Source organism: Salvelinus sp. IW2-2015, linkage group LG20, assembly GCF_002910315.2.
Source record: "Salvelinus sp. IW2-2015 linkage group LG20, ASM291031v2, whole genome shotgun sequence".
NCBI classification, from domain to species: Eukaryota; Metazoa; Chordata; class Actinopteri; order Salmoniformes; family Salmonidae; genus Salvelinus; species Salvelinus sp. IW2-2015.
Window position 1 is genome coordinate 21,470,481 of NC_036860.1, and position 72,089 is coordinate 21,542,569.

At 41.2% G+C, this 72,089-nt stretch overlaps 4 protein-coding genes and 2 long non-coding RNA genes across 10 annotated transcripts in view; 4 read left to right on the forward strand and 2 right to left on the reverse strand.

Moving 5' to 3' along the window:
- The first annotated feature begins 1,485 nt into the window (after positions 1-1,485).
- LOC139022664 (uncharacterized) lies at positions 1,486-4,566 on the forward strand. The gene is made up of 3 exons (XR_011473733.1): positions 1,486-1,590; positions 4,100-4,125; positions 4,332-4,566. It is a non-coding gene; the product is annotated as an uncharacterized lncRNA (long non-coding RNA).
- A 12,948-nt stretch (positions 4,567-17,514) lies between these two features.
- Positions 17,515-20,939, forward strand: LOC111981600 (prenylcysteine oxidase-like). The gene is made up of 6 exons (XM_024012952.2): positions 17,515-17,856; positions 18,138-18,344; positions 18,599-18,773; positions 18,936-19,147; positions 19,530-19,670; positions 19,805-20,939. Exons 1-6 carry the CDS (start codon positions 17,748-17,750, stop codon positions 20,464-20,466), a joined length of 1,506 nt encoding a protein of 501 aa, XP_023868720.1. The 5' UTR covers positions 17,515-17,747; the 3' UTR covers positions 20,467-20,939.
- Positions 20,940-24,617: 3,678 nt separating this feature from the next.
- LOC139022665 (uncharacterized) lies at positions 24,618-25,612 on the reverse strand. Its single transcript, XR_011473734.1, has 2 exons — positions 25,188-25,612; positions 24,618-25,067 (listed from the first exon to the last, which is right to left on the reverse strand). It is a non-coding gene; the product is annotated as an uncharacterized lncRNA (long non-coding RNA).
- Positions 25,613-28,309: 2,697 nt separating this feature from the next.
- LOC111982070 (CREB3 regulatory factor) lies at positions 28,310-49,258 on the forward strand. 3 transcript variants are annotated; one of them, XM_024013607.2, is made up of 9 exons: positions 28,310-28,440; positions 34,165-34,354; positions 34,920-35,045; positions 35,306-36,545; positions 39,176-39,370; positions 42,471-42,660; positions 44,135-44,208; positions 48,668-48,787; positions 49,040-49,258. In XM_024013607.2, exons 2-9 carry the CDS (start codon positions 34,346-34,348, stop codon positions 49,156-49,158), a joined length of 2,073 nt encoding a protein of 690 aa, XP_023869375.1. In that variant the 5' UTR covers positions 28,310-28,440; positions 34,165-34,345; the 3' UTR covers positions 49,159-49,258. The 3 variants fall into 3 exon arrangements, with proteins under 3 accessions (XP_023869375.1, XP_023869376.1, XP_023869377.1); XM_024013608.2 differs by having other exon boundaries at positions 35,306-36,530; XM_024013609.2 differs by lacking the exon at positions 28,310-28,440 and having other exon boundaries at positions 34,267-34,354; positions 34,986-35,045.
- A 14,388-nt stretch (positions 49,259-63,646) lies between these two features.
- Positions 63,647-72,089, forward strand: part of LOC111981845 (vesicle transport protein SEC20) — a 41,931-nt gene continuing 33,488 nt past the window's right edge. Inside the window, exons 1-6 of one of the 3 annotated variants that reach the window (XM_024013311.2) lie at positions 63,647-63,753; positions 64,015-64,107; positions 64,204-64,295; positions 64,395-64,499; positions 64,747-64,865; positions 68,671-70,335. In XM_024013311.2, coding sequence (XP_023869079.1) covers positions 63,670-63,753; positions 64,015-64,107; positions 64,204-64,295; positions 64,395-64,499; positions 64,747-64,865; positions 68,671-68,867 — 690 coding nt within the window. In that variant the 5' untranslated portion in view covers positions 63,647-63,669 and the 3' untranslated portion in view covers positions 68,868-70,335. Of the gene's footprint in view, positions 63,754-64,014; positions 64,108-64,203; positions 64,296-64,394; positions 64,500-64,746; positions 64,866-68,670; positions 70,336-72,089 lie in introns of those variants that run through there. The other 2 variants (XM_070449267.1, XM_024013312.2) reach the window with 2 other exon arrangements.
- Positions 70,878-72,089, reverse strand: part of LOC111979948 (stanniocalcin-2) — a 31,731-nt gene continuing 30,519 nt past the window's right edge. The window contains exon 7 of the mRNA XM_070433694.1: positions 70,878-72,089. This exon is cut by the window's right edge and continues 837 nt beyond it. The gene's annotated coding sequence lies outside the window, so the exon portion shown is untranslated.

The window sequence follows — 72,089 nt, forward strand, 5'->3', positions numbered from 1 at the left end:
TATGTAGGCCTAAATAATACAATCGAAGATATATGACTTATAAAGTATGGTTACATTCCATTTGCATTGTTAAACCTCCCCTTTAGGATGACTTCAACTCCAACAGTGAATATATTTAGTTATTAAGACATCTCTATAATAATAATTCTCACCATAGCACATTTGTAGTAGCCAGTGACAAATATAAAAGCTAAGCAGGGCTTGGTCAAAACCCTGGACAAGAGACCTAATAAATAAATAGTTGTAGATCAACTCTCCAGCAGGAAGTGCTGCCCAGCCCATTGTTTGTTTTATCTGAAGATCCAATGTAGGTTTCAAAAGGTACAAKTTCAACATACTGCATCTCATACAAGGTTTGTCTATGATGAAAGTTGGTTACAATGACGACATAATCCTGTGAAATTGCACTTAAAACAACAGTTTGAGTTGATGATGTTACTGAGACGGTCTATGTCAATAAACATAATAACTTAATAATAACAACTTAATAATAATACATTAGGTTAATCATAAACTTAACCTAATGGGCTCTTATGAAGCCTTACATAACGTTGTTTTGGTTGTCATGGTCAGATGACATGTCCTTGGCCAGCAGCGTACCACCCTGCATCCCACTGCTGACTTATCACTGAAGCTAAGCAGGGTCAGTCCCTGGATGGGAGACCATATGCTGCTGGAAGTGGTGTTGGAGGGCCAGTAAGAGGCACTCTTTCCTCTGGTCTAAAAAAAGATCCCAATGTCACAGGACAGTGATTGGGCACATTGCCCTGTGTAGAGTGCTATCTTTCAGATGGGATGTTAAATGGGTGTCCTGAGTCTTCGTGGTCAGTAAAAGATCCCATGGCACTTATCGTAAGAGTAGGGGTGTTAACCCCGGTGTCCTGGCTAAATTCCCAATCTACCTCTCATACCATCATGTCCACCTAATCATCCCCAGCTTCCAATTGGCTCATTTATTCCCCAGGTCGTTGCTGTAAATGAGAACGTGTTCTCAGTCAATTTACCTGGTAAAACAAAAATCTAAAACAATTGACCACCGTGGTTGGACTGACGGAAAGGCTGACACATTTCTCTCGTTTCTTTTTGAACAGCATCCAGTGTTGCAAGCAGCTTATAATTGCCACCAGAGTAGTCTACTCTATTCAGCTTTGGCTGAGGGATAAGGTTGTATGTCCTGTCTTGAAAGTTCCTACAATTTACATCGACAGGTGCAGTCATGAATTATGCAAATAGGCCTACAAAGGAAACCCAGCCAAGTTGAGCCACACGGTCTTAAATGTCAAACCTGACTGTCTGTTTCGCCTGAGAAACGGGAGGAGAGCAGGGTTATATGAGTGAGACAAGCCAGTCCGCTGTTCTGCTCCGTCCCATTCAATCTCAAGACTCCTCTCTCTCTATATAAAGAGATGTCTCCCGACCCGACCTAACCTGCTGCTGGCTGCCCAGTGCCCACACACAGACACGCGCGCACGCACACACACACACACACACACACACACGTAGTCGCGCGCGCGCAATAACATCACAAGTCCGTAGCCTACCTTCCGTGTGACAGCTGGAGGAGAGGATGGTGCTTGAGGGTCTGAAGAGGTAAGGAAGGTACCGGGAGAAGCATTTCATATTTTTTGTTGTTGTTGGCTGCGCATCACTATCAAGTCCACATCGTCTACACCCACTGCACTGACAGAGCGGAAAGAAACAGAGCGCTGGAGACAGAGCCCATAGTCTTCGGCATCACTTTTACTCGGTTTATATCAACGGGAATCCTTCCTTCGGGGCTATAGTAGCAGGAAGAGAAGAGAGGTCTCCACGCGCGATGCTGCTCTCGTAAAACATTGTTCTTCCCCTAGTCGCCAGCAGGACACGACAATATGTTATTTTGCTGGAGTCGGCTGCGAGGGAGGGAGGGTGTTGACGGAGGGAGGAGGACCGAAGCATCAGGGTTATTTCAGGGGAGGCTGGGGAGCACCTGCTCTGTCTGTCGATAGCCGCATGCTGCCTCTGTTGGTCGCTCGAGAATTGACTGTTATGCCTGTGAGTGTCTATTAGTATCCGCAGGAAAGTTTCGAAGCCCATTTTGAAGAGAGAATATAGCCTACGTGCGTCTGATAAATAAATGTAGACTATTTATCGTAACCATATCAGTTATCACTCCTTKTTGAGACGAGACGACATTTAATGATACTGATGATGATGGGTTTATAGAATAATTCGCCTGTGGTGGCTTTTCTTCAAGCATATTCTCCATGTAAAAGCCACGCTATGTGGGTCATTAGGGCACTTGYAGTGTCTGGGTCTGTGCTCTTGGGAATCCCTGGATAACTCTGGTGAAATCTCCAGTCTGTAGCCTAATGAACTGGTTCACAGAGCATCAGGACTGCCAAGGCCACATAACAGTCATTCAGTTCACTTAACTCATTCCAAACTCATTTCCCTTACAATTAAGACCTGGACTAATGGTTCCCAACCAGGGATACTAGGAGCCCTGGGGGTACTTGGCCRATCCACATYGGGTACTTGAGAAGACTCATGAGACCATAGGCCTACTGGTAAAATTCACATGAGGGGGTACTTCAGGGGTTCTTCGGACMGAGAAAAWTTCAGTTGGTGGTACAATAACCCAAAGCGATTGGGAACCACTGACCTAGACAACCAAGTGAGCGGAGTGCCTTACTAATTAGTGACCATAATTAATCAATCAAGTACAAGGGTGGAGTGGGATTAAGATGTCGGTAGCGCACAAAGGGTGATAGTGGGTTGCACAGGGAGAAGTGTTTGGAGAATGGGAGCGATTGGAGAAGATGGCAGAAAAGGAAATTAAGGAAGACAGTGGAGCATATTATGAATAAACATGGAGTGGGGGATTACACAGGCCTTCTGAAAGGTCTGGTGAAGGAGAAGATGATGGACGAGAAAAAGAAGAGAACGGTGGAAATGGTTATGAGGAAATATGGAATGACTTCACAGAACTTTTGGAAGAACTTGAGGAAATTGAGAGTGACGAGAGTGAGGATGAATTAGATGTGGTGGCAGGTGCAGTGATGACTGTTGAGAYGAAGTTGAGTGTCGAGGGAAGCAGTGTGGCGAGGAAGTTTGGCGTCAAGTGCAAAAATAGGGATACGTGTTCCAGTAGCTCTGAGATGTAATCTGACGAGAGTGTCGATGAAGTTCCTGCAGTAAGGACCGCTGAGGTCGGCCTCGGTTCGCGGATGTAAAGGAGGATTCTGGTCCAGTGGGAGTAAGATTTGTGGAGAGAATGGATCCTTGCATTTTTGCTGATCCATATGTGGTGGTAGGTTGGGTAGAGAAGAGGTTGGGGACTATTGAGTTGGTGAAAGTAACTAGGAGTGATGATTTATTGTGTTTCTTCAGCCAAAAGMGAGCGGGCACTCCGGATCACGCGATTAGGGACAATAAATGGGACTTGCTTTCCTCTCCTGAGCAGGGCACTGTTGAAAGGAGTGATAACGGAGGTGGCATTAAATGTTGAGGAAGATCAGTTAAGTGAAGATTCCCGGTGTCTGTGACGCTCGCCGTTTGGTGCGATGCAGATCCGGTGGAGAGAGTGGGGAAACAGAGAATACGTTGTCTGTCCTGTTGAGTTTTGATGTAGTCTTTGCCAGATAAAGTTAAGGTACACTCTAAAAATGGTGGGTTCAACAAGGGTTCTTCTAAGATCCTCAAAGTTCTTCAAAGAACCTTAAGGTTCTTGGCACTGAAAATTGCCCCCAAAAGGTTCTTCCAAGAACCCCATGGGAGGTGGGGTTCATCGAGGAATCTCCTTAGTTGGTGGGGGTTCTTGCAGGAACCTAACTGCCCAACTGAAACATTTGGATATGAATTTGAAAGGACAGCAGGTGCAGGCACTTAACTGAAAAATGTAAAGATCTCCTCAATTTAAGATCTACATTGATAGATGGTGTCATCAGAAAACTATCTTTTCATATTTGTGCAAATCTTTCTAAATCAGAAAATGGACACAATTCAATGGATATCAATCAACACAGATGTAAGAATATGTACTGCAGGCTATAAGAATATGTTGAAGGCTAGCTGTATTGGGTGGAGATGACTGAACTGCTCACTTTTGTGTCTGTAGGTATACAGACGAGGAGGCATACAAAGGTATGTCAATTGGTATTTGGTATATTATGCAGATCACATTTACCATCCTCCCTTACCTCTTCAATGAATATCCCATAGGCCTCTACATTATGGACAAGGTATACCGTTTTTTTCATTCACATTTACCACAGAAACCAAGGTATGAATTCTGTCGTGTGCATGTTTTGTTAATCATCTGTATAATTACWKTTTTTTTGGATTCACAGACTTCACCCTCCCTACACCTCTGATGAATATAACAGGAAACCTGTACGATCACCATGCACTGCAAAATCATTCTGGCTYTGGATAAGGAGAACATCAACACATTAACATCAACACACCAGAGGATATACCCATTGGATGTGGGTCTCTGCTGGGAGTTTACCTCATATTTGGATTTTTAAATTCTGCTTTACCACTAAAATCATAAGAAACACTGACAACTAAAATATTGTGCTATTGTTGTTATGTGTATTATTATTAACAATAATAATAATAATAGGGGGGGGGTGGTAGTTAAAAAATGTACTTCGAGGATCCATTAAAAAAGGCATTCTTTGAAGAACCCTTTTTTTTTAAATGACTAAATGTTGTTGTGATCCTGTTGTGGACGCAATTTAGTTTATTTCGTTCAAACAATCCTGTTTTTAAGCTCAAAAGACTGCACTCAGGAGAATTTAATAATAAGAGAGATGGACCGGCTCTCTCGTGGGACTCCTCTGAAAACACAGCATATGGCCAGCTACTGATGATGTTATACAAGCAGGCTGTCTACTGGAGGCATTAGAGTGGCAGGGGTGCATCTCTCCTGAGTCATTAAAGGTGTGTGGTGTGTGGCAGCCACTCAGATGTGTCCTTTATTGGAGTGCAGTATTGAATAATGACATCCTACAAACAATGACCATGCAACGAGCAACTTTTTATTCTCTGAAAGGCTTCTATATCATTGTTTGAAACATTACGCCATAGGAAACTGCATCCATTTATAACTGTGGTACACCCAGTGTACATAACGCAAAGAATCTTGTCGGTCACAGAAAATMATCGAATCCAACGAAGCATATGATAAGGTGATTAACTCTCTCCTCAGAGAGGAATAGTCATCACCATCATTAGCAGCTTGACACCACCACACACACCCTGGTGGGGATCCATCTACTAGGCTCTCAGGACTGGGTTTCCCCTACTGATTAACAGGCAGATCCAGTTCCCATCATTACTAATATAACAGTTTTTTTTTCTATTCTCCAGGGTGTGGAGAATCTGTCTGTTGCTCATGTACAGTACCAGTCAAAAGTTTGGACACACCTACTCATTCAAGGGTTTTTCTTTATTAAAAACAAACTATGAAATAACACATATGGAATCATGTAGTAACCAAAAAAGTGTTAAACAAATCAAAATATATTTTAGATTCTTCAAAGTAGCCACCCTTTGCCTTGACAGCTTTGCACARGCTTGGCATTCTCTCAACCAGCTTCACCTGGAATGCTTTTCCAACAGTTTTGAAGGAGTTCCTACAAATGCTGAGCACTTGGCTGTTTTTCCTTCACTCTGCGGTCCAACTCATCCCAAACCATCTCAATTGGGTTGAGGTCGGGTGATTGTGGAGGTCAGGTCATCTGATGCAGCACTCTATCACTCTCCTTCTTGGTCATATAGCCCTTACACAGCCTGGAGGTGTGTTGGGTCATTGTCCTGTTGAAAAACAAATGATAGTTCCACTAAGTGCAAACCAGATGGGATGATGTATCYCTGCAAAATGCTGTGGTAGCCATGGTGGTTAAGTGTGCCTTGAATTCTAAATAAATAATTTACAGTGTCACCAGCAAAGCACCCCCACACCTCCTCCTCCATGCTTCACGGTGGGAACTACARATGTGGAGATCAWCCGTTCACCTACTCTGTGTTTCACGAAGACACAGAGGTTGGAACGAAAAATCTCAAATTTGGACTCATCAGACGAAAGGACAGATTTCCAATGGTCTAATGTCCATTGCTCATGTTTCTTGACCTTCTTCTTCATTTTGGTGTCCTTTAGTAGTGGTTTCTTTGTAGCAATTCGACCATGAAGGCCTGATTCACGCAGTCTCCTCTGAACAGCTGATGTTGAAATGTGTCTGTAACTTGAACTCTGTGAAGCATTTATTTGTGCTGCAATTTCTAAGGCTGGTAACTCTAATGAACCTATCCTCTGCAGCAGAGGTAACTCTGGGTCTTCCTTTCCTGTGGCGGTCCTCATGAGAGCCAGTTTCATCATAGCGCTTGATGATTTTTGCGACTGCACTTGAAGAAACTTTCAAAGTTCTTGAACTGGTCCGTATTGACTGACCTTCATGTCTTAAAGTAATGATGGACTGTCATTTCTCTGGTTATTTGAGCTGTTCTTGCCATAATATGGACTTGGTATTTTACCAAATAGGACTATCTTCTGTATACCACCCCTACCTTGTCACAACACAACTGATTGGCTCAAATGCATTAAGAKGGAAAGAAATTCCACAACTTCACTTTTAACAAGGCACACCTGTTAATTGAAATACTATTCCAGGTGACTGACTACCTCATGAAGCTGGTTGAGAGAATGCCAAGAGTGTGCAAAGCTGTCATCAAGGCAAAGGGTGGCTACTTATTTAAAATATATTTTAATTTGTTTAACACTTTTTAGCTTACTACATGATTCCATATGTGTTATTTCATAGTTTTGATGTCTTCACTATTATTCTACAAAGTAAAAAATAGTAAAAATAAAGAAAAACCTTGGAATGAGGTGTTCTAAAACGTTTGACTGCTACTGTATACCATTATCATCCGCTCCCGCTCTCTGCCTCTGTCAACARACTAAAAAATGGAGAAGCTSTTATTTACAGTGCATGCAGTCGATAGTTGGGGCAGCAGTTAGGATGTTTGTTTCTTTATGCTGGGTGAGTAGTGGTTAATTAACGGATACTTTTACATGTTTCATAAAAGGATGGTGAGGAAGTTGCACAATGAGTTGTCCTTTCCTCTTCAGGTGTGCAACATTTTTTTTAAATCATTGATAATATGAAAATTAATTTTACACTGTTACTATTTCTTTGTTAATTTGTACATTCTCATATTAGCTCTCTATGGAGAAGAAAAAGCTGACACTGAGCAGAATTAACCGCAATGGTCTTAAGCTCTGAGGAAACCAAAGATAAGACAGGTTTGGCCAAAATTGCGATCTGTCTATTTAGACTATATTTATGTTTCATCTGCAATATATACTATACCCACTAGAGGGAGCCAAGAAACTCATACAGAGACTAGTCTAGCACCAGGATGGGCAACTTTGATAGGGGTGGGGGCCACAAAAAATCTGAACTCGTCATGATGAGCCGCAGTGGCTTGCGGGTCTGCATACCCACATCCATACCCGCACATGCCTTTTGGGGGTCCTAAGAAAATGTTTGTTGCCCCTCTTGCGAGAAAAACAGATTCACCTTTCATTCAGGAATCATGGTAGCATCCACATTAATGCAGTGGTGGAAAAAGGACCCAATTGTCATATTTGAGTAAAAGTAAAGATACATTAAAAGAAAATGACTGAAGTAAAAGTGAAAGTCACCCAGTAAAATACTACTTGAGTAAAATACTAAAAGTATTTGGTTTTAAATATGTATCAAAAGTAAATGTAAATCGCTAAAATATACTTATATATCAACATTGTAAGTAAAAGTACGAATCATTTAAAATGTATTATATTAAGCAACCCAGACAGCACGATTTTCTTGTTTATTAAATTTACTTACGGAGAGCCAGGGGCACACTTCAACAGTCAGACATCATTTACAAACGAAGCATTTGTGTTTAGTGAGTCTGCCAGATCAGAGGCAGTAGGGATGACCAGGGATGTTCTCTTGATAAGTGCGCGAATTAGACAATTTTCCTGTCCTGCTAAGCATTCAAAATGTAATGAGTACTTTTGGGCGTCAGGGAAAATGTAAGGAGTAAAAAGTACATTAATTTCTTTAGGAATTTAGTGGAGTAAAAGTWAAAGTTTTCAAAAATATAAATAGTAAAGTAGTAAAAGTTGTCAAAAATATAAATAGTAAAGTATATTCACCCCAAAAAACGACTTAAGTAGTACTTTGAAGTATGTTTAATTAATTACTTTACACCACTGCACCACTACACCACCACTAAAGGGTTTAGAGACATTCTACTCTTATTTGCAATAAAAGTGACTCCAAAATGACATATTATTTACCATTCATTTTTCTTGGGCACAAAATACACAACCAAAATCCACAACCAAAACAAATTGCAAATGCATCCAACACATTTGTAGAGTCACAAGCTTGATGTATTCATTGCATGCTAGGAATATGGGACTAAACTCAAAAAAGTATTACTTGTTAAACAACATCTCTTTCTCTGAGCAATTGTATTAGTATGAAATAATATAATTTCCCACACAAAATAGCTCAGTATTTTAATTATTTATTTGATACAGTCATTATTGCTCATCCTTATCAAGGGTGTCAATCATTTCAGACCCCACTGTATATCTGTCTCTGCAAGAGTAGGGAGCATCCAAGTTTAAGAACTGAGCCCCATGGGCTGACTTCAGAAATACAACCCTTGGAATTCAGTTCTCAAAGTCAAGAACTCAGGGTGTGTTCAATGCGCTGTTTTACAGATGGATGCACAGCTCATCCTGCCTGTGATAAAAGCAAACATAACCTTTTACTSCAGCGGGCTAAATCAGGGATGTTTCTTGGTAGTCTTACACAAATCTATACAATGAAATAAAAGTATACACCTCACACACGTGGTTACGGTCTTAAAAAAGGAATAAAGTCGGAATAAAGTGACAGAGAGATTGCTTCATCTGTGGATCTGTTGGGGCGGTATGTGAATTAGAGTGGGTCCAGGTTGTCTGGGATGATGGTGTTGATGTGAGCCATGACCAGCRTTTCGAGGCATTTCATGGCTACAGATGTGAGCGCTATGGGGCGAGAACTCAAAAGGTTTTAAATGAAAAAGGAAACCTTAGTTGTAGCAGGGCAGTGCACAGACCACTCACCAGAATATTTAAGAAAGCTAGTTACAGTGCCTCCTAAAGACATGATCYACATCGMGAAAAGAGGGTAGGCTGATCATTGATGTTGATGATTGATGTACTGTAAKTCTGCTAGGTAGGTAGCAAATTATTTAAAAAATTCTGATTGTGATTCATCGTCAATGCTCTTAAGTAGTAACTTCATAGTATAATATTTATAATCTTCAAACTCATAATATATGGCTGGCTGGCTAGTGACTTGTGTGGARAATCTACACTGAACAAAAATATAAACGTTACATGTAAAGTGTTGGTCCCATGTTTGATGAGCTGAAATAAAGCTTATTTGTCAAATGTTGTGCACAAATTTGTTTACATCCCTGTTAGTGAGAATTTCTCCTCTGCCAAGATAATCCATCCACCAATGTGGCATATCAAGAAGCTGATTAAACAGCATGATCATTACCCAGGTGCACCTTGTGCTGGGGACAATAAAAGGCCTCTCTAAAATGTACAGTTTTATCACACAAGACAATGCCACAGATGTCTCAAGTTTTGAGGAAGCATGCAATTGGCACGCTGACTGCAGGAATGTCCACCAGAGCTGTTGCCAGATAATTTAATGTTGATTTCTCTACCATAAGCCACCTCCAACATTGTTTTAGAGAATTTGGCAGTACGTCCAACCGGCCTCACAACCACAGACTATGTGTAACTTCGCCACCCCAGGACCTCCACATCTGTGAGACCAGCCACCCAGACAGCTGATGAAACTGGGTTTGCACAACAGAAGAATTTCTGTGTCTTTGTGCCTCTCTCTGCAGCGCATAGGCTATCAGCCAACCAGACCGAATGTTGATTATGATGTAAATCAAGTGTTATCAAGTTTTAATCAAATGTTATGCTGCTGTGGCAGGACTYTTGATATTTAAACTAGGTAGCTTGCTACACACACACACACTCGACCGGTGACCGCATCTCAAGGAATGCATCTTTGGATACCGGACGTGAGCAAWCTCTATACAMGCATAGCCACGGGAAGATGTTTTGGGGGGGGGGGCTGGTTACAATTACAGGCGTATAATTGTGTATTGAATAAGAAATGTTTTGGGCCCCCAAGTGGTGCAGCTGTGCCACTAGAGATTCTGGGTTTGAGTCCGGGCTCTGTCGCAGCCGGCCGCGACTGGGAGACCCATGGGGCGGTGCACAACTGGCCCAGTGTCGTCCCGGGTTAGGGGAGGGTTTGGCCAGCAGGGATGTCCCTGTCCCATCGCGCATTAGCGACTCCTGTGGCGGGCCGGGCGCAGTGCACGCTGACACGGACGCCAGGTGTACAGTGTTTCCTCCCACACATTGGTGCGGCTGGCTTCCGGGTTAAGTGGGAATTGTGTCAAGAAGCAGTGCGGCATGGTTGGGTTGTGTTATGGAGGACACACGGCTCTCGACCTTRGCCTCTCCCGAGTCCGTATGGGAGTTGCAGCGATGAGACAAGACTGTAACTACCAAATGGATACCACGAAATTGGGAAGAAAAAGGGGTTAAATAACTAAATAAATAAAATAATATGAAATGTTTAGGCTACAAATGTAATACAATGCAGTTATTTTATAGATTAGGCTATAGCCTTCATTTTAGCAATGCTTTTTGATCATTCAACAACATGATCAGATATGGGTCTCTTTCAGGTTTCTTAATGACGCTTAATATGCTCAGTTTATTAGATACACCACCTCATTAACGAAAATGGTTTSCTCCTACAGACAATGAGTCACGTGGCCGTGGCTTGCTATATAAAGAGGCATTCAGTTACTGTTCGATTGAACGTTACAATGGGCAAAACCAGTGACCTATGCAACTTTGAGCATGGTATGATCGTCGGTGCCAAGCTCGCTGGTGCCAGGCACACCGGTCCCAGTATCTCAGAAACGGCCAGCCTCCTGGGCTTTTCACGCACGACAGTGTCTAGGGTTTACAGAGAACGGTGTGACAAACACAAAACATCCAGTCAGCAGCAGTCCTGTGGGTGAAAACAGTTTGTTGATGAGAGAGGTCGAAGGAGATTAAGCAAGAATCGTGCAAGCCAACAGGCGGGCCACAAACAGGCAAGTAACGGCGCAGTACAACATTGGTGTGCAGAACGGCATCTCGGAACGCACAACTCGTCGGTCCTAGTCACAGACGGGCTATTGCAGCCACACCGGGTCCCACTCCCATCAGCTAAAAACAAGAAGCAGCTTCAGTGGGCACGCGATCACCAACACTGGACAATTGAGGAGTGGAAAAACATTGCCTGGTCCGACGAATCCCGGTTCCTGTTGCATCATGCTGATGGCGGAGTCAGGATTTGGAGTAAGCAGCATGAGTCCATGGCCTGGTGTCAACGGTACAGGCTGGTGGCGGTGGTGTAATGGTGTGGGGAATGTTTTCCTGGCACACATTAGGTCCTTTGATACCAATTGAGCAACGTTTGAACTACACACCTTGTAGAATCCATGCCCTGAAGAATTCAAGCTGTTATGGAAGCAAAAGGGGGTCCCGACCCGGTACTAGATGGGTGTACCTAATAAACTGGTCACTGAGTGTATGTGATTATCTTTATTACATTATTGTAGTCTATGCATATTATAAGGTATCATGTATTGTACTTCAACATTTTAGGGAAATGGGTCCTAATGTTAGAATAGTCTAAACTATTAAATGCTGTATAGTCACCTCTTAATGCATTCTGCACAAATTAATCTGTTGATTTAAATAGAGGCCCACAGAACAAAATAACCATACATTTGAATCATTACAGTTACAAAGGTGCCAACTTAAACCATTCTCATGTATGTCTATAGCCCAGGGCTTTCTCATTAGTTAGTCGCTTTCCTTTTGTACTTACCATGGGTTTTTCTTTCGTTTTTCTTTCTCTGGCTTCATCATCATTAGTACGAATCGTTTTTTGTTCCAGTGCTGTCAGCATCACGACCGTGCCACTGCTGAATCATCCRGCGGTGCTGTTTGGATAAAGAGGAGCACTAGGAGAACATTAGCCGCCTAAATCTCACAGCTTTCATGATGGGCCTCAAATATGGTATAAAAGGGAAGCATAGCTGCTCATTTGCATAGGCGTATATTCCATTTAACAGGCAGTGTACACATATAMTCACGGAAACTCCCCTTTTTTGCATCCCATTGCACATAGAGAGATTGCAAAACTCTGTGACAATGCATCATGAAGCATGCATGGGCATATCCAAATAGAACACAYCGTGTTGGTTAACTGTAAGCAATCTCAACCATTTCTAACATCGGACAAATAGCAATGTTTCTTTTTTAATTTGTATGTTTATGCAGACATACAGGACCGTGGGTTTCAACCAATGACGCATTGGCATTGGTTACAACCGATATCTGTTTAGGAAAACCCCAAACCAGAGCAGATACAGCGTTTCCGCTCTGTAAACTCCGTGGGTTGCGAGGGGGAAATCCTAAACCCTGGTAGGCATACCAACCACCATAAACCATCATCTATTTAGATCTCGTCTTCACGGACGTTGTTGTTCATTGGAATTTATCATTTTTAAATCAAGGTTAGTCTTGATCAACATATTTCCAACCAGATATATACATTTAGCACAACAACAGCAATGATTGCTTTATTGTGTAAAACGTATAGTATTGATCAACATATTTCCAAACAAATTAATTAATTTAGCACGACAACAATAATTATTGGTTTTGTGTGTGTATGCACGTGGAGGTGTGGGTGTGTATCTGTCAGTGGTGTAAAGTACTTAAGTAAAAATACTTTAAAGTACTACTTAAGTSGTTTTTTGGGGTATCTGTACTTTACACMCACGTGTGTGCATGTGGCTGCATGTCAGTGTGTGTGCATCCCTTTCATATTTATCCGCGTTTTTCTTTATATCTGACAGGTATTGCCGGTATCAAAGCCAAAACTTTAATTTCCGCCAAACGACCTAGTAATAATTTCGGTAAAGTTCTTCCAACTTTTTGGCCCTGACGGAGACATGGATCACCCCCAGAGAACACTGCTACTCCAGCTGCTCATTCTCCATCTCTGACTAGGTTTTCTCTCGTAGTCCGAGAGCATCTGGTCGTCGCGGTGGTGGCACGGGTCTACTCATTTCTACTAAGTGGAGATTTTCTCTTTTCTCCCTCTCTCACCTGTCCATCTCTTCATTTGAATTCCATGCTGTCACTGTCACTTGTCCACTCAAGCTTAAAATGGTCATCTATCACCAACCAGGTGCCCTTGGAGAGTTGCTCAATGAGCTTGACACATTGATAAGCTAATTTTCTAACGATGGCTCGCCGCTCTTCATACTTGGCAACTTCAACCTCATGACGTCTGCCTTCGATTCATTTCTTTCCAACTTTCTTTCCCCTCACCCTTTCCCAAACCCCTCCAACTCACAAGGCAGGCAATACGCTTGACCTCATCTTTACTAGAGGCTGCTCYCCTACTAATCTCACTGCAACCCCCTCCAGGTCTTTGATCACTACTTTGTTTCCTTTTCTCTCTCCCTTTCCTCCAACCCTAACCACTCAGCCCCTACCCAGATGGTCATGCGAGGTTGCAATGTTTTCTCTCTCACTCCAACTACTCTCTCTTCTATTCTATCCTTCTCCCTCCCGTCTTCTGATTCTGCCTCATCGACCCTACTCTCCTCCCTTTCCGCATCCTATGATTACAGACAGGGCTGCGGGCAGCTGAGCAAAAATGGGGGGAAAATGTCACTTCCAGAGGACCTATTATCCTTTCACTCTCTCCGCTCTACCTTCTCTTCCTCTGTATCCGCTGCTAAAGCTTCTGCCTCTAACCCTAGGAAACWATTTTCCACCATCTCCTCCCTCCTTAATCCCTCCCTCTCTGCAGACGACTTTGTCAACCACTTTGAAAAAAAGGTTGACYACATCCGCTACTCATTCACTCAGCCTATTGAGRCCACTGGTCTCACTCACACAGCACTACCCTACGCCTTGACCTCTTTTRCCCCTKTCTCTCCAGATGACATCCTGCGAATAGAGAGGTCTGGCCGCCTGACAACCTGACCACTGGCTGCGTCCCCTCTGACTTAAAAARGGACCMAGTTGCTCTCCTCCTTAAGAAACKAACACTTGACTCATCTGACGTCAAAAACTATATACCTGTATCCCTTTTCTTTCTAAAACACTTGAGCGTGCTGCCTCTMATCAACTTTCTCATTATCTCTCCCAGAACAATCTTCTTGATCCCTAACCAGTCAGGCTTCACGACGGGTCACTCAACCAAGACTGCTCTTCTATGTCACGGAGGCTCTCCGCACTGCCAAAGCTGACTCTCTCTCCTCTGTTCTCATCCTCCTAGATCTATCCGCTGCCTCTCAGGGCTGGGTGTCTCAGGCTCTGCACACTCTTGGATGGCATCCTACCTGGCAGGCCGCTCCTACCAGGTGACGTGGAGAGGATCTGTGMCTGCACCACGTACTCTCACTGGTGTCCCCCAGGGTTCGGTTCTAGGCCCTCTCCTCTTCTCTCTATACACCAAGTCACTCAGCTCCATCATATCCTCACATGGGCTGTCCTATCATTGCTATGCGGATGACACTCAACTACTTTTCTCCCCCCCCTTTCCTCCTGACACCCAGGTGGCAACATGCATCTCTGCATGCCTGGCAGATATCTCAACTTGGATGTTGGCCCACTACCTTAAGCTCAACAAGACGGACCTGCTCTTCCTCCTTTGCCCGCTCAAAGACCTCTCCATCATGGTTGACAACTCCACAGTGTCACCCTCCCTGAGTACAAAGAAGCTTGGCGTGACCCTGGACAACTCCCTGTCGTTCTCTGCAAACATCAAAGCAGTGACCAACTCCTGCAGGTTCATGCTCTACAACATCCATAGAGTATGACCCTACCTCACACAGGAAGCGGCACAGGTCCTAATCAAGGCACTTGTCCTCTTCTGTCTGGACTACTGCAACTCACTGTTGGCTGGGCTTGCCGCTTGTGCCATCAAACCCCTGCAATGAATCCAGAAAGCTGCAGCCAGCCTGGTTTTCAACCTTCCCAAGTTCTTTCATGTCACCCCGATCCTCCGCACACTGGCTTCCAGTCGAAGCMCACATCCACTACAAGACCATGGTGCTTACCTACGGAACAGCAAGAGGAACTGACCCTCCCTACCTRCAGGCTATGCTCAAACCCTACACCCAACCCTACACCTCGGATTTGGTCCAGACCAAAAAGCAATGTCCTTGGATGTAGAAATCAAGGCCGGTCTGTCTGTGTGGGACATTGAAATCAAGGCCGGTCCGGACTGCACCAACAAAAAAGATGTCCAAAAGACCTTGCCGTCAATAAGTGTTTAGTGGGCAACAACATATGGTGCAAAATGTCCTTGCACAGTACCTGTGAATATCCCTCCCTGAAACCATTGAGATTGAGTCCTATTGACCTTGAGATATCAAGACGTGTGTGACGGGGAGAATCATGCATGTCTTGCGATGTGAGGTACTACATAAGATCACACAGCTGCCATCTCCTCCCACACAGACAGACAACGTGATCAGAGAGCATGCTACTCTGCCAAGGACCCACTTTTACCTCACAGGCGTATTTCAAACAGGAGAGGCACACACCCTCTTTACCCCAAATGGCTGATTGGTAGTTCTTGTATCTTTGGCACCCTACATTTCATAGGAAAATAACATTGAAATGTCTAGCTATTGAACTGATTGTTTTTTAAAGGTATGCCTAAWATCTGCAATATTTACATTTGTTCAATGGTCATTTTTTTAAATTAAAGATGTAACTTATATGCAGTGGAAGTGAAAGAACTAAGAAGCCTTTTGTGTAGTTGTACGTGTTTTACTGTAAACCTGTTTGAACAAGCAAACCTTTATCATTTAATAAACCTTGATACAAATAACCAAGCAAATAAACAAACATACCTTCTCCCCCCCCAAAATATTGACCACACCCCCAAACACTTCTTCAAAACAGCATGGTCACAAAATGGTTGCTCTCACACAAAAAACTAGTAAAGCAACGACCCCGCACAGCCTATAAACACAGAACCTCCCCTGAAAGCTTTCGCCTGTTTTGGGATTTATACATTCTACAGGTTCACCACTATTTACACAGGAAACACTGCCCAAAACTAAGGTTACTAGCAATAATTGATATATACACTAGATGACTGTTAAGGGGTGCTGTATTGAAGCCAATGCATCCCCATCTTGGCACTCCCCACGTTGTAAAAATATTTTGGAAGCTATAGAAATGAATTCATTAATGTCTTCATTAATACATTCGTTTTGCTACATTTATTCTATTACAGTCATCTTAATGCATACTGTAGCGACCCGCACAGACAGCTGTGTGTTATGTGTTAGGCTAGGAGGTGGTTGTGTGCTACCTGTCTCTTATACACATCTAGATGTGTATAAGAGACAGGCTGTGTGTTATGTGTTAGGCTAGGAGGTGGTTGTGTTGTACTGACCAGTGCCCAGTGTTCGCGGGGTCCGACATGTCAATCAACCTGCTATCTGCCAATCACGGGAATGCCTGGAATGTTCTGATGCCGGGCATCCTGGCGGTTGGCGGAGTGGCGTGGAGGGGGTTGGGCAGGGGGATGGCGCATGGGAGGTTAAGACCCGGTTTGGCCTTTGTTCTCTCTCTCTTACGTCTGGGCTTCACAAGAGAAGGTCACGATTGGCTTGTGGGTTATCTGTCATTTATTTGGCGTGGGCTACGGCCAAACAGTAGCCTGTGTAAAGTTGGTTTAATAAACCGTCGATTCGCAAACTCAATCCTATGTCTGGACAATTGTTCATTTATGATCTAGTCAGGTCATTACAATACTTTGAATTATATTATGTGAGCTAAACATAATATATATATATATAAACATCTTAAAGTATCTTTTTTATTACGAATGTGACTGTCCTCACTACAACAACAACAACAAAAATTTGGCCTTTAAACATTTAATTGAAATACTGTAGAAATACTGTAGAATTCCATTCATTCCTATGGAGGACTGCTCCTTCTGGGGAGGGCCAATATGGCCGACCGTTGGCGTCAAAGCCTCTCAGTTGCCAATACATAGCATTGAACAATCCAGGGTTTATATGCAWCACTTGATACTAGCACGTCACAGTAGGCTAAAAAACAGATAAATAATTGTGTATTTATCTCATAACAATGGTAGCCTGGTTCAAACCCCAGCATTTGATTGATCCTTTTATTTCAATGAGCACAGTGGAAAACTCGGATTAGATTATACTCATTCAGMTAAATTTTCTTCCCGATGTTGAAGAAGAGGGTGGGGATGCTCCTGGGTCACTGAGATGCCAAGGATGCTCTCGTACAATGCCATTTACCCAATCACGTGGTAATGTTGCCGGATATTGATCCACATCTTGTCCGCTGTATTCATAATAGTTTTTTGTATTAATCTCCAAATTTGACATACTTTACATGTGTTATTCTATTACGGGGATAATCATATAGTGCCTCATTCGTTTACGATTGATACATAATTTCATTCGCAATTGGCGTATTTGGGCGACAGACAACACATGCAGTGACTCGCTGGCTGTCGCATCACAATTCTAGCATCATGCACTGGTGTCTTCCTTTCCGATTTCTTCTAACATTACTATCGTCAATCTTGGCACTAGGAGACTCTGGATTTGCACAACTTGATGGTGCTCCACCTTCAAAAATAGGTAAAGTAGCTAGCTCTATTTTGTCTAGCTAACGTAAGTTAGCTATAGTTTTGGGGACATGTGTGGCTTGCAGTGCTACTAACGTTAGCTAGCTGGGTTTGCTAGCTAGCTAATGATAAGTTAGCCTAGGCGCTGCCTATAGCTCTTTGAGGGCTATTCAGCCACAGAGAAATGGAATAGCTACCAAAACTGCCATGTAAATTTCCTGGTTGGGGATGACTTGTTTTTTTGACAGATCATTAAATTGTKGCTTACTGATGTGTTTCTTCTGATGTCCGCAGCCATTGTAGGCGCTGGGATAGGCGGGACCGCCACAGCACATTTTCTAAGGCAGCACTTCGGGCCAGAAGTGCACATTGATGTGTTCGAGAAGGGGACAGTCGGAGGGCGCCTGGCCACAGTCACCGTGAACCATCAGGACTATGAGTCCGGGGGCTCCATTATCCATTCCCTAAACCTGCACATGCAGGACTTTGTCAAGCAACTGGGTGGGTCCATTGCTGTCCTGTTCATAGATGGTACATTTTAGTATCACCGCTTTTTATCTGTCCAGATCCCTCTGAGAAAGTACAAGTGAAGACCACAAAGACAAAAGGTGGTCTGTTCATTGCCATTACATGCATACCAAAGCAGAGGAGAAACTGAGGGTTGTAGGATCATCTTCCATACCCGTAGGCTTACTGCTTTGCTGGTAACTACAGTATGCTATTCCACCCATCACACTATTCTATTTTTGTTGCAGGTCTTAAGTATCGTAAGAATGTGGCAGGGAAGACGGCTGTGTTTAACGGGGAGGAGTTCATCCTGGAGGAGACTGACTGGTACCTGCTGGATCTGTTCCGCCTGTGGTGGCGCTACGGCATCAGCTTCATCCGCCTGCAGATGTGGGTGGAGGAGATCATGGAGAAGTTCATGAGGTGAGCAGCAGCAYGGGAAGAGAGCTCCGACGAGACAGACAGGGGAAATCCTTCTCGCTGTAAATTGATTTACTATTGATTTCAGAGCGCTGTCAAGCTATTCAACACGCCTTACATCCCCTGTACAATCTGTCTCTCTCCTTTCTGTGTCTATGTGTTCAGGATTTATAAGTACCAGGCCCATGGCTATGCCTTCAGTTCAGTGGAGGAGCTGCTGCACTCCCTGAGCGGGTCAGGGTTCCTGAATATGACTCGCTGCTCTCTCTCTGAGTCTCTGCTGGAGCTGGGCGTGTCACAACGCTTCATTGACGAAGTCATCGCCCCCGTCATGAGGGTCAATTACGGACAGAATATCAGCATCCCAGCTTTTGTTGGTAGGAACTAAGGCCAGGAGGATACCAGTATCGCCATACTCATTAGTATCGTGGCAAGGAAAACAAAACACAAAGTGGATTTAACTTCTTTAGGAAAACAGCCCTAATGTTGGAATGTTGAAAACAAACATCCAAGCTATACCACACAATATTCTACATACAGCAGGTTTTTGAAAGGACCGAAGAGTTAGGTCTGCTTCGTGTTTTCGTTTTTGCCATGGAAAAAATATATAGCGATAATGGTGTCGCCGCAGCGTTAGTAGGAACTCGGAAGTACATTTGTAGTTGTTGTGTGCCGTTCAGGTCATAACGTTCTGCCAGTCTGCCACTGCAGTTGCTCATCATGATCAATCATGTTCACATGTTTTAATCTGTGTTATAGGTGCCGTGTCATTGGCAGGTGCACAGGCCAACCTGTGGGCAGTGGAGGGAGGGAACAAGCTGGTCTGCTCTGGGCTGTTAAAACTGGCTAAGGCCAACCTTATCCAGGCCCAGGTCACAACCATCTCCCCCCATGCAGCTGGTAAGTGACTAAACATAGAATTATGTTTATAACATAGTGTAAACCAAGGTGAACTGACATGTTTTGCAAAACTGCGTTTTAGCACATATCCATTTACCTGCTCTAATCCAATTATTTCTTTACGTGAATTGAAGGAGAGTCTACCCAGTACCAGCTCAACTATGCCACTCTGACTGAGAAAGGATCTGAGTTCTATGACATTGTGGTGGTGGCGACTCCCCTGCAGTCCAGTGTGGGCTCAGGTATCTCCTTCCAGGGCTTTGAGCCTCCGCTGCCTGATATGGCTGGTTCCTACCACCACACAGTGGCCTCCATCGTTCACGGCTACCTRAACTGCTCCTACTTTGGCTTCCCAGACCCCAAGCTCTTCCCCTTTGCTAGTGTTCTCACCACAGACTCACCAGGACTCTTCTTCAACAGTGCTGCTAGCATCTGTCCCGTCAACATCAGCACTGGATTCCGCCGCAAGCAGCCCCAGGAGGCTGGTGTTTACAAGGTATTCTCCCCCCAACCCTTAGATAAGCCAGCGCTGAAGACACTGTTCAGGTCCTACTACTCTGTGCAGGTGACAGACTGGCAGGCTTACCCACATTATGGCAGCACCCAGGACCTGCCGCCAGTTGTCCTTCATGACAGCCTGTACTACCTCAATGGCATCGAGTGGGCCGGCAGCGCCATGGAAATGAGCTCAGTGGCAGCCAAAAACATTGCTCTGCTGGCCTACCACCGCTGGAGCAGGCAGCTGGAGATGGTCGACCAGAAAGACCTGATGCACAAGATCAAGACTGAGCTGTGACACCCCAACTCCGCAGACTCAGGCTCCGCCCGGCTAGCTGCAGGGATTGTTTCTATGGAACCTTGCTGAAAGGTTGCCAGCAATACAATGATGTTGTAGCATGATGCCTAACCCTAAGGGGGTGTGTTTTATTAAGTTACTGCTGCTGGCTGCAATGCAAAATAAAACACGTTTTAATTTAATGCCACATTGCATTCCATGGAAAGTGGCTCATTCTCAGCTGTTTGACTTGATATGCAAATAATATGGACTTTATTCAAACGAAATGCTTCTCGTCATAAGGCTTACTACTGCATTCTGATAAACAAATACAATATGGTTAGAATGTATTTACTCAACTAAGCTACTTTCATTAATGCACTGATTAAAGGCCAGTTTTAATAATTGCTTTTATTTCTTCGTGAGTTCAAGTAATAACTAACTGATTGTACACATGTGTTTGCCCGATAAGAAATTAAAATGGTTGTTCTTAATTTTTTTTTGCTCTGTCGCGTGTTATCCTTTTTAAATGCTCAGTGTCATCTTTACTTCTGTTATTTCGATTCACTGTCTGATGCACCATATGGCGATGGTGTGCGTGCAATCTAGTTTTAATCTGAGTTTAAAAATGGAACCTCTCTCTGGAAGCAGCTTCTGCTGTTGCTACAGTCATCAACGCTTGAAGCCTGTTGCATATGTAACGGATGTGAAATGGCTATCTAGTTAGCGGTGGTGAGCGCTAATAGCCTTTCAATCGGTGACGTCACTTGCTCTGAGACCTTGAAGTAGTGGTTKGATGCTTCGTGGGTGACTGTTGTTGATGTGTGCAGAGGGTCCCTGGTTCGCGCCCGGGTCTGGGCGAGGGGACGGACTGTTACACATAGTTGTTACATAGTTGCATCTCTGCTGCATAGTGACAAATTGGAACATTGTTATCTCTAATGACAAATATAATACACCTAACTGCATTCATCATTTACACATAACTACAATGTATCAACGATAGGCTACATTATACATTATGATTCTTGACATAGGCACTTCATCACGTGACCTGACTTCCTGATTTGTCTGTAGTTCTCGCAGAGACATTGTCATTCTCGTGAAGTTAGTCTAACGTAGTTTTAAATCCACATTCTTAAATGAACAAACAAATCTTAAGACGCAACATGGCTTTTGCATTTCCTACGGTTCTACTGTATTTACACTGTTTTGGAAATTTGTTGAAGGGGTGGTACAATGGTTTAATCTCAAGGGACCAAACCGAACGTCTAGCCTCTAGTATGGCAGAATTCCTTTTCTAGGTTGCAGGAAATGTAAATCAGTTGACAATGACAAATAGTCTTGGCTAACTGTAGGATTCTATTGCATAATATTGATATGACATCACAAAAAGTTCATGAAATGAGCAAATTAAGTTATTGTTATGGGCAACTTTTTGATGATGTGGTTTTAATCTTCACTTCCATTGCATTACTGTTTGAAWGGCCATGTCTGCGTTTCAAAGGGTCATCATTATCTTGCTAGTATTGACTGCAGTTTGCTGATACTTGTAAGTATAACCATGTGACGAAATTCATGGGGGTTTTGCTGTGTATCACAGGCTTCAACTTGTGTGTTGAAATATTTTAAAGGCAGAGCAGTGACAGACAAGCAACTAAGCTTAGGGGTATGAATACTTTCTGAAGGTGTGCAATATTGTTCCACCTGTATGCATTAAGAGGCAGTAAATACCAGATATCATGTGTGTTCATTGGTTCACGTTTTAGTAATTTATCAGACGCTCTTATCCAGAACGACTTACAGGAGCAATTGGGTTTAAGGGCCTTGCTCAAGGGCACAGATTTTTCACCTAGTCTGCTCTAGATTTTAATCAGCAACATTTTGGTTACTGGCCCAATGCTCTTAACCACTAGGCTACCTGTCACCCATAGCTCTGCCAAGAATGTGAAAGAAACAGAATAGTCTTTTGTATACAAGTGTGTGTGAGAAACTAGTGTGATTCACAAGAGGATCAAACTGGGGACCTTTGCCCTGCAACTGTGAGGAAATGCAATGAGCTCAATAAGCCACATATTTGTTAKAAATCCGCAACAAGGTAGTACTTATGAGTACCTGTTCACTGTGCCTGTTTGGCCTGTATTCATATTTTACAGATATCACCATCAACCTTGTAGCCTAATGAAACCACTCTTGCCAGTTATCAGTGTTTTGATGGATAAGGTCTCTGTGCTTCCAAACAAATGCCAGAGAGTGGGCTTTTAGTTGCTCTCTCTCTSCCCTGGCAACCATGACAGCTGGACTGATTATAGTATAGTCAGATTCATGCAGGTGGACCCAGGAAACACAAGAAACAAACAGCAGCCAGTTCTCTTCACTTTGGATTGTCTGATGCATCTATTTAAATAGAAAAACATTGAGCTTGTGGAGCTGCCTATGTCTGTGTGTTACTGAACCAGCTGACGACAGCAGCTGARCACAACATTGAAGGCAAATGTAGAAAACAAGCACAGTGCACATATATACTCAATAACATTTGGGGAATTCATTTTTTTTAACCAGGCAAGTCAGTTAAGAACAAATTCTTATTTTCAATGACAGCCTAGGAACAGTGGGTTAACTGCCTTGTTCAGGAGCAGAATGACAGATTTGTACCTTGTCTGCTCAGGGATTTGATCTTGCAACCTTTTGGTTACTATTCCAACGCTCTAACCACTAGGCTACCTGCCGCCCTATTATAACGAAGAGAGGTTGGTTTGCTGAACAACCTATTTGATCCCATTTTGTTTATCACTCCATAGTACAAACTATTATAGTATGTTGATCATTTGTTTTTAATCAATGGATCAAAAAATTATCCATGTTCTAGCTTTGGTCATATTAAAGATGAATTCAATACAAAGGGGATAAGAGTGCTTGAAGCAGATCAGGAGAGTCCATTATGAATASGATAATTGAATTGACTCAACGTTGTCATAATGTGTTTTTCTCATCCCTGTTCTTCCACAGCTGGTTGACAGCTATTCTCTCCCAGCTAAATCTACTGTTTGGACCTGCATTGAGTAATGACACCATTTGGTACCCGTGATTCCACTGGCCCTGACTCTGTCCTCAACTCTGCCCTCAATGACTGAGAAAGGCCTAGGAGGATCAAGAACAAAGGCATCATAAACCTGTCCATTTAGCTTTTCTAAACTTTAAATCTGTCACTTAGTTTACCTAAGATAATAAGGTAATGAATATACTGCAATAGCTTGCAAAATGGAACTCTGCTCAGCCTGTAAGTCACTCAGCAGCATCTCGTGATGCTGTTTTGGAAGCTATATCTGTGTAGGAATCTGAGAACGAGGGGGCAAGTAGTTGAGATACAAAGTGTTATTCAAAGTGAAACTGTATTCATTTTATTTCTTACTGCTGAGTAATAGTCTCTTCTATATATATATAGAGAGAGAGAGCGAGAGAGAGAGAGAGATAGAGAGAGAAAGAGAGAGAGAGAGAGCGGGCTTGTGTCCTGGGAGCGCAGGCAGATCTAAGCAGGATGTGCACTACGGAGTTCTCCAGACTAGCCCTGAGTTCAGACCCTCCCACAGATGGAATCCTTGGCTTAGTTTTTATTTATTTATAATAACTCACATAGTTACTATCCCTTTTTMGGAAAATGCTCTCTGAATATTTGATATAGGACCTTCAGTCATGGTTGAATGCACATGACCTTGTTCATCCTATCAGATTTAAGTTTTTCCTCAGAACTCATGTTGTATTGTGTAATTATTTGACCAAACTTGTCTGTTACAATGAATATGTGTAGTTGCCACAAAATCCACTTTGTGATGTTTTTTTGTGCTGTACATTTTTGCGGACCTCCTATGTAGAAACACAATGTGCCCAAGCACTTCCTGTAAGGCAGTATGGGAGACTGGGGCTAAATGTAACAATTTTTGCATTTTGCTTATTTATGAAAAGATTGTTTGAGTTAGATTAATAATATACATACAAACAGGGRTGGGTAGGTTACTTTCTAAATGCAATCCGTTACAGTTACTAGTTGCCTGTCAAAAATTGTAATCAGTAAATTAACTTTTGGATTACCCAAACTGATTACATTCAGTTACTTTTAGATTACTTTCCCCTTAAGAGGCATTAGAAGACAAAAATGTACAGTACCAGTCAAAGTTTTGGACACACCTACTCATTCAAGGGTTTTTCTTTATTTTACTATTTTCTACATTGTAGAATAATAGTGAAGACATCAAAACTATGAAATAGCACATGTAGAATCACGTAGTAAGCAAAAAAGTGTTAAACAAATCAAAATATATTTTACATTTGAGATTTTTTAAAGTAGCCACCCTTTACCCCGATGACAGCTTTGCACACTCTTGGCATTCTCTCAACCAGCTTCATGAGGAATGCTTTTCAAACAGTCTTGAAGGAGTTCCCACATATGCTGAGCACTTGTTGGATGCTTTTCCTTCACTCTGCGGTCCAACTCATCCCAAACCATCTCAATTGGGTAGAGGTCAGGTAATTGTGGATGCCAAGTCATCTGATGCAGCACTCCGTCACTCTCCTTCTTGGTCACATAGCCCTTACACAGCCTGGAGGTGTGTTGGGTCATTGTCCTGTTGAAAAACAAATGATAGTTCCACTAAGTGCAAACCAGATGGGATGGCCTATCGCTGCAGAATGCTGTGGTAGCCATGCTGGTTAAGTGTGCCTTGAATTCTAAATAAATTACTGACATTGTCACCAGCAAAGCACCTCCACACCATCACACCTCCTCCTTCATGCTTCATGGTGGAAACCACACATGCGAAGATCATCCGTTCACCTAGCATTTATTTGGGCTGCAATTTCTGAGGCTGGTAACTCTAACGAACTTATCCTCTGCAGCAGAGGTAACTCTGGGTATTCCTCTCATGTGGCGATCCTCATGAGAGCCAGTTTCATCATAGCGCTTGATGGTTTTAGCGACTGCACTTGAAGAAAATATCAAGGTTCTTGACATTTTCCGGATTGACTGACTTTCAAGTCTTAAAGTTATGATGGACTGTCGTTTCTCTTTGCTTATTTGAGCTGTTCTTGCCATAATATGGACTTCGTCTTTTACCAAATAGGGCTATCTTCTGTATACCACCCCATACCTTGTCACAACACAACTGATTGGCTCAAACACATTAAGAAGGAAAGAAGTCAATGGATGTAGCAACTACAGATTGGCCATTTAAGTCTATCAGCGTGAATTAGATTTAGCAATAAAAGKCCAATTTGTATTCCATAAACTGGGATCCGCACTTTGCAACTGTTGCAAGAGCGCATTTTTCACTGGCTGTCCACTGGTTTAAWAAACAATGACTGACAGACAGCTTAAACTTCTTGAATTCAACCATTATGGGGTTCAAATACACATTTGGATTTGTAAACAGCCATCCACAACAACCACAATCCGTAAGGCGCAAATAGCTAAATGAGAGAGCAGCAGTGTGATTCGCATCAACTCGCTATTTAGACATCAATAATAAGTGATAGCCGTATCGCCGTAGATTACACCACTGCTGTCATCCTTACCTCGAAGCGTTTATTCAAGTTGGATAATCTTTGGATGCCGWCAGCAGTCACACCGTTGGAAGACATACTTTGGACTGTAGCCTACAAAAGCCTATTCCTGCGCTTTTCCCGGGATCGATCAAACACATTTGGTGTGTCATCATAGTGGTCTCTCACTTGCGGTCAGTCTCGCTCAGGAGGAACAAACTTAAATTTGCGCGATTTTTTAATGCTGATTTGAATGTCATTGACAAAACAGAGAAGTGTCAAAGATTTGTTTTTGCAAACTTCCTTTCTGAATATAAAAGTAATACCCGAAGTAATCATCAATTTTTTTTTGCTGGTAACGTAACGTATTACAGTTGCCGTTTTTGTAATCCCTTACATGTAGAGTGGCGGAAGAGTGGCTAAAGTTACTCCCCAACCGTGCATACTAACAACATACATGTTAGACCATTAGACACTGTAACTACTTTTCTAGGACATACCAGTTGTTTATAATTCAACCAAGAGTGGCTGAAGTGAAATGTTACAGTTGTTAAATGTAACAGGCTGCAGGATTAAATGTAATACCGTCTTCAACGGTAAAAATTAAGGGTAATTMAAAAAWTTTATGATTTGAAACTGATATTTTGATGAAAATACACAAAATTGATAACAACAACAACCTTTTTTGATCTTTTAGGCATGTCATATTGACCTAAAACGGAGTAGCGAAAATGTTAATACTTCACTTTATGTCAGGTTTTGGCCAAGACTGTTCGGGTTTTGGTCACTAGATGTCCCCATTGCACCTTTTTTGTACCTTTTGTTTTTCTTGCTCTAATTATTGTTTGCACCTGTAGGTCATTCCCTTGTTAGTATTTATACCCTGTGTGTTCCTCAGTTCCTTGCTCAGTGTTTGTAAGTTAGCACCCAGCCCCAGCCCAAGCCTTGTTTTATACAGATATTTCTCTTGTTGGATTTTCCAGAGGTTCTCTGGTTTAGTTCTTGTGTATTATTTGAGTAGTCTTTTGAGGTTTGTTTTTCCCTGCTGTTTTTTACCACTTTGTGGAGTTTCTTTTGTATTTTGGAGGATTTCCATTTTGTMCCTCTTGGCTTTATTTTTGGACATTGTGGATTTAGTTTCTTTGCCTGAAGATMTTGTTCTTTAATTAAACCACCATCTCTAGTACTGCTGTGTCTGCCTCATCTTCTGGGTTCTGACGATTATTAGTGACTGTTTCTCGCACCGGGTCCTGACACTTTAGGCCTAAAATGTATTTATGGGTACTCCTAAAACGTCTCAGCTATGTAGAGACACTAGCCAAGCATTATCAAATTGAATAACAGCTTTCTAGGTGGTTTCTTATTTGAATGATTTAACTTTTACAACTGACCTGGCAATATGGTCAGGTGCAGCAAAGAAAGACCAAGCAAAGTTGCAGCCTGCTCAAAACAAAGCAGCACTCTTTGCCCTTAACTGCYCTCACAGACCTAACATCACCAACATGCATAATAGTCTTTCATGGTTGAGGGTTGAGGAGAAATTGACTACTTCTCTTGTAGAAACATTTGTGCGTTGAAAATGCCTAACCACTTGTATAATCTATTTGCATACACTTCAAACAGACATAGATACCCCACCAGACACGCCACTATGGGTTTCTTCACTGTACCCAAACCAAAAACAGGTTTAATGCACCTCTCAGTTATATAGCGAGCCACGTCATAGTGGAATACTCTGTCACCAGAGGTTACTCAGGTCACTCAGGCAAAAATAAAGTTTAGCTTTAAAAAGCAGATAAAAAACATATRGTATCACAGCGCCTCTCTCTTAAGATCATATTTAACTGTATATAAGACTATGAATATGCACATATGAATAGTGTGGAAATAGAATTCCAATATATAACTTTCCTTGTTTATAACTGTTTTGTACTTCTTTMTCATGTATTTGTATGTTTTATGTGAAGTTAACCTAGTCTGTGTGATTTTCCCCAAGAGGTAACAATAGTCAAATCACAGTACATAAGAGAMAGTATTATGGCAAATCTAATAAAAGACGGTATTTATAGTCTTTCATTTGTGAATCCTTAGGAAACAAGACTTGGGTTTCTTGCCAAATAACTGTAACCTTGGGTTTTTGGAAAAAATATAATAAAAATGTCTGGATAACTGTATTATAGCATATGAAGTGTGTGCAATGKTATTCATGGTGTGCAGTAGCCTACTGTAATGTATGTACAATGTTTTGGGTCAATCCTAAAGCCTTGCTGCGATTGGTCCGTGAAGGACCACATGACTAGCAAGTCACGCGCTTTCCAGGAACCCGTCAGGAAGAAGATAAACAAAACAAATGCAAGAGGAAGGCAGCGTGGACTCCATTGAAATGGCTTTATTATTGCTCAGATAGGATTAAACACGAAGCGAAACACGACACAAAACTTTCACATGGGGTTTCTAACGGTGAGTTGAACGTTTTTCAAACCATTTGAAAACTTTGTGCATCATGTTTTTTCGCTGGATGCTTCTCACCTCTTGGTAAGCTAACGTTAGCTAGTTGTATCTGCTGCTGTGAGAGGGGCGGGACGGAGGCCATACTGTAGTTGGTAGGGAACAAGATTTAGCTTGTTTCGTGTGAAATCCTGGTGAACTAAAACCGCTTACCTATTTGAAAAAAAAATTAAATCACGAATAGGTACTATATGTGCAGGAGCATTGTAGRTCGTTACAAGAGCTTTATTTTACAAAATATTTTTTGGTGTTTACAAGATTAAAAGTGTAAACTTGATTAATCATGACGATGTTGAAGCCAGGTGCTGCCAATCAGGCATTCCCCAATTTAATACATGTATTGGTCAACTAAAATCAACACACATCAAAATCCTCTCAGGGTACACGCCCCCCTCCCCTCCCCCCAACCACAACCAGTATGCTGCTAGAGAGAGATCGAGAACATTCTAGGTAAACTGAGTAGAGAAAAAATACAACAGTTGACAGATTGGCATTTCGGGGATTTGAAGGAGTCAACTAGTCCGGACAGTCGTCAATGCTTAGCGAGCTAGTTTTGTTCAGTTACTGAAATCTCCGTGTCGCGTGTTTGTTATATTGACTATATGACAAAGCTAGACATGCGTGTATTCTGTAAGATTTATAATAAGAGGATAACATAGACTTCTGTAAAATTATCCCCTATGCGAATTCTACGTGTCATGGGGTCATTTTGCATGTATTTAATTAGCTATTTAGGCCACACAAACAAGCCTTTGAATTGTTTGTTTTCTGTCTCAACCTAGTTATATTGAGATGGGCTATGTTTTTCTCTGAAGTACCTCCTACGATTGGCATCAATGTCGACCATTCGCGCATATTTTAAGGCGGGCTATGACTGCGTTTTGACCAATAGGACTGTAGGATTGCGTGGGCGTTGGCCCAAGTAGTACGTTGGTTTGACGTTGCATTTGTTTGTGTCAGGGTCGGTGTAGTGTTAGTGGGTCAGCCTAAAAATATATATAAATTCAGTTGATTAGTTATTGTATTTTTTTACGGTTTATTTATCGACAAGCCGGTATATTAATATATATATATTTGACCATATGCCTCTCTGAAAGTCAGATTTTGCCGAGGTATTCATTAATCATTAGCTAGATCCTCATCGCCTGTAACGCTAGACAGCAATCGGGGCCTAAATCTAGTTTATAGGTGATAGATGTGAATACTTTTAGCCAATTTCTGCGTATGTGATCGATTTTCCACCATAAACTTAGGGGTGGCCAGCGTTACAAATTTGATGCAGAATGCGATGCATGCTGAGAATACCACACATTTTTGCCTTGGATKTTTGCTCACCTTTAATATTACCTTCAATATTAGCAGAATAATATGAAACTTGGACATATGTAGCAGTGCTAGTTCTATATTTTTTTTGTGCACGGCAAAGGGGCACAGGGGAGGACCCTGTGTTTCTAGAATACTCCTATCCTGGCCWWAAAAAAAAAYAAGCATATTTCAATATGCCTATATCAAATACACTTTTATTAGTCACATGCACCGAATACAACAGTGAAATGGTTACTTACGAGCCCCTAACCAACAATGCAGTWAAAAAATATATGTGTAAGAAATAAAATAAGTAATTAAAGAGCAGCAGTAAAATAACAATATCGAGACTATATACAGGGGGGTACTGGTACAGAGTCAATGTGTGGGGGCACTGGTTGAGGTAATATGTACATGTAGGTAGTTATTAAAGTGACTATGCATAGATGATAAGAGAGTAGCATAGGTGTAAAAGAGGGGGGGCAATGCAAATAGTCAGGGTATATATGATCAGTTCTTCCTGTTGACAAGCAAAGCCACAGAGTACGACCAGGTTTCACGTTGAGGCCACAGAGATAACAGCTTGTCTGCTTTACAGTTAGATTCATCCTGTGACATGTCAGTTATGAAAATGGCGTGGCCATCAAGAACCGAAAGTGAGGTATTCTTAACATGGTCTAGGTAGTATAGTACATATTAGTTGTTTTATGTGGTGTCAGATTACTGGATACTGGTATGAAAGCAGGCAATGAAACTTRGCAGCATCCTGAGTTGGCCTTGTAGGCAGGTATCAAACTGTTGTATCTATCAGTCCAAAACAGGGTGAACTATGAGAGCGCATTCATATGATGTCACATGCATTTCACTCTAAGGTCTACAACTGTTTTATTCAGGGCATTTGACAAATAAGATTTGATTTGATGTGCCCTATGATTTTCCCTTTCTGAGAATGGTGTTATGTTCAGTGTTTCCCCTATATTTTTTTTATCGACATAGGTGGCAAAGTTAGCGTGCGGGGGTTAATGGACATGGCCAATGGCGTGGTCTAACACTTACAATTTTAGAGGCCCTCTTCTTGAAAAAAATGTTTGCTGTTTTTAAAGTTAATGTCCTGCAATTAGTGACTCAAACATAACAAAATCAATGGGGGCCCAATGCCATTACATTTTGGGAATTTAAGATTTTCCCTTACTGTCTAGTTTTTATTTTGGTTGTTATACTGAACAAAAAATTATACCGCAACATGCCACAATTTATAKGATTTTACTGAGTTACAGTTCGTATGAGGAAATCAGGCAATTGAAATAAATAAATTAGGCCCAAATGGATGGATTTTAAGATACTTAAAAAAAAAAAGTAGGGGCGTGGATCAGAACCAGTCAGTATCTGGTGTCACCACCATTGCCTCATGCAGCGCGACATCTCGTTGGCGTAGAGTTGATCAGGCTGCTTATTGTGGAATGTTGTTCCATTCCCCTATAATGGCTGTGCGAAGTTGCTGGATATTGGCGGGAATTGGAACATGCTGTCGATCCAGAGCATCCCAAACATGCTCAATGGGTGACATGTCTAGTGAGTATGCAGGCCATGGAATAACTGGGACATTTTTAGCTTCCAGGATTTGTGTACAGGTCCTTGCGACATGGGGCAGTGCATTATCATGAGGTGATGACGGCAGATGAATGGCATAACAATGGGCCTCAGGATCTCATCAAGATATCTCTGTGCATTGAAATTGCCATTGATAAAATGCAATTGCGTTTGTTTTCTGTAGCTTATGCCTTCCCATACCTTAACCCCACCACCACCATGGACCACTCTTTTCACAACGTTGACATCAGCAAACCGCTCGCCCACACGACACTATACACATGGTCTGCGGTTGTGAGGCCGGTTGGACGTACTGCCAAATTCTCTAAAATGACATTGGAGGCAGCTTATGGTAGAGAAATTAACATTAAATTCTCTGGCAACAGTTCTGGTGGACGTTCTTGCAGTCAGCATGCCAAACGCAAACTCTCAACTTGAGACATCTGTGGTATTGTGTTGTGACACAACTTCACATTGTAGAGTGGCATTTAATTGTCCTCAGCACAGGGTGCACCTGTGTAATGATCATGCTGTTTAATCATCTTCTTGATATGCCACACCTGTCAGGTGGATGGATTATCTTGGCAAAGGAGAAAGACTCACAAACAGGGATGTAAACAAATGTGTACACATCATTTTTGAGAAAAGCTTTTTGTGCGTATAGAACATTTCAGGGATCTTTTCATCTTTTCAGCTCGTGAAACATGGGACCAACACTTTACAAGTTACGTTATATTTTTGTTCAGTGTAGTTCTCAAATATGATCTTATTTAAAAATAGATATTCTACATACTTTTTATCTGGTTTTAGTCATTTATTCTGAAAACATTTTAAGATCTCAATGTTATTTTTTGCCTGCTGCAGCCAAATTAATATAGGGAAAACACTGATGTTGATGTTTGTGTGCCGGTGGGTGAGATCCTTCCACCTTGTAGTTGGTACAGGAGTGTGGCTGTCTCTTTTATCCCACACAATCAGATTGTAAAGGTGGGCTCATGTTTCCTAAGGCCTTGAAGGGCTTAATGCCTTTCCACTTGTGTTGAGAGACCTTTGAAGCCAGCCAATGCAGAGTGAAGTTGTGTTCATCAGGAACAGCTGGTGCCATCCATTGTGACCCATATCAGTTTAGTGCCCATAGTAAACTGACTTAACCTGTCCACCTGTGTGCTTAGCATAATGAAGAAGCCATTGTGCTTTAGTCTCTGGTGATATCTAGTTTCAAAATGTTAATTCATGCACCCAAAAGGCTAAAACATGTAGCCTACCCTAATCTAAATGTAATACACTGCTGTCAATACAGGGGGTGTGGCACATAGTAGTTTGTCTGAATTCTGCTATTATTTCTGCCCTTTCGCTTTTCTTTCAGTTCKTTATTCGGCCGTCAACAGAAACCAATCATCAGAAATCTGACTAGGAAGTGAGTGGTCAATCATAAACATAAGAGAGAGACCTACTCTGTAGCGTGGATTTTAGAAATGGTCYCAGAAGGCAATACATCATGCAGTGTGTTTAACTTCCAGGGGGATGCCTGTGTAGAGAGGACAAAGATATTAAAATGGCAGTTCAGTGCAGTAACCAGGCAGGCAGTTTTGCATGGCATCAGCCGATTGCAGCAAGGGCTTCCCCACAGTGCCRCCCCCAAAAAACACAATCGCAGTCATTTGAGTTGCTCTAACAGGTGGGTGGATTTTCGCAGGACCAGGACTGCACTCGTACAGATGGCTCAAAAGTTTTCCTTTGCGTGGCATATCACGACTCTGTTCACTCCTAAAGTGTGCTAGCTGGCTTGGGGAGGGGGGAGTTTTTTTTTTCTTCTTCTTTTGCGGGCTGAGATGTATGCAAAAGCAGACAGATGATACGCACACCAGGAGGAAATGACGTCATCCGCTAGGCTTGGGCGATATACCGTTTATACCGGGGTATTTTGGAGGTTGYGGCACCTGCGTGCTTAATTATAAGTTAAGTATAAKTATAAGAAATCTAAGATGTATGTCAAATAAATTATATCCAGCTRAGGGCTTCAGCTATGCATTTGGTTTGCTAACTTACTAAGTGGCTAGATGTCAAGATCAAGCTTCTTGGTTACAGCAGAGACATTCAATCTTCTCCGGGATATGTTGGCAATTTTTTTTTGCTTAATTTGAATCAAAACATTTTTTAAGGAGCTGGATTGTTTTGCTTGGTGTTGCAGCTGGCCAGAACAGTGCCCGCTCTCCCCAGCATATTTCTCATGATTTGTTATGCAAACGGCACGCAGCGACTCTGCTCCCTCTGTTTGTGACTCTTAGTAGGCAGTGGGGAAAGGTAGCTAGCTAGAATRGTTTAAAAATAGCCTAGACACCGTGTTGGTTCAAATTCTGTTTCGCATCAAACTCATTTTCTGGATCCGAAAGGCTGCAACCGGACAATGTCTGCAACGTCACTCGGCTTCGACAAGGTCTCTTTTACATGGGCAAGCATGGAAGGGCCCACAGTTTGCACTGAGCGTCACCAACGCAGTCGTGAGTTAAGCTCGCTCACACTAGAGTTGATGGAATTAGGCTGTGTTCCGATTTAAATGAACAGCCGGTCTTGACAGGCACTTTCAGAAGCAGTGTTTGACGATCTGCACAGAATCTCAGATTGTAGGAGAAGTTACATTATTGCGTATTAGATTGTAGGAGTGCCATATGCTGTCAAGTCTACCTAGTATGAAGGTGAAGTAGTGAAATGTGCAAACATATGTCATATCTTACTAATTTAACCCTTCCATTCCCCCTGTGTTCTCTCATCTCGCTCCAGACACCAGGGATCAGAAGAGAAGAAGGCGAGACTTACATGAGTCACTGAGTTTTCCACAATAAAGAAGACTTTGTTGCTTAACCCATCTATTTTTCTACTGGTGGTTGATATCATCCAAAGACGACTGGGACACGAGGTGGAAGAATAATTCACCATAAGGAACAGAGATCGGTGCTCGGCGATGCCTCAGGTAATGGAAGGGAGGGTTCTTTAGAAGTGTTCCAACTTTAGTCACTGGTCTCGCCTTTATCTTACAATTGACCAACTTTCAGCACAAACAACCTCTTCAGCAAAAACAACTAGGTTGCTGGACAGTTGATTACCTTTATCCATAACGATGCATCTCAAATGTTCACACATTGTTTTCCTGAGTCTGTAGCTTAAAACTGACAGACCTAGGCCTAGTTGTCCTGCAATTACACCGTGGATGATATACGGCGAGTTCCAACGTTGGTCATGGGAACGTTCATGGGAACATTCCCACATTCATCCTGGCGTACACAACACCACAAATGTTGTATGTTCATTGTTACTCCCCATGCTTAACTAAATGTTTAAAGTGGTACTATACCCACTGATTCTTGAAGAATATACATTTATAAATGCCTCATGAACTGTCATACCCCATCAGTACCTAAAATATAAGCTTGTGTTACTCCGTTGTTTGTAAAGCCTAAAAACAGATGGCCTCTTTTAAACTACGACTAATCATCTCTGCACCTTTTCAATAGTTTGGAATGTTTATTTATCCTTAGCCCAGCATCAGTGGAATGGATCTTCCCTTTGGGGATTTCTTTCAAAATTATACTTTTGCTGACCAGGCACTAACCAGCACGGACCTGTTGGCGAGTAACACAGACCCAGACTTCATGTACGAACTGGTAAGTGTTCTCCATGCAAAGCGGCCTCCGGGCAAGATCACAGTTTACAGAGCTCACATAGAATCAGGATAGAGAGGTGGCCTAGTAGAGAACACAACCCGATATGGCAATACAATTATAAAGATGTAACATCTCTTTATTTACACACACAATATTGTTGAGTGAATATGGTTGCATACTTAGCCTTATCACACATCTGTAAGACAATAACATACATTTTAATGTAGCTTTTTATCTCTATACTTCCCTTTCCTCCCCAGGATAGAGATATGACCAATCGCCAAAGCCCTAAAGGTGATCACTTCACAGTGGGGGATTACAAGGAGATGGAGTGTGGGGAGTACCTCTTGGAGCTGGTGGACAGTGACCCGGACTACAGCTCTAACTTTGAGCAGTGGGATACGTACTGGGAGGACATGACCAAGTACACCCGCTTTACCAGCTGTGACATCTGGGGCACCAAGGAGGCAGGCCTGGATGACTTCTCCAGCCCCTACCAGGACGAGGAGGTGATTGGCCAGACCCCCACCTTGGCCCAGCTCAACAGCGAGGACTCGCAACCACCTGTGTGTGACACGCTTTACCACCCTGATCTGCTGATGGGGGGCCAGAAGCAGCACACCTCCCTCCCCCCACTCTCCCTGGGCAAGAAGATGGCCGCCCGCCCCGGCCCCTCGTTCTCCGCCTCCTGCTCCAACCTGGTCAGGGACCCCCTGGGTGACTTTGCAGAGGGTTCCCTGAGCGCCACTTGGCCTGTCCCCTCCACCACAGAGACTATGTCCAAGGCCCAGGGTCCCAGCAAGATGGCTGCTCTGGGCCACCACTGCAACGACTATGTGCGCAAGGCCACGGTTCGCGTCAGCATGCCTCGCCGGCCCCTAGTCGACATGCCCATGGCCTCCCATCAGATTGAGTCTGAAGACCACTCCCCGTACCCCAGCAAGCCCCCTGAGGTGGCCACCACATCTGGCTGTGCTGCCCCTGTGGCTGCTACTGCAGCCTCTGCCTCTGCCAGCATCCTGGCCTATGAGAAGAGAGAAGAGCTACCTTGCCGGGAGATGCCCCCCGCCTCAGTGGGCACATCTGGAGCTGTGCCCCCCATCCTCCACTACCCTGTGGCTGGGGCCAAGGCCAGCGAGACTCTGCTGACTGCCAGCGGGAGTGCCCTGGGACCTGACCCAGTCTCTGACAAGAAGAAGGAAGAGGAGCACAACTACTCCCTGTTCCTAACTCGAGCCAGGCTGGCTGGGAAAACCCTCACTGAGATGGAGGAGGAGGAGGAAGAAGAAGAGGTGGGGGAGATGGAGGATGAGGAAGATGCTGAGGGGGTGGAGCTGGATGAAGATCATGATGAGGGTTTCGGCAGCGAGCATGAGCTCTCTGAGAACGATGATGATGATGATGAGGATGATGATGATGATGAGGAGGATGATGATTATGAGGGCGATAAAGATGACGACATGAGTGACACCTTCTCCGAGCCAGGTAGCCATGTATCAGGTAGTCATTTCAATGTCTATGCACCTTAAATTATAGTAACCATTTTTTGTTTTTCATGTGAAGTAAAGTTAGTCGCTGAAGGTGCCCACTTCAGAACAGCGGGTATATTACTAATGTCAGCTCCCTGTAAAGAAAACATCACCTATATTTCTTGATGGGAATCTCTTTGTAGCTGAAGGCCGGGAAATGTTTTATTAAAATAACATTTGTGATAGGTTCACTTGTTCCCTGTTGGAAATCCTTGATCTGGCCCATTGTGTTACAGTGAGTCATTCTGTATTGTAAAGCAGGGGATTTCAACCTTTTCTTGTCCAGGGACCCCCCCCAGGCAAACTGGCGACCCAGGGACCCCCATAGTATGTTAGCAAACTTCTTTCTTTTTTTCCTTCACATGTCTTGTGAATGAAAATGGCAAGGAGAAGTAATCAACATTTTTAAATAAATAGATTTGGTAGATAGTTTTTCATTATTTTGACCTCCCCACATTATAATTGGAAGAGGAAGTGTAAACTCTTAACAGCCTTTTAGCTAGAAGGGTGACTCAAAACACATTTTCCGTATGAGCTGCTATTTAGCTGGTTAAACAAAGGTTAGCCTTTGTGTTGGCWTTTTTGTGTTGGCAAAAATGTCCAAGTCAAGGAAGCTTGCCAGCAGTCTATTCACGGGTGCTTTTTCAAAACCTTTTAGATACTGCAGAGTGAGTAATTTGCTACAATGAGTGTCATTTGCTCTATTGTAGATTTTTTTATATTCTGTTGATAGCAATATTCCTAACATATTTTTGCAAACCCCCAGCAGTCCCTCGGACCCCTGGTTGAATACCCATGTTGTAAAAGGATCTGGAGAATGGGGTCATGTTTGTGTTTTGGGTGTCTATGTGAGCCTTGCCGTTCTCTATGGGCCTGATTCAGACTTAAGAAATATACGCCTTTGCTACGCACTTCTCAGTAGTTGGTATTCAGATTTATGAATACTTATGCAGGTGCGTAACGGGCATTGCATGCATACTTCCCTTGCGAGTGCTGAATACCATTTCATTCAACCACTGAGAACTTTCCCACTTGCTGGCAAACGGGTTTTCTCGTCGATTTATCTAAAGCATTCCCTTTAAATTTGGTGTACCTTTTTTTAATTAGACTTTTCTCAACAGACTCCCTAGAATATATGGAGGGAACGGTTCAGAATATTAGGGATCAATGAAAGAAAGCCATGTAAATGCACTCATATTCCACTCCTGTTCAGCACCAATTTGTCAGGGAAAAAAATACTCTGATCTTGTAATATTATTTATGGTTAGGAAAGTATTTGTGAATAATAAAAACACAGGTTTGGAGAGCCTTTACACACAAAATATATTTGTGAATCAAAAAMAGTGGTTTGATTCATCCTGAATGTTGCCATATTCAATTGTTCAATCCATGAAATATTGTAAGGCGAAAAAAGTGTACAATAGGGGTTGAACAGTAGTCTATATAGTAGTCTATAAATCTACCCTAATAATCCTCACTAATCATGGAACTGTGATGACAACGGTCCAGTCCTCGTCAACTGTGTGCCAGGCTCCAGGTTTAAACTGCTCTGTGTGGTCTGCRTTCCATAACGATTCAAATAGGCTACATGTCCCAAATTATTGCACAACTTGTAATACGTCAGCCTAATATGATCCACTATTGCTAGCGATCCTCAGGAACAACACAAACGTGACAGAGGAAAGAAAGGTAAACTATGTAATGGATTGATGCTAAATGTAAGGAAACTAACAGTTATAAATATATGTGGGTATAACTGACGGTGGCTACCGATAGTGGCTGATATTTAACACGATACAAATTATGAAAAATATAGTGAAAAGTCCGGGCATATTATAAAACATTCTAGAAATCAACCCGGTACATTTGCCGCTATACTATCATTTGCGCATGGCTACAGACGCCTATAGCTTGGGTCTCCAAATTTCATCCCTGCAAATTATAAAGCCAGCATTTCATAAACTTCACTGTGGAAAAGGTAATATGTTGATATGCTTCAGTTTTCTTCCATTAGTGCCATAAGGTAAATTGGATCTAAAACAATTTTAATTTACTGTATATTCACAATCCCCTTATCCAAATGGCTTACTCATTTACCTAGCTCTTACCAAAAGTGCTTATCAATTTGTAAATTACAGTTATTTCTATCGGGGGGAGAAGAGAAGAAAAAAAATGTGTTCCTCTTGGAACCGACAAGTTCATAATTTCATTGCGCGTAAAGGTGGTGGAATTATGTAGGAATTAAGTCAAGGTCAGAATACGGCATATTTGTAGACACACCTTAATTTCTTTGATCTCCACCCCAAAACGTATAGCGGGTGAATATCATGCTATTCTCCTGCTTAAGTTCAGGGTCAGAATACACATGGAAAGAAAAGTGCATGCTTTCTCGAGTCGGAATTCCCGCCTATGCGATTGGGACAGTATGATCATCAGGCTCAATGGTTTATTTATWCTGTTTTATAAGTGATCAACTGAAGCTCTATGCACTTATCTCATCCTCACCCTTATCTCCCTCTAATCTTTTCTTTCTGATCTTTCTTTCTTGTGTTGTTCCCTCGCCTCTCTCTCCCTCATCCCTGTCCTGTCTGTTGTAATCAGGATGTGACAATGACACAGTGGGGGACGTGAAGGGGCTGACAGCYGGGATCTCCAGGAAGAGGGGCAAACGCCGCTACTTCTGGGAGTACAGCGAGCAGCTCACCCCCTCCAAGCAGGAGCGCATGCTCAAGCCCTCCGAGTGGGACAGACAGACCCTGCCCAGCAACCTCTACCAGAGGAACGGCCCACACCACGGTGAGACACACAACTTTATCTCTCTCATAAACACACACACTCATACTGGTCAGTGGTCACATGTGCACTGAAAAAATATATAAATGCAACATGCAGCAATTTCAAGGATTTGACTAAGTTACAGTTCATATAAGGAAAGGGCCGTGAATCAGAAAACCAGTCAGTATCTGGTGTGACCAGATGCAGCGCGACACTCCTCTTTTGCGTAGAGTTGATCAGGCTGTTGATTGTGGAATGTTGTTCCACTCCTCTTCAATGGCTGTAAGTTGCTGGATATTGTRGGGAACTGGAACACACTGACGTACACGTCAAACCTGAGCATCCCCAAACATGCTCAATGGGTGACATGTCTGGTGAGTATGCAGGCCACGGAAGAGCTGTGACATTTTCAGCTTCTAGGAATTCTGTACAGATCCTTGCGACATGGGGCCATGCATTATCATGCTGAAACATGAGGTGATGAATGGCACGACAATGGACCTCATGATCTCATCATGGTATCTTTGTGCGTTCAAATTGCCATTGATAAAATTGTGTTTGTTGTCCGTAGCTTATGGCTAGAAATCATTAACAGGATATTTTAAAATGAGTGTCTAACTTTTGGGATAACTGGTCAATTAAGGTAAAAGGTTGTCACTTTTGACCATAGCATGGGTTGGTAACTTCCATAGCAATATATTGAATTATAATCACCAAAAATTACTTAATTAACTACCAATCGTATCCACTTATTGTTGAAGTTTATTATCCAAAAGGTTCAAGTCATTAATTTGTAAACTTGGAAAAGTAGGAACAACCTCATAATATAACAAAGTGTTCTTAGTAAGTCCAAGGAAGTGGAATTGCTTTGCAAACCTTCATATATTCTCTCTGAGGAATATTAACCTGAAATTTACCAATGAACTCCTCAAACGGCAGAAACTCCCCAGTGTTGTCTAACAAATCACATACAAAATGAAAACCGTTGTCAAACCAAAGGCCTTTTGAAAATTGATTTCCTATTCATTTTAATAACTATTATTCCAAATCAATGTTTTTCCAGAAAAGTTAAATTTGCTGGTGAAACTTAGTACCAGTCAAAAGTTTGGACACACCCACTCATTCAAGGGGTTTTTCTTTATTTTTACTCTTTTCTACATTGTAGAATAATAGTGAAGACTTCAAAACTATGAAATAACACATGGAATCATGTAGTAACCAAAAAAGTGTTAAACAAATAAAAATATATGTTATATTTAGCCAACCTTTGCCTTGATGACAGCTTTGCACACTCTTGGCATTCTCCCAACCAGCTTCACCTGGAATGCTTTTCCAACAGTCTTGAAGGAGTTCCCACATATGTTGAGCACTTGTTGGCTGCTTTTCCTTCACTCAGTGGTCCAACTCATCCCAAACCATTTCAATTGGCTTGAGGTGAGGTGGATGCCAGGTCATCTGATGCAGCACTCCATCACTCCTTCTTTGTCAAATAGCCCTTACACAGCCTGGAGGTGTGTTGGGTCATTGTCCTAAAGAAATGATTGTCCCACTAAGCGCAAACCAGATGGGATSGCATACCACAGCATTCTGCAGCGATAGCCATGCTGGTTAAGTGTGCCTTGAATTCTACCTAAATCACTTAGTGTCACCAGCAAAGCACCATCACACCACCCTCTCCATGTTTCACGGTGGGAACTCCACATGCGGAGATCATCTGTTCACCTACTCTGCACCTCAAAAAAACACAGCGGACCCCTTTTAAATTCTCAGATTTGTTAAGAAATACAGCTAGTAAATCTGGCTAAAATAAATAAGAGGAGATATTGGACAACTCTGCCTAATTCCTCTAGCAATAGAGAAACGAGGGGAGGTTCCATTACTCATAGCTAGCGAACTGCTAATGTCATTATATATCATCTTTATCACTTTTCAGAAGTTGTGCTCTAAAGTGTCAAAAGCCTTTAAAAAAAATTCTAAACAATATAAAGCCATCATCTTCTATGATCTCARTGTAATCTAAAATATCTAAAACTAATCGTATATGGTTATGAATACTCCTTCCTTTTAATGAAGGCTGATTGAGCTTCACAGATTTTTATATCATCGAGGCCTTTTTGCAGCCTATTGGCATTGACGCGCACACTTTTCCAGTGTGCCAGTGGCCATCGAAGGTGAGCATTTGCCCACTGAAGTTGGTTACGACGCTGAACTGCAGTCAGGTCAAGACTCTGGTGAGGATGACGAGCATGCAGATGTGTGTCCCTGAGACGGTTTCTGACAGTTTGTGCATAAGTTCTTTGCTTGTGCAAACCCACAGTTTCATCAGCTGTCCAGGTGGCTGGTCTCAAACCATCCCGCAGGTGAAGAAGCCGGATGTGGAGGTCCTGGGCTGGCACGGTTACAAGTGGTCTGCGGTTGTGAGGCCAGTTGGACGTACTGCCAAATTCTCTAAAATAATGTTGGAGGCGGCCTATGGCAGAGAAATTAACATTAAATTATCTGGCAACACCTCTGGTGGACATTCCTGCAGGCATGCCAATTTCACGCTCCCTCAGAACTTGAGATGTCTGTGGCATTGTGTTGTGTGACAAAACTGCAAATTTTAGTGGCCTTTATTGTCCACAGCACAAGGTGCACCTGTGTAATAATCATGTAGTTTAATCAGCTTCTTGATATGCTACACCTGTCAGGTGGATGGAATATCTTGGCAAAGGAGAAATGCTCACAGAGATATAAAATGTGCGCACAAAATTTGTARGTTTTTTTTTGTGCGTATGGAACATTTCAGGGATCTTTTATTTCAGCTCATGAAACATCGCTCCAAACACTTTACATGTTGCGCTTATATTTTGGCTCAGTATAGAAGCACACACCACAAACTACCTATTCAAGTATGAATTCTCACATTTACAGTTGTAKCTGATCAAAGCCACATGCTTCATAGTTAATTACTTACAGTAGATCACAGGTTATACATGTAACATGGCTGTTCCATTATTAATAATGTACATTCATGGGTTTTGGATGAATCCATTTGGATACAAATGCATCTGACTGTCCCTGCTGACAAATGAGAAATGTCTCAGTGGTTAACCGGCTCGGTGATTGGCTGTGTGAACAGGGAAGTACAATCTGAAGAAGTCTCGACGGACGGACGTGGAGGACCTAACCCCTAACCCTCGGAAGCTGCTGCAGATTGGCAACGAGTTGCGTAAGCTCAACAAGGTGATCAGCGACCTGACCCCGGTCAGCGAGCTGCCCATCACAGCCCGCCCTCGCTCCCGCAAGGAGAAGAACAAACTGGCCTCCAGGTACTGGATTCTCACCTTTCAACCTCCATATGTTCAACACTCAGTTACAGCGGGGTCTGAAATTTGACACCCTTGATGAAGATGAGCAAAAATGTCTGTATAAAATAAAACATTCAACTACCGAGCTATATTGTATGTAKATTTTTTGGGGGAAATTATATWATTTTATACTAATACAATTGCTTAGACAAAGAATTGGTTTAATAGGTACGCAATTTTTTTTCTTAAAGGTAGGGGTAAAAATTMACACCTGTTTTCAAAACCTCACCTCGCGACCATAATGTTTTATGAGTTGGAGAACACATTGGGAGGGATCTTAGACCATTGCTCCATACAGATTCTTTCCAGATCCTTGATATCCTTTGTTTGCGCTTATGGACTGCCCTCTTCAATTCAAACCACAGGTTTTCAATGGGGTTCTAGTCCGGAGACTGAGATGGCCATCGCAAAATGTTGATTTTGTGGCCTATTAACCATTTCTTTGTGGATTTTGATTGTGCTTGGAGTTGTCTTGCTGGAAGAACTGATTGCAGCCAAGTTTTTGCCTCATAGCAGAGGCAAGCAGGTTTTTGGCTATAATATCCTGGTACATGGTACCAGGAGGCTGAAACTTTGCCACAAGTGGATCTTCCAGTAAGACTATAACCCCAAGCGCACATCAAGAACTGGTTAATTGGCCATAACATCAACGTTTTGCAATAGGGCTGCAACAGAGGCTTCCTGAGGTGGATTCTCAATCCTTGAAACARAGTGGTGATATCAAATATTAGCGATTAGCGATATTACTGTGCAACCTAGACATTCTATTTTCTAACGAGATTGCAAATCAATTCGTACGTTGTAGTGTTCATCGGTTATGAATGTTTCAACCTCTGTTGAGAAATTGTGTTTTTACTGTCAGTTTCCATTTCAAAGAGTGTATTGTCCAATCTCTGAGTAGATGGAAYTCACGTGATCTGTTAGCGAACACATGATGTGCCATCAAGGATCTGGAAAGATTCTGTATGGAGGAATGGTCTAAGATCCCTGCCAATGTGTTTTCCAACTCATAAAACATATATTTAAAAGGCTCAGTGCCGTTATTCTCCTAAGGTGTAGGTATTGAAAGTTATTGAATTAAAGGGTGTCTAACTTTGAGAGTCAATTATTACTTGTTTAAAAAAAAAATTAAAAAAAATCTGAACAATTGTATTAGTATAAAATCATTTCCCAATTGTTTTAACATACAATATCTGTATTTGAATATTTTTTTTTATGTACAGTCATTTTTGCTCATCTCTATCAAGGGTATCAGTAATTTTGGATTCCACTATATATGTTCAATGCTCCCTCTCAAGAACCATCCCTTTCTGCTTTGTTAACTTTGATAAACACCACTACTACCACCACCACCACCACTACCACCACCACTAACTACCACCACCACCACTAATGCTACTACGCCTTTAAACCACTTGTTTGTCTCTCTTTTCAGGGCCTGTCGGCTGAAGAAGAAGGCTCAGTATGAGGCCAATAAAGTCAAGCTGTGGGGTCTGGGCACAGAATATGGTATGTTTTAGGGTGTTCGTCCATAAAATTATTATTMAATTCAATGTTTATGAAAAATGCAATTCAGTAAAGAATTGCATCAGAAAACGGTAGTCCAAACCCAATGTCTCTACCATYTACAGTGGGGAGAACAAGTTGAAGTGTACTTATGATAAAAAATTACAGACCTCTACATGCTTTGTAAGTAGGAAAACCTGCAAAATCGGCAGTGTATCAAATACTTGTTCTCCCCACTGTATATATTTCAATACTTAGACTATTTACTCAGAGAATTTAACGCGATTAGAGTGAATAGAATGTAATTACGGCCAAAAAGTGGTCGCTGCTCAATAGAACTCGGGCACTGCTTTTGGGAAGAACAGCGCTAATTTAGCTTGTCAGTTGACATTCGATCTAGTGGCTGCAGATTCGTGTGTGATAACATGGGTTTTTTGAAATGCAAAACAAAATTAAGCTGATAGATAGTGAGTGTGTTTGGAAAGTTTTCAGACCCCTTGACTTTTTCCACACGTTACAGGATTATGTTGAACTGCATTAAATTGTTTGTTTTTTCTTCTCTCATCAATCTACACAATACCCCATAATCACAAAGGAGGGGYAAAAAAAGGTTTTTAGAAATGTTTGCAAATTTTATATGAATAAAAAAAACTGAAGTATCACATTTTCATAAGTATTCAGACCCTTTACTCAGTACTTTGTTGAAGCGTCTTTTGCAGTGATTACAGCCTAGAGTCGTCTTGGGTATGACGCTACAAGTGTAGCACACTTCTATTTGCAGAGTTTCCCCCATTCTCTGCAGATCCTCAAGCTCTGTCCGGTTGTATGGGGAGCGTTYCTGCACAGCTATTTTCAAGTCTCTCCAAAGATGTTCGATCGGGTTCAAGTCCGGGCTCTGGCTGGTGCCGCTCCAGGACATTCAGAGACTTGTCCCGGAGCCACTCCTGCATTGTCTTAGCTGTGTGCTTAGGGTCATTGTCCTGTTGGAAGGTGAACCTTCGCCCCAGTCTGAGATCCTGAGCACTCTGGAGCAGGATTTAATCAAGGATCTCTCGATCCTGACTATTCTCCCAGTCCCTGCCGCTGAAAAACCTCCCCACAGCATGATGCTGCCACCTCCATGCTTGATGGTGGTGCCAGGTTTCCTCCAGGCGTGACGCTTGGTATTCAGGCCAAAGAGTTCAATCTTGGTTTCATTAGACCAGAGAATCTTGTTTCTCATGGTCTGAGAGTCCTTTAAAACCTTTTGGCAAACTCCAAACGGGCTGTCCTGTGCCTTTTACTGAGGAGTGGCTTCCATCTGGACCACTCTACCATAAAGGCCTGATTGGTGGAGTGCTGCAGAGATGGTTGTCCTTCTGGAAGGTTCTACCATCTCCACAGAGCAACTCTGGAGCTCTGTCAGAGTGACTATCGGGTTCTTGGTCACCTTCCTGACCAAGGCCCTTCTCCCCTGATAGCTCAGTTTGGCCGGGCGGCCAGCTCTAGGAAGAGTCTTGGCGGTTCCAAACTTCCATTTAAGAATGATGGAAGCCACTGTGTTCTTGGGGACCTTCAATGTTGCAGAAATTCGATCTCGTGCTTGGTTTTTGCTCTGACATGCACTGTCAACTGTGGGACCTTAATATAGACAGGTGTGTGCCTTTCCAAATCATGTCCAATCATGTTGTAGAAACAGTCTCATAGCAAAGGGTCTGATTACTTATATAAATAAGTTATTTCTGTTTTATTTTAAATAAAATGGCTAAAATGTCTAAACCGGTTTTCAATTTTTCATCATGGGGTATTGTGTGTAGATTTGAGGATTCAATTTTTTTTATTACATCCATTTTAGSATTAGGCTGTAACGTAGCAATGTGTAAAAAGGGAAGGGGTCGGAATACTTTCCGACTGCTGTGTGTGTGTGTGTACAGTACCTGTCAAGTGTGGACACGCTATTAATAACTATTATTCCTTATCAATGTTTTTCCAGAAAGTTAGATTTGCTGGTGAAACTTACAGTACCAGTCAAAAGTTTGGACACCTACTCATTCATGGGTTTTTCTTTATTTTTACTATTTTTTACTAGTGAAGAATGAAAACTATATAAAAATAACACATGGAATCGTGTAGTAACCAAAAAAGTGTTAAACAAATCAAAATATATTTTAGATTCTTCAAAGTAGCCACTCTTTTCCTTGATGACAGCTTTGAATACTCTTGGCATTCTCTCAACCAGCTTCACCTGGAATGCTTTTCCAACAGTKTTGAAGGAGTTCCCACATATGCTGAGCACTTGTTAGCTGCTTATCCTTTATTCAACGGTCCAACTCCTCCCAAACCATCTCAATTGGGTTGAGGTCGGGTGATTGTGGATGCCAGGTCATCTGATGCCGCACTCCATCACTCTCCCTTCTTGGTAGAATAGCCCTTACACAGCCTGGAGGTGTGTTGGGTCATTGTCCTGTTGATAAACAAGTGATAGTCCCACTAAGCACAAACCAGTTGGGATGGCGTATCGCTGCAGAATGCTGTGATAGCCATGCTGGTTAACTGTGCCTTTTTAATTCTAAATAAATCACAGACAGTGTCACCAGCAAAGCACCCCCACACCATCACATCACCTCAATGCTTCACAGTGGGAACCACACATGTGGAGATCATCTATTCACCTACTCTGCGTCTCACAAAGACACGGTTGGACTCATCAGACCAAAGGACCAATTTCCACTGGTCTAATGTCCATTGCTCGTGTTTCTTGGCCCAAGGAAGTCTCTTATTCTTATTGGTGTCCTTTAGTAGTGGTTTCTTTGCAGCAGTTTGACCATGAAGGCCTGATTCACGCTGTCTCCTCTGAACAGTTGATGTTGAAACGTCTGTTACTTGAACTCTTGGGCTGCAATTTGAGGTCTATTTGGGCTTCAATTTCTGAGGTTGGTAACTCCAATGAACTTATCCTGTACAGCAGAGGTAACTCTGGGTCTTCCTTTCCTGTGGCGGTCCTCATGAGAGCCAGTTTCATCATAGCGCTTGATGGTTTTTGCGACTGCACTTGAAGAAAATATCAAYGTTCTTGACWTTTTCCGGATTGACTGACCTTCATGTGTTAAAGTAATGATGGACTGTCYTTTCTCTTTGCTTATTTGAGCTGTTCTTGCCATAATATGGACTTGGTCTTTTACCAAGTAGGGATATCTTCTGTATACCACCCCTACCTTGTCACAACACAACTGATTGGCTCAAACGCATTAAGAAGGAAAGAAATTCCACAACTTCACTTTTAACAAGGCACACCTGTTAATTGACATGCATTCCAGGTGGCCATCTAATGTAGCTGGTTGAGAGAATGCCAAGTGTGCCAAGCTTTCATCAAGGCAAAGGGTATCTACTTTGAAGAATGTCAAATGTAAAATATTTTTTGATTTGTTTAACACTTTTTTTGTTACTACATGATTCCATATGTGTTATTTCATAGTTTTGATGTCTTCACTATTATTCTACAATGTAGGATAAAAAAAATAAAAACCCTTGATTTGAGTAGGTGTCCAAACTTTTTACTGGTACTGTATATCTTCAAATAAACAAAGCTAACAGACTGAATTTCGATACCTAACCTCCGCAAAAAAATCTGATCCAGATTTTCAAAACAAACTTTATTTGTTACATGCGCCGAATACAACATGTGTAGACTTTACCGTGAAATGCTTACTTACAAGCCCTTAACCAACAGTGTAGTTCAAGAAGAAGAAAAGATTTACCAAGTAGACTAAAATAAAAAGTAACACAATAACATTAACGAGGCTATATACAGGGGGCACCGGTACCGAGTCAGTGTGCGGGGGTACAGGCCAGTTGAGGTTCATTGTGAATTTCTGATTCTTTCCCTTTTTTTAATTGCAATAAAAACGACCCCTCTCAACATTGATTGACCAGAGTTAGAGGAATAGAAATCCACGGATCTGGAGATGYAATTACTAGAGTATCAAGTTGATTTTGATTGGTCCAAAGCGCGGAAACGCATCCTAATTTTACCACCTCCCAACGTCGAAATATGGAGGAGATAAAACCAAGAGCTGCGCCGTCTAAATTAGCAATGGTCACAAACAAACTTTCTTATTTAATCAACACTGTTAAGTACAAGCCTATTAAGGTTGTAATATTGTAGAGAAATATCTAATGATTGATTGTGTGACTCATAATGACATAGGCTAAAGAAAATTAGGTTTAGACATTAATTTAGTAGCACCCTCTTGAATTTACCCGCTTTTCATTAAATTCTAGAGCACTGAGTGAACGTCTTATAGGTTTAGCAGTTATGTTGAATAATACACTTTTCTCACTGTCAATTTCCATCTTCAGTTTTGWACATTGTGTGATTGGTAGGCTGGAATATGTCCTTGAGGTTTAGGGAAGGAAGGCTTTTTGCCAACCTCTCTCTTTTTAAAATGAAAAATGTCATTTATTTATTTATCTATTTTTTCAGATCGGCTTCTGTTTGTCATCAACACCATAAAGGAAGAGATGGTGAACAGAGTGCAGGATATCTGCGACAAGGGAACAAGCATGACTGAAACGTTGGACAAACTCATCGAAGAAACCCTTGGTAAGATGAGGATGATTTGTATTTCTTAAGTAGCAACAGAAATATAGTGTGCAGTAGGTTGTCTTCAGTAAATGGCCATGAAATGAGGCACAGACACTCTCTCGTCCTTAGCTAACCTGAGCTTATTGAGTATATTTTGGGTAGTCGGCATTTGATCAAGATTGCAGAGAGTTTTGAGCCCAAACACAGTTTTAACAATGGCTGTTAAAAGCAGCTAAATAACCAGCACACTATAAACGTTTCTTTCTGCAGTGAAGTCCCCTGTTGCCGGGGAGACTTCTGACTTTGTGAACCAGATCCTGGAGAACACTGGCAAGGGGGATCCCACCGGAGGTCTGGTCGGGCTGCGCGTACCCACATCTAGAGTGTAGACAGGCCCTGTAGAGGCCTGGTGATGGCACACTCCAAGCCATCCCGCACCATTCTTGTCCCACACTGTAACGGCACACCCTCTGCATGCCCATTCCATCCGCAAACGCATTCCCAATGCTGAGTGGGAAGACATACATATACCATAGCTTCAAATGTATGTATTCACACAATGCGCATGTACAGAAATGAAACTAGTAGCTATCTCTGCACTTAGTAGTCTGTTACTTGCCATTTGTTGCAAGTGGCTAGTGATCTTCACGAGCCACAGTGTTGCGAATTCAAAGCCAATATATGAAACGATACCTCCTGAAATGTTTTATGTTGAGAAGTGAAGCAAAACAGAATGATCATCAGTTCTTGCTGTAGCCATTTCCTGTAGCGTTCAAACGACCCGTTTCATGTCTGCGTACCAGAGTGGGAACGCCAACACAGGATGCAGTTCTATTTAGAGTGAGCCGACAGGAGATATTCAATATAAATATTCTCCTGTCAATCTCATGTCCTTTAATCAGCTGCCTTGTTATTATGTCACCTTATTGAACTGTGTTCCCAGTGAAGAACAGCCACTGGGTATTCCATAGTGTATACTGTTAGGAACACCTAATACCTATTGATGCCAGTTGTCTGCTTTCCCATTCTTGTACCACGGTATTTACATAGGAGGAAAAAATTTAACCCTATACATGTCAACCTGCAAACCACATCATAAGGCAACAAAAACACAGAAGCACCTGAAATACTACGAATATTAAGAAAAGAAATAGTATATTTTGACGGAATGATTCTAAAAAAAATAGTAAATGTTTGGGGGTTACACATTTAGGACATGAATGCAGTGAGGAAGGTTGGTTTGCGATTTAGCCTGATTGTTCTGTTCCAATGTCCTGTGTTTTTGCAGTTGAGAAGATCTTTCAAATGGACTTGAGCAGAAGGCCACTATATTCATGGCTAAGATCCTAAGTCGTCTGACTATGAGCGAGATGATGTGATTACAACAATCAATTTTCTCTTTCTATATACACTTTGTTTGAAGTGTCTTCAAATGAAAATGCCATTGTCTTCTTGCGAAGTAGGGATGAGAGTGCTAAAAGTTAAAAATTCCTTAGTTTGGGGTGTTCATATTTGTATTTGATAAGAGTACTATTCATTGTGCCTTGTATTTAAAGTGAGATGATTACAAAAACTCCCAGAGGTTGAAGGATAGTGGACCATTTTACAATGAGGGAGAGCAGAACATGGTGCAGGGAACGTCAAGGTGTGGGTTTGTAATGTATTTCTGCTCTTTAAAAATATTCTGAATGTACATATGAACATGGAACATGTAGATATATGCCACAGAGTCTGTGCATTGTATTATAAGATGGCTCTGACAAACATTTACTTTGGTTATCGGTACTTGGGAGGAATGGGAGGGGTTTAAAAAAAAATATTCGTATAGAATTTCAAAATATTTGCACACTATATATTTTGATTCGMTTTTTTTGTACCAAAGACACATGCAACAAAAACGGTGACTAGCCCGATAAAGTAAGGTTTTGCACAGCTTACCTGACACCGTATTGAATGTAGGAAATGTGGTAGGGTCAGGGATTTTCATTGAACTGTGAAATTCGCTTGGGTCCAATTTATGTCCTGAAAGAAGCATTCATTAACATTTTCTAAAAGGCTCTTGCTCTGTCAGTTGGCTTCTCAAGTAGATTACTTGGAACCATTTTGATAGATTCCTGAAGTTACTACTCCCACCTCTTTTTATTGTGCTTTGGCACAAAGTAGAAAAGGGATGGAGCGCAATTTGGATAATGTTTTTTTTATTTTGCCTGTCAAAACGTCAATCACAAATAACCAAAAGGTATATAACTTGTATCATATATGTAGGTGAGATGGATACACATACATCATTGACATTACGTGATTTATGTTGTGTATTTATAGTACTGTCCATTCATGCATACAGTACACGTATATCTATCTATTATGGATTGCCACTTTTTCAAATTGATACGTTTAATACGCATGACACATTTCTAAGGTCTATCCTCACATTCAGAGAAACRTTGGAGAGGAGGGGACAAAGAAAGAAAAAAAATATTTTTGTAATATTTGCCTTGACCTTTTTCTGTTGGTGTGCAGGTATTTCATTTGAGAGAGAGATATACATTTCTGGAGTGTGACTCTGCATAAGATAAGGAAGGGTTCCTCTGTTTTTTGTGAAGACGGTATAGTTTTTTAGGCGTTCTGAAAGTAAGTGGTTGAATATCATGGACATCGTTCTGGTTTCTTTGTGCCCTCCGCCTCAGTTCTTGACACAAGCTCCTCTGTTGCGCTGAGTCACGGGGAAGATTGATAGAAAATGAATGGATGATAAGTCTCAATTGAATACTTGCAATTGTAGTCTTAACCTGTTAAAATCTCAGCCCAGACGAAATGAGACGAGCAGCTTTTAGAGAGAGAATGCTTTTAGGTCTAGCGTCTCTCTTTGCTGCTGCAACTTGTCGATCTTCTCAATTTGAAAGACTAGGTTTTCTAATTCCAAGAGAATATGGTGATTTTTAAGGCTAAATGTAATCAAACTGGCACAGCTGCAAACCCTCCCTGCGGAACAGTACCATTGTCCCTATGCTGGGAAAAAAGGCATGTTTTAATTGAAAATGTTTTATTTTATCCAGTGAGCATCTTATTTTAGTCCTTACATTATCTGAACATGCCTTTCGTTTGCTGTAGAGGGACAATGTTATTGTTGTGCAAAGCAGGTCTCCCACACTGCACGCCATAGACTGATTAACTCATGATTTGAATTAAAAGGGGAGAAAATAGAATGATACTTTATGTTTATAATAAAATATCTTATTCTACTTTGTTAGTGTAGTCAAGATTCTCTATATACCATCCATGGTTTGTTTTTGTAGTGTTTCATTTTGTAAATAGATTAAGCTGAAATGTWTCTTCGAAATATTATYTTTGTATAGTATATATTACGTGTATGGAAAGAGAAAGCACTTTGTTAAAAGAAAAAAAGGAAAATACAAACAAAAAGTAAATCTTTTTTTCCTTCCATTTGCTGCTAAACCGACCTTGTTTGAATGCTGCAGTGAGTGCTTGACTTCTGTAACCTGATCAGGACAGTGTGTTGGGGAGGTCTTAAGAGGGCAATCAACATTTTGGTTATAAGGCCCCTATGTTTTGAATGACTCTGAGTCTAACTTCATGAATTAATTTGCCTTCAGTAGAGATTTCCTATGGAAAAACTAATTCTGCTTTGGGTTTTTCTTCAGGTTGATGTACAGTGTAGACGCATTTCTTCTGGGCATTTGCCAGAGTTATATTGTTATAATTTTCTTTTGTAATTTGTACTTGTAACTTGAGGGGGAGACTGAGGTACTCACAAAGGCCCATGTCCTTTTGTGAGTGCCTCAGAAGGAAAACTATCAATGTACTGTATGGCAAGTAATTTGTGGTGGAGATGTAATCCGGATACTTTTTGCCTTTTCAAACACCCATCCATTCACGTAAGATGGCCAATAGTTGGTTCAATTGCACAGCAGTGTTGCTGTGGAAACCGATCTCAGCCAATATTGTACAGTCTACAACCAAGATCTCCAACCTGGTGATATGCTCAAATCAACGATGGCCTCTCCATTGGGATCATTGATGGCAAGTGAGGTTGAGCGAGGGGAATTGATGTTATGTAAGATGCTAGTAAAACATCTATCTAGAAAGAGTGCTGTGAGTAGCTGATTCCAGCATCAGGGGTGTTTCCACGCATGTTTTCACATTTAACATGATGGGCGCAAGCTGTGCAACTTTACATTCTAGCCAGGAGACTCTGTGGCATTTTAACAGTCAAGGAAGTGGTTGTCATTCAAAGCCAGTAAATATTCCTTCTGCTCTATTGACATCAAACATATATAAACAGATATTAAGCTAATAGATAGTGTAATTATGTGCTACTCTCGTCTGATTATTGAATCCATTATGGTCTTTTCTGCAGCGAATCAGGGTAACGACCATTCTTCTATCAGAAATATATGTAACGAAATATTAAATCAAAGGAAAATATATTTATGTAATCAAAATGTTGCGATTTATTTCTGCAGTTCAATAATATTGTGTGCGTCAATGTAAAACAAAATGGTGCGATGGATAAGAATAGTCAATGGCCAATGGACTTGTAAGTAGAAATATTTTTCCTAGATTTGCTTTTCTTTATACTCTTAACACGTTTAAACATACAAAAATGTATTTTTCAAAAGGGAAATAATTTTGCTTTATAGTTTTGATCCAACCTGTGTTTTACCATGCTGCTGGTCATCTATGGTTGGTCATTCCTAAATGTTTAATGTATGGAAAAAAATTATAGTTTATGATACATTACATAGACCTTTTTTATTTTCTAACAAATGATCCCATTTGAGTCAACCTTCTGCTAAGTCTATAGATGTCTAATGGCAGCATTACCCAACAGTTAGATCACAATGCGAATGTGACCATCCTCGATTTGTTCCAAATGGCTACAGTAGACTAGAGAGGAGGCGGCAAGCGTGTCTTGTCCCCTTTGTTTTTTTTCTTCAATTCCTGATATGATTTTGGCTTGCTTTTGTATGTAGTGGTTTGTAGTGTGTGATGACAATGTTCTTAAATGGTGCACTATGCAGGTCTTACTCGTGTCAGTAAGACAGTGTTTCTTTCGTTTTCAGCTGTGTCTGAGCAGAGCATTTTATTTGACGTTCTACAAAGACATTTACTCTTTCTCCATAACCCTATGGAGTTGTTCCTAGTGGTAAAAGGCAGGTGGGGATTGAGTGGYGGTATTTCCTCTGAAATGGAGGAGCCATGCGTGTGTAACGGAGAAAGGCCTGTCTTGTCGAACACTGGTAAATTGACATGTTCTTCTTTCCATCTTATCTAACCAGTGGAATGCTTTTGTGTTTTTTGTTTTAAACTGTCATTTTAAAGGACCCTGTAAAATGCATTCTGTCATTACATATACCTTTTCCCCTACACCCACAGTGTCTATAGAAATTCAACACTTTTATAGCAAATTGTCATGGGTTGTATTTTAACTTTTCTTCAATGCTTAAGTATTGCAGAAGCATTTCGAAAAGCCTCGTTTCATGTCATAACTTGCTCAACTTCCCCTATTGCTTGTAGAAATCCTCATACTCCAAGGTTCTATGCCTTATGTAGTATAATCATTTTTATGTAATATATTGTTTGATAAATACATGCAGCGAATATTTCATAGGGAATGAACATCGTGCATGAATCTCACTCATCTAATGTATTTGTTTATTGGTAAAAACATTTACTAGCAATGGGTGCATCTTCACCCTGAGTCCAAGGATTTTGTATGTCTCGAGGACTATATTCAAGATATTAGGTTACATAAACATAAAAGAATGAGCGCAAAGAGATTTTGTTTTGGATGTTGATCAATATATTCAGACCAAACTATTTTCCATTGCTTACTCACTGTTATGACAACAAATAGTACAAACAGAAGCATACCCACATTGCACTTGGTTTTACAAAATGTCAAACATMATTTTTAATACAATGCCTGCTAAACCAGGTGCCTTACAAAAAAATAAAATAATCCAAACTTGATCTACACCCTTKAAAGTCTTGGAAGTTTTGTATGGATACAAGATTTACTATCTTTCTGCCCACGATGCTAAGACTTCTGACATTTACTCTGTCTGGTGTTTTAACAGTGTAGAGTGGTGATCTCATGTACTTATGAAAATTGTTGCTGCTTTGCCTCAGACAGTTTTCTTATAAGTTGAATGTAGTCTTCCTTCGAAGGATTCAATTCAATATAAGGATGTGTTCATACTCAAAAATATCCTAGTGTAACACTGGGTGAGAGAGACTATCCAAAGAGTGCTCATGAGTCAGAGGAACTTTGTCGTCCTTATTTCTTTGAGTCTTTTATTATTTCTTTGGTATTTATGTTTTAAATCTGTTGTTGCACATGTTTGAATTTGTGGATTTTCTTTTTTTGTTGTGCTTTTTGTACTTTCCGACTTGCCATACCATTTATTATATTTACTTTTAACCTAAAGAAATGACTTTACCTACAGAAATTATTTTAGATATTCATGATACTGCAGCGAGCTATACSTTCTTGCTGAAATACATTTAGCAGACCCAGAGCGTCCACCAATGATTTATTTTTTTATATAGAACCGGTAGATCTGCTTTGCAAAGACGATGTCCAACCTTTTCTAACCTATTGTGTCCCCTCACAAATTATCAAGATAATTGTGCCTCTTTGTTCATCATTTTCTACTGTTCCACAAACGGCTGGGTTGCACTTTACCTGGAGCAGTGGCGCATACAAGCAGGTGGCCTTTAGCAGCCGTTCTTCAATGAACAAATACGCTTTGAAATAACTCTTAATGACACACTGAGGTTTGCATTGTTCAACTTTAGATCTATATTAACCATGGAGCTCCAGGAAACAAACCTCTGCATAAATATTTTTCACTAGAGACCGAGGTAGGCAAGGTTTTAAACATGGCAACCCCTGTATAACACTTAAAGCGATGATCATCTTGAAGTGGTGGGCCTCTGCACATAATCAGTTTCCTTGATTTCCCCAATTTTCTCCAAAGTGGTGCCACCGCACAGTTCCCTTTTATATCACCTAAGGTTGAAGGGAGCACTAATTGTAGAGTGAGTTTTAAACAAACAAACAATGCAAACAGCTGATAGGAGTCACCACTCACCAGCCATGGTGCTGAATCTCAGACGTACTTGAGCTCACTCAAGAGCTGCCACTCGGCTCCTGTTGCCATGTTTGCACGCTGCTTGGGAGCGTTGCAACTCTTTACCAGTTCCCAGAGAACTTCTTTGGACAGTGACTGATTTGCTTTAAGACCTGCACTAGCCACTGAGGTATCAGTGCCAATAAGGCCTTGTCCTTAGTAATGGTCACTGACGACCATGTTTGAATTTGATTGAAGTGGATTGGCCGGTGGTGGTGCTTTTAATAGGATTATTTTTACTTCAGGAAAGCATAGAGATCGGTTAGAGTCGCTAGGGCTGCTGGGCAGAGATCTCTCATCCCTGCACTGAGGTGTTGTGGTATGTACTCCTGCATGTGACGCATGCAGACCAATTCAATGATTACCAATGCCGCTGAGAAAATGGGTATAACCCTCTTTCCAAACACCATAAGCACATCATATTCACACTGCAGTGATATACATTTCCTTCCAAACTTGCCAAATGCATGGAGTGAGAGGGAAATGTACCTAACATTTATTTGTGGTTTTRGTAAGGTTAACTCCAAATTATTTTTGAAAATCCTTACAACTCTTGATGAGTTCTWTTAAAAACCCATTCTAAAAATGACACAATTCCTGCCCTTGATGTAATGCTTCTGATGTTGTATGGTATTTAAATTTATCATTTAGCATGTAGTAGTGTGTGTGTACTCCCCAAGTGTAGAATATTTGTCACAGTAGGAAGGCTGTATGTCATTGCTAAGTTCTCTGTAATAGATCTCTTGGTGATATTCATAAGAAAATCTGCAGAAGTATATCTTGCTGAAACTAACAGTAACTTGATCCTGTTAGCAATGTATATTTGTAGTTCAAATGCTTGTTCAAATACATTATCTTGACAGTTGTCATATGTGTTTTAAATGTTGTGCTGGGTTTATACTTTTGTCGTACTCTCTTATTTTAAAATTTTTTTTGGAGGCACAATTAGTTGGAGAACTGTTATGGATAATGAGCCTTGAAAATGTACAGATGTGATTTAGTCTAGGTTCAGTTGTGAACTGGCAGGTAGCCTAGTATTTAGTGTTGGGCCAGTAACTGAAAGGTTGCTGGATCGAATCCCCGAGCTGACAAGGTAAAAAATCTGTCGTTCTGCCCCTGAACAGCGCAGTGTTCCCCGGTAGGCCGTCATTTTAAATAAGAATTTGTTCTTAACTGACTTGCCTAGTTAAAACAAAAAAAACAAAAAATTGATTGGAAAATGGGTCTGCTTGTGAAATTGTGCCTCTTTTTTGTATTTTATTTTTAATTTTTTTTAAATCCTTTTTCTCACAGGTACCAACTCAGCTCAGAGTTTGTACAACAGTTTTGCGGCTTTGGTTAGATAGAGTACAGCTACGGACAGAAGTGACGTTACATAGCAGGTAAGGAGAATTCGGTTAGGGTAAGGGTTAGCTAAAATGCTACAGTTGTCCCCATTGCGACTCGAACATGTCACTTTTGGTCTGTAGCTGTACTCCATCTAGCCACAACCCAGTTTTGCTTGTAACCATGATAGTCTAAATCTACTATTGATTTTAATATAAAAAGAATAATAAAAACATTTAGAAACCACAATTTGCCTCATGTTTTACTATTGTTTTGTGTATTAGTTTAATTGTATGATTGACACTGACGCACATTCATGACCAACAGTATGTCTTGCATAGTTGAAATTCAGTCCAGACATCTGCCATAACATGTTATTGCATAAGCATTGATGTTACAGAGGCTGAATCATAGAAATATAATCACATTCTWGTTCTGTGGGCTGACTGACCTACTGTACTGACAAACAAGTTCAAATAGCCTGGCAGCTTCACTTTGCATTGTGATTCACATTTTCTTTTTCTGCCACTAACTGTTATGTCGCCTCGTGTATATTTATTTTTCGTATTTCTTGTCTTGGATGAATGCCAGTATCATCTCAGATCTTGCTGGGGTGGGTGGAAAGAAAATGTTGCCGTTTTAAAGCTACTTTTCTTGCAATTCTTTACATTTTTCCATGTCTAATGTGTATTCATTTGATAAGAGTGACAACCTACATTCAAAAAAAGTTAGCTGTTGTGGGCTAGTTGATCTGGACATGTCTGACAAGTTATAAATAGCTCTCTAATGTATACAATGACTAACATGACAAGAGGAACTGATGATGCACTACCCAATTTAGAAATTGCACCTTGTGCATTTCTACTAATTTTTTATTTTATTTATTTATTACCAGGTAAGTTGACTGAGAACGTGTTTCTCAGTCATTTGCAGCAATGACCTGGGGAATAGTTACAGGGGAGAGGAGGGGATGAATGAGCAATTGTAAACTGGGGATTATTAGGTGACTGTGATGGTTGAGGGGCCAGATTGGGAATTTAGCCAGGACACCGGGGTTAACACCCTCTACTTTACGATAAGTGCCCATGGGATCTTAATGACCTCAGAGAGTCAGGACACCCTTTAACGTCCCATCCGAAGACGGCACCTCAACACAGAGCAGTGTCCCAATCACTGCCCTGGGGCATTGGGATCTTTGTTTAGACCAGAGGAAAGAGTGCCTCCTACTGGCCCTCCAACACCACTTCCAGCAGCACCTGGTCTCCCATCCAGGGACTGACCAGGACCAACCCTGCTTAGCTTCAGAAGCAAGCCAGCAGTGGTAAGCAGGGTTCCAGAGGCACTGGTTAGATTGATGGCATAATGAATTCCACCAAGTATCAGGCAATTTTGGCTGACAATCTGGTTGCCTCTGCCAGAAGGTGATTAAACTTTCAAGAGTACGTTTGAAGCCGTAGTTCCCTAGGGGGGCGCGCCTCACAGTTTGGGAACCACTGCATTAGGTAATTGTATTAGACTTGATTTGTGGTCATCTTACTCACACTCTAAATTTTCAATTAATTTCTTATTTCATGGAATTACATAGATACACGAGAGGCGTGGCTTAACGTGACCACGGCCCGGAGTAGGTACAGACGTGGGGTACTCCCCTTTACCCCATGTTAAATTGCCTACTTTACTCAACCAGACAACGGCTGTATTCTTTTATTTAGTCTATAAACATTTTGGATATGCTCGGTTAGTCATTTTTTAACATTTCATGTCTTAAATTACAAACTACATCATACCTAAAAACACTGATTCTAAATGTAAAAGGTTAGCATGAACAGAGACTGTCGCATGGAATGTAGCTACGTCACTATCAGCCAACGAGCCGATCCTAAATTACTTTCTTCAGATAGCAAACGTTAGCTAACTAACCCTGCTTTTATAGCTAAAATGCAGAGAAGCTGTTGCGTACCGTTTTGTTTGAACATATAAGAGAAAAGACCACCAAATCAGTTTCATCAACTGCCCAATGACCAGGTTAGACGAACCTCTCATGGTTTCAGGCTATACGCCGCCATTGATGGAAATCTGTGGGCACCGGTTACTCGATACATTTCAAGCACTTATTCACTGTAAGTGGCTAGCTAACACTGCTTATTTTTTTTATTTTTTTTCACCTTTATTTAACCAGGTAGGCTAGTTGAGAACAAGTTCTCATTTGCAACTGCGACCTGGCCAAGATAAAGCAAAAGCAGTTCGACACACAACAACACAGAGTTACACATGGAATAAACAAACACAGTCAATAATACAACAGAAAAAAGTCTATATACAGTATGTGCAAATGAGGTAGGAATAAGGGCAATAAATAGGCCATGGTGACGTAGTAATTACAATATAGCAATTAAAATGGAATGATGAATGTGAAGTAGAGATACTGGGGTGCATGGGAGCAAAATAAATAAATACATATGGGGATGAGGTAGTTGGATGGGCTATTTACAGATGGGCTATGTGCAGTGATCTGTGAGCTGCTCTGACAGCTGGTGCTTAAAGCTAGTGAGGGAAATATGAGTCTCCAGCTTCAGTGATAATGTAGTTCGTTCCAGTCATTGGCAGCAGAGAACTGGAAGGAAAGACGGCCAAAGGAAGAATTGGCTTTGGGGGTGACCAGTGAAATATACCTGCTGGAGCGCGTGCACCGGGTGGTGTCCCGTGTGGCTCAGTTGGTAGAGCATGGCGCTTGCAACGCCAGGGTTGTGGGTTCATTCCCACGGGGGGACCAGGATGAATATGTATGAACTTTCCAATTGTTAAGTCGCTCTGGATAAGAGCGTCTGCTAAATGACTTAAATGTAAATGTGGGTGCTGCTATGGTGACCAGTGAGCTGAGATAAGGCGGGGCTTACCTAGCAGAGACTTGTAGATTACCTGGAGCCAGTAGGTTTGGCCATGAAGCGAGGGCCAGCCAACGAGAGTGTACAGGTCGCAGTGGTGGGTAGTATATGGGGCTTTGGTGACAAAAACGGATGGCACTGTGACAGACTGCATCCAATTTGCTGAGTAGATGTTGGATGCTATTTTGTAAATGACATCACCGAAGTCAAGGATCGGTAGGATGGTCAGTTTTACGAGGGTATGTTTGGCAGCATGAGTGAAGGATGCTTTGTTGCGAAATAGGAAGCGATTCTAGATTTCATTTTGGATTGGAGATGCTTGATGTGAGTCTGGATGGAGAGTTTACACGTCTAGCCAGACACCTATGTATTTGTAGTTGTCCACATATTCTAAGTCAGAACCGTCCAGAGTAGTGATGCTGAACGGGCGGGCAGGTGTGGGCAGCGATTGGTTGAAGAGCATGCATTTAGTTTTACTTGCATTTAAGAGCAGTTGGAGGCGACGGAAGGAGAGTTGTATGGCATTGAAGCTCGTCTGGAGGTTAGTTAACACAGTGTCCAAAGAAGGGCCAGATGTATACAGAATGGTGTCGTCTGCGTAGAGGTGGATCAGAGAATCACCAGCAGCAAGAGCAACATCATTGATGTATACAGAGAAGAGAGTCGGCCCGAGAATTGAACCCTGTGGCCCCCATAGAGACTGCCAGAGGTCCGGACAACAGGCCCTCCGATTTGACACACTGAACTCTATCAGAGAAGTAGTTGGTGAACAAGGCGAGGCAATCATTTGAGAAACCAAGACTGTTGAGTCTGCCGATAAGAATGTGGTGATTGACAGAGTCGAAAGCCTTGGCCAGGTCGAAGAATACGGCTGCACAGTAATGTCTCTTATCGATGGCGGTTATGATATCTTTTAGGACCTTGAGCGTGGCTGAGGTGCACCCATGATCAGCTCTGAAACCAGATTGCATAGCGGAGAAGGTACGGTGGGATTCGAAATGGTCGGTAATCTGTTTGTTAACTTGGCTTTCGAAGACCTTAGAAGGGTAGGATAGATATAGGTCTGTAGCAGTTTGGGTCTAGAGTGTCTCCCCCTTTGAAGAGGGGGATGACTGCGTCAGTTTTCCAATCTTTGGGATCTTTTCCAATCTTTGTTTGTACCCGTGCGGCAAACTAGCTGTGTATTGCCTGTGTAAACCTGGAGATTCCAACAAGACGACATCCCTAGCCACGTCCTCAGGGCATGCGCAGACAAGTTGTCTGGAGTGTTTACGGACATTTAAAATCTCTCCCTATCCAAGTCTGCTGTCCACGCTTGCTTCAAGTTGTCCACTATTTTTCCTGTACCCAAGCAAAGGTAATTGACTAACGCTTCTGTCATCATGGAGTGCTTTGAGAGGCTAGTTAAGGATCATATCAGCTCCACTTTACCTGACACCCTAGACCCACTTCAATCTGCATACCGCCTCAATAGATCCTTCTAGGCAGAGTTGCTCTGTCCAGTGTCTGTGTTCTTTTGCCCATCTTAATCTTTTCTTTTTATTGGCCAGTCTGAYATATGGCTTTTTCTTTGCAACTCTGCCTAGAAGGCCAGCATCCCGGAGTCGCCTCTTCACTGTTGACGTTGAGACTGGTGTTTTGTGGGTACTATTTAATGAATCTGCCAGTTGAGGACTTGTGAGGTGTCTGTTTCTCAAACTAGACACTCTAATGTACTTGTCCTCTTGCTCAGTTGTGCACCGGGGCCTCCCACTCCTCTTTCTATTCTGGTTAGAGCCTGTTTGCSCTGTTCTGTGACGGGAGTAGTACAAAGCGTTGTACGAGATCTTCAGTTTCTTGGCAATTTCTCACATGGAATAGCCTTAATTTCTCAGAACAAGAATAGACTGACGAGTTTCAGAAGAAAGGCTTTGTTTCTGGCCATTTTGAGCCTGTAATCGAACCCACAAATGATGACGCTCCAGATACTCAACTAGTCTAAAGGACAGTTTTATTGCTTCTTTAATCAGAACAACAGTTTTCAACTGTGCTAACATAATTGCAAAAGGGTTTTCTAATGATCAATTAGCTAATCCAAGTTTATCATTTTAAAAGGCTAACACAAAGTGCCATTGGAACACAGGAGTGATGGTTGCTGATAATGGGCCTCTGTACGCCTATGTAGATATTCCATAAAAAATTGGCCTTTTCCGGCTACAATAGTCGTTTACAACATTAACAATGTGTACACTGTATTTCTGATCAATTTGATGTTATTTTAACGGACAAAAAATWAAAAAAATCTTTCAAAAACAAGGACATTTCTAAGTGACCCCAAGCTTTTGAACGGTAGTGTATGTAAGAAGGCTGTTCATTGACTATAGCTCAGCCTTCAACACTATAGCACCCTCCAAGCTCATCATTAAGCTAGGGACCCTGGGTCTGAACCCCACCCTGTGCAACTGGGTCCTGGACTTCCTGACGGGCTGCCCCCAGGTGGTGAAGGTAGGATGCAACACCTCCACTACGCTCATCCTCAACACAGGGGCGCGTGCTCAGCCCCCTCCTGTACTCCCTGTTATCCAATAACTGTGTGGCCACGCACGCTTGCAACTCAATCATCAAGTTTGCAGACGACACAACAGTAGTAGGCCTAATTACCAACAATGACGAGACAGCCTACAGGGAGGAGGTGAGGTTCCTTGGCGAAGTGGTGCCAGGAAAATAACCTCTCCCTCAACGTCAACTCCTTCAAGACTATTGGAAAAGCATTCCAGGTGAAGCTGGTTGAGAGAATGTCAAGAGTGTGCAAAGCTGTCATCGGTGGCTACTGTCAAAGGTGGCTACTTTTAATAATCTCAAATATAAAAATATATTCTGATTTGTTTAATTACTTTTCTGTTACTACATGATTCCATATGTGTTATTTCATAGTGTTGATGTTTTCACTATTATTCTACAATGTAGAAAATAGTAAAAAATAAAGAWAAACCCTTGAATGAGTAGGTGTGTCCAAACTTTTGACTGGTACTGTACGTCATGATTTGACATATTTTTCTGAATTCCCAGTTGTTTTGAACACAGCATTACTGTCAGTGTTAGCAGGTCGGGTAACACATTAGTGGCAGAAATATGTATCATGTAAATCATTTGTTGTTGTGAGAGCCAAGTATGTTAAAAAGACACGTGAGGCTGCTGAAAACGTTTGTTGAAACGACAGTGTCAGTAGTTTGCTTAGGATGACGCCAAAGATAGGCTAATTGCATGGGAGTACCCTACCTAAAACACTGACCTATAGAACAATTTTAATAGGATCTCTGTGTCTAGTTTGCTAACGTTATTTATGATCACTCAAATAAGTACCTTTTCATATATAGGCTATGCACTATATTATGCTATATGTATGCTATATATTTTTTATTAGATGTGTCCATTAGTTATTTTGTCCGATTTATAGTGAATGAACACGGTCAACGTTTTCATAAAACAACGCGCTTCAAGTATCGCGCGCTTTTTGGATTAGTGGGTTAGTTGCCGTACAACAACAACAGAAATGGCGTCTTCCCAGGATGTCCACGTCCGTATTTGTGGACAAGAAATAATCAAATATGATCTCGAAATTAAAGCTCTCATTCAGGTACCTCCATCTTAACAACTTTTAACTTATTTTATTTATTAGGTTTACCTTGTGTCATTTCAATTTGCGGTTGTGAGCCAAGATAGTGTACATTTGGCCAGCTGTCTAATCTAGCCTAGTTCATTTTGGCTGGCTAGCTAACTAACGTTTGCTAACTGTTAATTGCGGAGAGCAAGCGATGCAATATAGKCTGTTTCAAGAATGTGGATTATATTGAATGGACAGTTACATAAAAAAAACATACTATATTCTCTTGATTAGGACATTAGAGAATGTCCGGGGCCACAAAGTGTGCTGATGGATTTCAACTCCAAAGTAAAAGAGAAATTAAATCAACTGCGACTGAGAATCCAGGTAGTTATGTAAATCAATGCTAATTTATTTTAGATCGCATTTATTGTGATTAGCTAGCTAGGAAAAACTCATCTGAACTATACATTACATTCACAGAATATGGAACAAATGGCTAAGGAACAAGACAGAGAGACAGACAAACAAGCCATCCTGAGTGAGACAGAGAGTCATCGCAGACAGAATCTGAGGTGAGAGATTGGGATCCAGATTCCTATTTAACATGCCAATTGACCTCACACCTTTTGGAATTCCCTGACTGAATATTTTCATAATATTTCCATCTACAGTAACCAGACAGCTTGGAGGAAGGCAAACTTGGCATGTAAACTGTCCATTGACAACCTTGAGAAAGATCAACTTCTGAATGGTGGAGACTCTACTGTGAGACAGCGGTGAGTAGTGCTCATCTCATCAGGCACAGCTGTTAGCTATTTTATTAATGCTCTATTTCCAGTTTCTTATTCCTACAATCATTATTCTTCATAACCTGAAAAATCATATTTTCAACACACCCTAATGTACAGGCTGAAAGATACTCCTCTAATAGGGTGACAGGGACAGAAAGTTGAGATTGCATTGAATTTAGTTCTAGTGTGTCATCCCCCCCCTCTCTCTCTGTGTGTATGTGTGTGTTCTCAGGAAGGCAACTAAGGAGAGTCTGGTCCAGACGTCTGGTGACATCACAGAGAGCCTGATGAGCATCAGTCGTATGATGGCCCAGTCGGTGTCTCAGAGCGAGGAGACCATCGGCACTCTGGGTAAGAGACTACTCATTCAGGAAAGGAGAACAGTCACAAAATGGGTGCCAGTGGTTAGGGCTTGAAGACAAATATAAGATACGATAACTTTGTCCATTCACAAGAAGAAAAAAAAGTTAGCATACAAAATACACAATCAATACACTATAATACAAGAAATGTAATACAAAGATGGCTGGAAAGTGAGAACACATAGCCTAGTCCCTTTGGTATACTGTCCTCAGTGTCCCTGGGTGGTTCCAGACTTCGTCCATTAGGCTAGAACACTTTGCATTTCCAGCACCTATTCTAATTCATGCAAGCCACTCTCTTATTAAGCTACGATAAATTACTGTAAAACTTTAATTAAACACTGAGTCTCAAATAGCTGCCTGTGCCTTTTTATTATCCAGGCAATGGCACACATTTCAGCTAAAAAACGCCGGTTTCAAATAAATGATTTCTAAATTACTTGTTTACGAGGTTACTATGAATTAACATTAATTGTTTCCGAGGTTTAATCTTTGATTTGTTACATTGCCATAATTTGAGTCACTACTGAATTATTTAATCTGTTTGTTTTTTTCGGCAGTAAGAAACTGCTAGCTAAAACAGAACAGAAACAGAACTTCGGGGGTACAGAAATCGGCAGATCGCCCTCTAGCCGCGAAAGTAAGAATTGCTGAAAATGCAGTCGAGGAGAATATTTTGTTTCCATAGAGGCCTTTTTCCCTTTATTCAGATTACAACTGCTCACTTTCGGTTGTTTGAAAACAGAATCATCTCCAAAATATAGTTCTTTTTTAAACAAGCCTTAGAAAGTTGGTTGCAATTTTAGTTTAATCCACCTGAAAAAAACTGAACAAATATTGTGGTTAAACTCAAATATACTAATTGATAAAAATAACTTATTTTTCGATWAAAAAAAAAAAAAGTATAATTTTTGTAAATTATATCATAAACAGGACTGGTGGAGTTATGTCACATATGCAGCTAACACAGACATATGGAAATGTCTGCTCTACCCAAAATTACAACCTAGAATTACCACAAAAAAAGGAAGAGGCAAGTGGAAGGGCGAAAAAGTAATGAACTTGTCTGTCGGCCCTGCATTAAAGACCAAAAATGGTTAAATAAAATTGTGATAAATAAAAACGTATACCAATTTCATTTAAGGACCGYAAAATTGACAGCTGTGGCARATAAATTGCTAAATAGTTGGGAAGAGATTTTCGATGTACCTATTCCATGGCACATGGTTTATGAATTGACACGCAAAACAACGCCGGATTCAAAACTTCAAATMTTTCAATTTAAATGATTATACAACATTTTTGTAATTAATAGAATGTTATATCATTTATTTATTTTGGTACTGTCCATATGTAGCTTGTTTTTGGTCACAGGTCCAAGAATGGCTGAAGAATTGCAACATTTGCCTAGAACTAACGCTGCAGATAGCAATACTGGGTGATTTGAAAGTCATAGTCAATCAATCAATAAAATTATTATTATTTTAGCAAAAAATTTGTAGAAGCTATGAGAATAGAAATGTTTAGTACTTCTGTGAAGCATCGCAGCACAGTTGAAACATATATGGCAAATAGAAATACAAAATGGATGGTGTTAAGAGATGGATGGGAGGGGTTGAATGGAGCTGAAGGGTGGAACTAATAACAAGATAACCAATGTAAAACATACGGGGTCTTTAAAATGTATATAGGTTCAGAAATGTTGTTAAATAGCACAGTTACAAATAGAAATCAAACTGGATGGACATCAGAAATAGAGGAAGGACTAAAAACAAACTAAATATAACTATTGTAAAATGTGTATAAACTGAAGGTAGAAGCCTAAGTGTTATTGTTTATTCGTTTACTCCAATTGGGGGAGGGGTGGTAGGGTTTGCGGGGAATAATGAAGGTATATTCTTTTTWWAAAGTATATATATGTATGTATGAATGTTTATGAGTATGTATGTACAGTTGAAGTCAGAAGTTTACATACACTTAGGTTGGAGTCATTAAAACWATTTTTTCAACCACTCCACAAATTTCTTGTTAAGAAACTGTAGTTTTTGCAAGTCGGTTAGGACATCTACTTTGTGCATGACAAGTAATTTTTCCAACAATTGTTTACAGATAGATTAATTCACTGTATCACTATTCCAGTGGGTCAGAAGTTTACATACACTAAGTTGACTGTGCCTTTTAAACAACTTGGAAAATTCCCAAAAATGATGTCATGGCTTTAGAAGCTTCTGATAGGCTAATTGACATAATTTGAGTCAATTGGAGGTGTACCTGTGGATGTATTTTAAGGCCTACCTTCAAACTCAGTGCTTCTTTGCTTGACATCATGGGAAAATCAAAAATCAGGCAAGACCCCAGAAAAAAAATTGTGGACCTCCACAAGTCTGGTTCATCCTTGGGAGCAATTTCCATACGCCTGAAGGTACCACGTTCATCTGTACAAACAATAGTACGAAAGTATAAACACCATGGGACCACACAGCCATCATACCGTTCAGGAAGGAGACACGTTCTGTCTCCTAGAGATGAACGTACTTTGGTGCGAAAAGTGCAAATCAATCCCAGAACAGCAGCAAATGACGTTGTGAAGATGCTGGAGGAAACGGGTACAAAAGTATCTATATCCACAGTAAAACGAGCCCTATATCAACATAATCTGAAAGGCTGCTCAGCAAGGAAGAAGCCAATGCTCCAAAACCACCATAAAAAAGCCAGACTACGGTTTGCAACTGCACATGGGGACAACGATCGTACTTTTTCGAGAAATGTCCTCTGGTCTGATGAAACAAAAATAGAACTGTTTGCCCATAATGATCATCGTTATGTTTGGAGGGAAAAGGGGGAGGTTTGCAAGCCGAAGAACAGCATCCCAACCGTGAAGCACGGGGGTGGAAGCATCATGTTTTGAGGGTGCTTTGCTGCAGGAGGGACTGGTGCACTTCACAAAATAGATGGCATCATGAGGGAGGAACATTATGTGGATATATTGAAGCAACATCTCAAGACATCAGTCAGGAAGTTAAAGCTAGGTCGCAAATGGGTCTTCCAAATGGACAATGACCCCAAGCATACTTCCAAAGTTGTGGCAAAATGGCTTAAGGACAGCAATTTCAAGTATTGGAGTGGGCGTCACACAGCCCTGACCTCAATCCTATAGAAAATGTGTGGGCAGAACTGAAAGTGTGTGCGAGCAAGGAGGCCTACACACCTGGCTCAGTTACTCTAGCTCTGTCAGGAGGAAGGGGCCAAAATTCACCCAACTTATTGTGGAAAGCTAAAAAAGCCTGTGGATACTATGCGATTAGAATGGTTCAAAATTCATGTAAACCATCACAGCACAATTTGAAAATATATGGCACATGGAAACAAAACGAGGGTGGTCTATGTTGATGGGCGGAGAGTGCCTAAGGGGTGGGATTAAAGAGTTTGTTTGATAATGTATTATGTGATTGCTTTATATAAAAGTACCATGTATGTAGCAGAAAAGCTGTAAAAATGTGCGCTGTAAAAATAGATGTCCTCCGAAGAGGTGGATGTATTAATAAAAAATAAATGAGACGCAGTGTGTAAATGATAACACATTACTGCAGGAAATGTATTAATATGCTGGAATTATACAATTAACTATGCAAATGAGCAAAAGCTGTGTGCATTAAGGAAATAGACGCCTGGCTCAAATAAGCACCTGTTGTGTTCAGTGATTTCAGCAAATAAGCTATTATTGAAATTTTACAGTAGTCATTATGTTTTGTAGAAATGCACATTCACTCATACAGTACTTGTCCTCTATGTAGCTACATCTTCAAGAACAGTCCTGGAAACGGATGAAGAGTTCAAATCCATGACAGGAACCATACATTTGGGAAGGAAACTGATCTCGAAGTATAATCGACGAGAATTGACTGACAAACTACTAATCTTTCTAGCAGTAGCTTTGTTTTTAGCAACTGTCTTGTACATTTTGAAAAAAAGGCTGTTCCCATTCATTTAGAGGAAATTGTAAGCAATTGCCAGTTTTTTTTGTCCTTTGATATTACTCCCCAGAACTACATCTGTAATGTCATGCTGCATTTCTACCATTTCAATGTCTTTCTTGCCCTACTACAGCCTTGTGCCCTATTGTCTTGTGCATGGACATTTTGCATCATCAAAACTGTATGTCTGACATGTATTATCTATCTATACCACAGAGGAATGACCTTTAATGGTAAACTCAATGAGATGACATTGCACCGCAGATGTTGAGATGAGCGTGATGAAATACTAACAGAGTATCTTGAGCATGTGCACTTCACGCTGCTACGACGTGGTAGCTACAGGACCAAAACAGAAGTTTAGCCTCGCGCAACTTGATCCATTGTTTCTTTATTTCGTGCATGCAACGTCATCTCGCCGAGTCTTTACTGGCAGGAATACTTTTTTATTCCATGACCTTATTCTTACTGTATAGTATACCTCAAATGTACACACTGGTGTTAGTCCATACAAGGAGGAAATAATAAGTATAATAAAGTTTGGACGTAATGTCTGCTAATTGTTTTTGGATAGAAAACATATGGCCTAAACTCACCAAAGGAGTTTGAGTAATTTGAATTATGACTCAACTGACGCCTCGCTCAATTAAGTCTCTATTGTAAAGTTTTAATCGCTGGTGCTGTTAGTCACAACAAAAATATGGCCTATTATTCACATTTTTTTGGAAGAGGTAGTTGAGGCTTTACCATACATGGTAAATTAGACCAATTCATCCACTTATGGAAGCATTGCAATCCAGCTAGAAATAGTTACTGCTCTGCCTGTCCCGTCCTTTCCACCCGTTTCGCTCTGCTTGCTCCACCTGGTTCTGGTAAGTTCTTCGCATTAGTGTAGGAAATTGAGTTTGTTTTTCCACTTCAAAATGTAAATGTTTCCTGTGTCTTTTATTGCTAGGTAGCGGAAAAATCTTGCTCTCCATAAGACTTCTAGTCTTTAAATGTCCKTTTTGGATTCCTCCAATACGTCTTCTACATATTACCAGTAGATGGCAGTAAGCAACCAAGGTATTATGGCCAGATGCCAGTTAAATGTCTTTAGGAGCAGACCCCTTTTTTCKAWTTTTTGCCTAAAATTACGCCGTTAGATTGGGGTAACTCAGGCCCTGAAGCAAGGATATGCATTTTCTTGGTACCATTTGGAAATGTGAAAGGTATGTAAAAGATAATACAAAGAAAAACATTTTTTTGTACCATCATCTTTGAAAGGCCATCATGTATTATTCCAGCCCAGGTGGCCACTAGATGGCAGTGTAGGTGCAAAGTTTTAGGCAATGAACCATTGCATTTGATTTTGTTTTTAGACTGCCTGAAATGTGCCTACTTTGTTCAAAACTGCTCTCAAACAATAGTATGGRATTTCACTGTAATAGCTACTGTAAATTGAACATTGCAGTTAGATTAAATTCTTGTTTAGCTTTCTGCCAATATCAGATGTCTGTCTTGGGAAATTCTCGTTACTTACAACCTCATGCTAATTGCATTAGCCTATGTTAGCTCAACTGTACCTCAGGGYACCCACCGATCCTGAAGACGATTTGAGGTCAATGGTGTCAAAATAATATTTATAATTTGCTATTTGAGGCTTAATTGACTAAGTTTTGTTGTTTTTAGGTTGGCTAGAATGACCCCGCCTTTGTGGAAATATATTTACATTGTTAGGGCATTGAGTCGTTTCTCTCGTCATCTATTGATCTTTGGAAATGGTTTGTCTAATTTGGCAAGCACATTAATAACGCTTTATTTTCCACGCTGACATTTGAGCGGAGTCTGCCCTCTCCCGTCGCCTTCCTCTGGTATTACGTTGTAATTGACACTACAACTTATGCGCAGTCATAGTTTTGACTGCTCCCACTTCAAATTGTGCGTGTGAGTTATTTTACATCAACTAGTCTCAYTTAGACCTTTTGCACTCACTAGGATTTTATTCTGCTTATAAAATTTCAATAAATGCAGTCAAAATAGCAACAAAGTATCTAAAAATGTTTAATGTCCAAAAGTACAGAACAAGAGATGTATAAAATGGTTTGCTTGCATCAAGGCCTAATGTTATGCGTAGCTTAAGATAATCTAAATACATTTGTAAAAAAAGGTTTAAATACAGACATTGAATCAGAGTACAAACAAACTTCATAAGAAATAAGTTGCCTTTTCAAGTACAGACCTTCATTTCCCGATAGGTAAAAGTGAATGAAGTCATTCATTTGATTACAATTAGGTAATATCATACAAGCCAACTGTACAAAATGCATGTAAAAATGAATGTGAGATAGCTGAGTTGTATTCATACCAGTTCAATGTCCTCAATGTGTTCAGTATGAAACATCTCTAGAGCTGGCATGGCGTGAGGTAGGTTCCTTGGAGTACTAATGATGTTAGAACAAGCATTTATGATGTACTGTAGCTAGCCATTTGCATCAAAAGCTAGTAAAATGTTGAACTGTCAGTGGCAAAATGTTCTGACAAGACACTATGTAGTCATCCTGTGACAAACACTTTGTAGTTGAAAAATACATTGCAGTAGACCCCATTTGATACATGTATATTATCAAAGACCTCAGTGAGAAGTCTAAGGCCCATAATATTTTAACCAAGAAATMATGGGTCTCATGGTTTTGTTACGAGACCTGAGGTTTGTCTTTGAGTGAACATACATTACCATGTTGCAGAGTTGTTACTATTGTGAGATTTGTTACGAACTTTCCTGATTGTGGTAGGCCACTTGTTCCTTGTAATTAGTGATCATGCACAATGCATCATATGTGCCAGAGATGGACTTCTCTTTGCAGAGTTGATGTGCAATTACTGAGTTGGAAGAGAACGTAAACCTGTCTTAGACCTACAAATGAAAAATCCTTGTGCGGTTCACTTTTGTGCTGCAAATAAAAGTAGAAAAGAATTGTTTCCACAGAAACGTTGAGCTTGCAAAAGCACTCATCTCTATACAAATATGTTTTTCAGTAGTGACAGTATAAATAGGTAGAGCAGGTAAAGCCTAGTATTAAAGGCTCAGTTTACTTTAATTATATTTACCTCTTCTGATACCTAGAAATCTATGACCTGGAGTCAGCCATCCAAGATGTGGGTGTTTAAGTATATTAGGAAATGTACTTTTAAGAGACATAGTATCTAGAAAAATCAATAGCTCAGTCTCAATACATTGAGTGTGTACCAAGTTAAGT